The sequence below is a fragment of the Peromyscus leucopus genome, chromosome 7 (genome assembly GCF_004664715.2).
Source record: "Peromyscus leucopus breed LL Stock chromosome 7, UCI_PerLeu_2.1, whole genome shotgun sequence".
NCBI lineage: Eukaryota > Metazoa > Chordata > Mammalia > Rodentia > Cricetidae > Peromyscus > Peromyscus leucopus.
The window spans coordinates 88,922,434-88,983,381 of NC_051069.1; the positions used below are offsets into that span (position 1 = coordinate 88,922,434).

The 60,948-nt window shown below is 46.2% G+C and overlaps 1 protein-coding gene across 1 annotated transcript; it reads right to left on the reverse strand.

Annotated features, from left to right (window-relative positions):
* Positions 1 to 32,800: 32,800 nt before the first annotated feature.
* On the reverse strand, positions 32,801 to 59,542 carry Il20rb (interleukin 20 receptor subunit beta). Its single transcript, XM_028869962.2, has 7 exons — positions 59,091 to 59,542; positions 48,208 to 48,334; positions 46,484 to 46,674; positions 41,690 to 41,814; positions 39,557 to 39,707; positions 35,684 to 35,826; positions 32,801 to 34,227 (listed from the first exon to the last, which is right to left on the reverse strand). The coding sequence occupies exons 1-7, from the start codon at positions 59,128 to 59,130 to the stop codon at positions 34,111 to 34,113; spliced, it is 894 nt and encodes a 297-aa protein (XP_028725795.1). The 5' UTR covers positions 59,131 to 59,542; the 3' UTR covers positions 32,801 to 34,110.
* Between the last annotated feature and the right edge of the window lie 1,406 nt (positions 59,543 to 60,948).

Consider the following 60,948-nt stretch of genomic DNA (forward strand, 5'->3'; position numbering starts at 1 on the left):
AGGGGGACGTTGGGGCAGGAACCAAAGCAGAGACTGTGGTAGGATGATGCTTACTGACTTGTTCCCATGGCTTGCTCAGTTTGCTTTTGTACACAACCTAAGACCACCAGTCCAGGGGTAGCCCCACCCACAGTGATCTGGGCCTCCCACATCAATCATTAACCAAGAAGATGTACCACACACATGTCTGAAGTTCAGTCTGATGGAGGCAATTCCTCGTTTGAGGCTCCCTCTTCCCAAGTGATTCTAACTTGCATCAAGTTAACAAAAACCAACCAGCACACCAACCATTAAGGGCACAAGTATGAGCCAGAACCCCTCTGCCATCGCTGCCCCCATGAAACTGAGTGGCTTGCTGTGCCTCGCTTGTCTCAGTTTCCTCATCAACAAAATGGGAGAAATAATGCCTGCTAGAGGACTGTTAAGAAAATATCTAGTTTCTTCCTGTATCCTCACCCTGGGTCGGAGAACTTTGCCATCTTGCATATACCAATTGTCTCCCAGTCTGCTAGAGGCTGATGAGAAGCAGAGACAACCCTGTCCAGTGCCTCTGTGCTTCCTCGACACACCCTCTTCCTAGGCACGGATACACCACCAACACAGCCAGTCTCTGTAGCAGCCAGCTAGAAGCTGACAAGTTTGCTGATGGCTACGACTCCAGTCTGGGTATAAGGATAAAGGACAAGGTTGGGGGGTGGCTAGATGACAGGAACCCCAACTTGTCTACCTGTTCCAGCATATAGGCAATACTTCTAGTGGGTTGCCCCTCAATGGAGAGAGAGAGAGAGAGAGAGAGAGAGAGAGAGAGAGAGAGAGAGAGAGAGAGAGAGAGAGAGATGTAACTGCCGCTGATGTTATATCCTGGCCATAGAATCCTAAAGACCCCCTGAAGGGCAATAGCCTCTGTCTTTTTAGCTACCATCACTGAGCTACCTGTCCACACCCTGCTCAATTAGCCTTGGGGGCCAGGAAGAACATCCATGCACTCTGTTCCTCCCCCACATCCATGCACCATCCCTCTGCTCCTTATTCTGAGCACATGCACACATACATACTGTGCCTCACCTGATCTGTTTCTGACGGTCCAGGCGCCAGCCTTCAGTTCCTCTCATGTGTAGCTTTGTTTCTGAAGGTTTTTCCCTTGCAGTATTCCAAGAATGACTGGCGGCAGAATCATTTAGCCAGCTACAGTGATGCGCAGAGCATCTAGGAGTTTGTGTCCCCAGGCTGTCCAAAACCCATGTACAGCTGGCACAAGGATCTGGAGAGAGAGATGGGTGAGGTAATCTGACCCCAAGCATATCAAAGGTCAGGCAAGGCTGTGACTTCATCTACACCATACTTTTTCTCCTCCTACCTATTGCTGTCTTTCTCGGCCACTGGTGTGCCCTAGGAATGCCTTTCCAGTGGATCATGTCCATACCTCATCTTATATCAGGATCTGCTTCTGGGCAGCCTGACCTAAGACAACACTAACTTGTCACTCTGATGAGACAGAGAGCTGTTCAACCATGTGTGGCTTCTCACTGTGTGTATGTACATACATGTGCATGTGGAAAGGGGTGTGAGAATAGGCATGCTCATGTGTTAGTAAATGAGTGGATAGGTGTGTGGCTTGAGAGTGAGTTTAAGCATATTCTGGGGGAAAGCATACTTTGCCTATATATGCATATGTGTCCAGATATGTCTATGTTTCTGTTTATAAATATGAGTGTGAGTGAAAGGGGTGTGCTAATGTGTGTCTGAGGAGTGGTTGGTGTGTGCGCACACACACACAGGTGCCTTTGTCTTGCTACCCTACTGGAGGTTAAAGGCAGAAGCAAAGTGAAGCATGTGAGCATGTCAACCACAGCCTTTCTGACAGTCTGAGGTGCTGGGCCACAGGAGAATGACATCTCACTGTTAACCTGCCTCTCATTCTCAATTAAGCAAATACCAGATCCACTTCCATAAAAGGTCCACTGACAGTGAATAAAAGACTTGAGGGAGACAGTGTGCCTAGATAAAGGAAATGCACCTGAGCTCAGAGTTTCCTTTCCCTTAGAAGGATGGCCGCCAGCACAGGAGACATGCATGCTCTGTTTGACTTTTCCAAATGCTTTGGGTGTCAGGAAACAAGAACCACCACCACTCCCCACAGAGAGCTGGGAAAACAGCCTTCTACTTTGTTTTGTAAACTTCAGCAAGTCACTTCTCCTCTCTATGCCTCAACACCCTCATCTGAAAATGAGAATGATAACAGCATCGTTTAGTCACAATAGTATGCCTACTATATCAATTTTCTGTGGCTGCTGTTGAGGAGTATTAGTTTAAAATGTGTTACATTCATTTATGCTGTGGAATATTTGCTTAACAATGCAAAGATGTGTTGCATTCTTTTATGTTGCATTTGTTTAACTCTGTAAAGCTGTATTACTTTGCCTGTCTAAAACACCTAATTGGTCTAATAAAGAGCTGAATGACCAAAAGCTAGGCAGGAGAGGGATAGGCAGGGTTGCAGGCAGAGAGAATAGAAGAAGGAGAAGCGAGAGAGTGAGGAGTGAGAAAAGGAGAAGGAGAGGAAGTTGCTAGGGGCCAGCCACCCAGCAACACAGCCAGCCACAGAGTAAGAAGGAGAGAAAATTTTACAGAATAGAGAAAGATAAAAAGCCTAGAGGCAAAAGGTATATGGGATAATTTAAGTTAAGTTAGAAAAGCTGGCTAGAAACAAGCCAAGCTAAGACCAGGCATTTATAAGTAGGAATAAACCTCCATGTATTTATTTGGGAGCTGAGTGGTGGGCCTCCAAAAGAGTAAAGAGTAAAAACAGAAGGAAAAAAAAAAAAACCTACATGCTGCCACAACAAATACCATAAACTGAGTGGCTTAAACAACCAAAACTTATTGTCTCATACTGGAAGGGGCTAGAAGTCCAAGGTCAAGGTGTTGGTGAGGCTGGATCCCTTTGAGAGCTGTGAGGAGAGGATCTGCTCCAGGTCCTCCTTGGTGTGTGGTGGCTCCCTTCTCCTGTGTCACGCCTTCTCCCTGCATGCCTACCTGCGTGTTCACATTTTCCCTTTCATAAGCACATCATTCACATTGAAGCAACAACCACATCCTAACGACCTTACTGGAACTTGATTGGCTTTCTAAAGACCCTCCTTCCCAATGAGACCACATTCTGAGCTACCAAGGGCTTGGAGTACAAGTCAGCTCCCAGCAGCATTATCTGTGGATTCAAATGAGTTGGTTTTAGTTCTTAGTTCAGTACCTGGCATGTAGTGCACACTTTTCCATGATGATAATGATGACAATTAATTACACAGACTTCGTAACTTTTGTGCCCTGTACTAATGAAATGTAATGTAGAAAGTGGTTATGAAGCAAACTGTAAGAAGCTTTATTGGGCACAAAAGGTGCAAGAAAAGATAAAATTCAGCCAAAAGTGTTTACTCGATGTTTGTTGGGAAGCCAGTCCCCACCAGTTTATGGAGTATTTAAGCCTACTTTGTACAAAGCAAAAACTGATTGTAACACAAAATGACCCGACTTTTTAACAGTTTTGTAATAAATGTTGGTCCTATCATATCTGAAAGAGACACTTCCCATGGTCTCCTCCCTGGAGCCCATAACAAACAAACAGAACCAACCCAATAACAAAAAAATTCACCAGGAAGAAGATGGGTCTTGCCTCAAGGAGTCTCCTTTTTCTTTACCTCCCTGGCCTTAGACCACAGGACCCATGAGAAAGAAGAGCTCTTTGACTGCCCTGGAAGTCAAGGCTCAGGGGAGTTCCCAGGACTAATACTGCAATTGCATGTTTATATCTGTCTTAGGGTTTCTATTGCTGTGGAGAGACACCATGGCCATGGCAGCTCTTATAAAGGAAACATCTAATTGTGGTGGCTTACAGTTTCAGAGGTTCAGTTCATTATCATCATGATCGGAGCATGGCAGTGTGCAGGCGGGCATGCTACTGTAGTAGCTGAGAGTCCTACATCTTACAGGCAACAGGAAGTCAAATGAGACACTGGGCAGTATCCTGAGCATAGGAAACCTCAAAGCCCGCCCCCACACTGACACACTTCCTCCAACAGGGCCATACCCACCCCAGGTTTCTTTGGTCATGGTGTTTTGTCTCAGTCATAGCAACCCTCATGCTTATGACATCATATCTGTAAGACAGCTGTCCCTGCAACACCAGGTGCTCCTTTTGCTTCTCCAGTTTTGAGGTGCCCAGGTTTCCTAGGGATGACGTTTCTAGACTGCCTTATCTAAAGTCTATCTTCTCAGTTCTCCCTCATCTCATACCTTTCTAAATTAAACTCCTGTTGCTGTAACTAAAGTGGTTCCCCACTCCCCTCAGGCAAAACTCAAACAACCAAATGGCTAACACAATAACAAACTTACATCTTAGGATGCTATGTCTTAAAAATATCTACCTCAGAAGGACACAAAGGTAATTTTGTATAAGTTTTTAATGCCAAGAAGGTTTTAAAAATAATGATGAAAATGAAGCATGGCAGTCATTGGCAACAGCAGCCTCCCTGATGGGTGAGAGGGTGAAAGACAGCGCTTGTTCATCTCTCATTGCTCTGGGCACCTGCATAGGTTGTGCCCCAAGACAGGGGCATCCTGTAGTTTTACGTAGACAAAGGTCATCCAAAGTTGCCTCTAATACTTGTAAACTAGCCTGCCTCTGTCTAGGGTTGCCAAAAGTTGCCAGAGGAATGTGAAGAAATAACAACAGCCTAAAAGTAAGGCCAGCCTGAACCCTGAAGAGCTATGTCCACTGCCTTTACTGTCCCAAGAACACTGGGGAAAGGACTTTTAAGGAGGCTTCCTGTCCACAGGCAAGTCTGGACATCAAAGCTGGGGTGTGGAAAGCCCGTCCTCTCCAGAAGCAGGGCAGCCCTGCTGGAATATGCTTCAGAAGGGAGCCACGCCTTTTGGTAAGTGGCCTGTTTCTCATATACTCCAATCTGGGTGCTAATGTCCCCCCAAAATTCAGAGGTTGAAATCTTAACTCCCAAGGGGATGGCATGAGGAGTTGGAACTTTTGGGGAAGTGACCAGGTCATGAGAAAGAGACCCCATGAACAGGATTTGTGCCCTTATAGTGGAGGCCCAAGGGTGCTCCTTCACCTCTTCTACTATAAGGGGATGCAGTGAGAAAACACCCTCTCTAGCCAAGAACTTGCCCTCACTATATACCAAAAATGCCTGTGCTCTGAGTTTGGGTCTCCCACCTTCAAGGACTGTGAGAAATACATTGTTGATGTATATAAGCCACCCAAGCTTTGGGGGTTTTGCTATATCTACCCAAATGAATTAAGATGCATAGCAATATCTTCTCTTTTTTCTCTGAAATTTGAGAAGGTAGCTGTCTTAGGGTTTTTATTGCTGTGAAGAGACACCATGACCATGGCAACTCTTTGGAAAACATTTAATTGAGGTGGCGGCTTATAGTTTCAGAAGTTCGGTCCATTATCATCATTATGGGATATGGCAGCATACAGGCAGACTTGATGTTGGAGAAGTAGCTGAGAGTCCTACATCTTGCAGGGAACAGGAAGCTGACTAACACTGAGGAGGATCTGAGCATAGGAAATCTCAAAGTCTGCAACCACAGTGACAACTTCCTCCAACAAGGCCATACCCACTCCAACAAAGCCATACCTCCTAATAGTGACACTCCCTATGGGATTGTGGGGGCCATTTATATTCAAACTACCACTTTCCACTCCCTGGCCCCATAAGCTTGTAACAATATCAATGCAAAATTCATTCAGTTCAACTTCAAAAGTCCTCATAGTCTATTGCAATCTCAACAATGTTTTAAAGTCCAAAGTTCAAAGTCTCTTCTGAGATTCACGCAGTCTCTTAACTATAATCACCTATAAAATCAAAATCAAAAAACAGATTACATATTTCCAACATATAATGGCTCAGGATATACATTACCATCCTAAAACACAGGGAAGGGAGCATAGTGAGGAAATACTAAACCAAAGCAAGACTAAAAACCAGCAGGGCAAACTGCAAACTCTGTATCACCATGTCTGATGTCAAAACACTCTTCAGATCTCCAACTGCTTTCAGCTTTGTTGACTGCAACACATTTCTTTCTCTTGGGCTGGTTCCACTCCCTGTTAGCAGCTCTCCTCAGCAGGTAGCCCGTGTCTCTAACATCTTGGGTTCTCCAAGGCAATTCAGGCTTCAACTTCACAGCTTCACACAATGACCTCTTTACTAAGGTTCCATTCAAGGACACCCCTGACACATGCCTGGCCTCAGTGGCTTTTTTTTTTTTTCACAGAAGCAAATTCCATAACCCATTTCTTCTATCATTAACTCGAAAGCCAGAACTACATGGCCAAAGCTGACAAGTTCTGCTGCTTACTGGAGCTGGAACGTGGCCCCTCACTCAATTACATCTTCACCAGCTTTCTGTCCTTCACTGCCTAAGCTTGGCTGTCCTGAAACTTGCTCTGTAGCCCTGGCTGGCCTTAAACTCAGAAATCCGCAGGCCTCTGCCTTCCCAGTGCTGGGATTAAAGGTGTGCCCTCTACACCCGGCTCTAAGCTTTTCTTTAGTTCCTTTTCACAAGTTGGAAACTTAGCTGGGTGTTTATCATCAAGCATGATGACCTGAGTTCTGCCACTAGGAGCCACAATGTGGAAAGAGAGAGACAACTCTCACAAATTGTCCCCTTGAATACATACATACATGGTACATGTGTGCCCATATAGTTACACACATACATGTTTACATATATATGTATTAAAAATATTAAAATAAATAAAAAGTTAATTTTGACCTCTAATGGTCTCAAATGATGTCCTCTTACACAGAAAGGGACTCCAGACCCTTTAGACATAAAGTGAACTGTGGTGATGTTTTATTTGTATGTTAATAAATAAAGTTTGCCTGGAGATCGGAGGACATAGCCAGCCATAAACAAAAGTCATGCAGTGGTAGCACACGCCCTTAATCCAATCACATGGCAGGCAAAGTCTCTGTGTGTTCAAGGACACACTAGGGAAGAACCAAATGTGGTGACACAAGCCTTTAATCCCAATACCAGCCATAGAGACCTGGAGGTCTGTACAGACAGGCAGTGACAAGGAAGTGAGGTGGCTGGGCTAAGAGCCAATGAGAGGGCAGAACAACAGCAAAGCAATAAAGGCGTGGGTAGACAGGAAATAACTCTCTCTTGGGAAGCTACAGCGATGTGGTGAGTTAAGGTTAGCTGGTGGCTCTAACTATTTCTCTGATCTCTATGGCTTTCACCCCTATATTTGTCACTGTTTCTTATTTAATAAGACTGTTTAGAAATTTGTCTACAGTGAACCCACTTCTATCAAAAAGTCCTCAAAAGAGAGCCCTGCTGTATAGGAATAAAGTGCATTATGCAGTTGCCACCCAAGTCCAGCCCTCACTTCCACTTTACCTCACCTCTCATTTGTCCATACCTGCTATCCACAAAGCCACTTGTAGGTGCCTCACTTCTACCAGCCCATCAGAAGAATGCTTCTATACATGCCGCATGCTCTCTGATGACGCTCCCAGAGCAAGCATCCTCAGATGCCTCCGGAGTCCTGGGCCCAATACAAAAAGGAAGAAGCTCCTCTGGCTCTGTGCCTCATTTCATCATCCAGCTACTGGGGCTGCCCTGGCTCTGCCTAGAGTCTCACCAAGAGTCCCACTGACTCCTGGCCTACTCCGCCCTCACCTCTGAGCCTAGACAACATGACAAGACCTTGGCACCAGCAGGGACCTCTGACCTCTGTCCACAAGGTCTCATGCCCAGCTCACTGAGTTTCCTGTATGATGGCCCAGGTCACTGAGCTGACTATATGGTGGCCCACTTCCCTGAGCTTCCTGTATGGTGACCCAGTTCACTGAGCTTCCTGTATGATGGCCCAGTTCATGGAGCTTCCTGTGTGGTGGCTCAGGTCACTTAGCTTCCTGTATGGTGGCCTAATTCACTGGGCTTTCTGTATGGTGGCCCAGGTCACTGAGCTGACTGTATGGTAAGCCCACTGAGCTGACTGCATGATGGTTTAAGCAGATGTTACTCCACACACCATGCTCATCCTCTTCTCGTCCTCCCCAATATCTCTTTTCACCTCAAACTCCATGGTGTTCTTTCAATGGCAAAACGAACGCTCTCACACTCTGGTGCATCTGAGAAAGCGAAGCAGGGCTGTTTACGTCAGCAACCAACCACAGACCCTGAAGGATACCTGACAAAAAGGACAGATAGTCTCTTCTCAACAGAAGACAATAAATGGGAGACTGAGCACTTAAGTGAAATAAATGGCAACTGTTAGATTCCCCAGGCACTGGAAGATTCTGGAATCCTTAGAACTCCCTGGCAGGTGTGGAGGAAGGAGGTATGGAAGTGGCCACACACCCCATCCTCAGCCCTTTTCCTTCTTTTCCAGTGCTCTCGCTCTCCATCTCTACATCTTCACCTCTACCTTCTCCTTCCTACTCTACAGCCTCTAATTAATCACTGGTTCTTCCTCCATCTCCATCTCCATCCTTCCTTCTCTCCGGTACCACATAGCACTCTTTGGTGGCAGAGAAAAGAGAATGGAAGACACAAACCCTTCGAGAGTTAGCAAGGTAAGAAACAACAGCTGATCCCAGCAAACAGCCAGAGTAGCTCCAAGTCAAAGATGACATTTACCTTCAAATGCTTCTTCTGATATAGTTTTTTGAGGCAGAGTCTTGCTATGTAGTCATGGCTGGCTTAAAACTTGTAACAATCCCCCTGCCTCTGCCTTCCAAGTGCTGAGATTACAGGTAAACCCAATACACCCAGCTTGTATTCACCTGTTATGGCATCCTTAGGGAAGACAAATTAAAATTTGATCTCATGGAACCTTTTTAGGTCAGTTCAGAAGGTGAAGGGAGCATTTGGGGTTCTCAGTGACAAAACTGAATTTATCTTCAGAGAAAATAAGGCAAAAACCTTTCTATGAGGGGCTTTTTAAAGTATTTAACCTGAGCTAAACTTTATGATAGAAAGAAATAGTGTAACAATGTCCCAGTATATCTAATTAATATGTGTAATTTTAAGTTTTTATGGATCAATTAAAATAAATTTCAAAAGCATTATGATGTTCTAAGAAGTCTTTCTAAGAGTCACACAACTTGTAAAAATTTCTATCCTATCATACAAGACCAGAAAAGTATAAAGAAGCCACAAACACCATCTCAATAAATGAACTCAGGTTCCATACTTAGAGAGAACTGAGCTAGACAGGAGGTGGTTTTTCTAGTGTGGGAAGGTCTGTCCTGGAGATTTCAATGATCAGACATGCAGGAATGCTTCTCTTTTGTGTCCAAAAAGACACAACTAGTTCTGTTGATTATAAACTCTCCCTTGCACAAAGAGGCAGGGGAGCTTGGACTCTGCAGGAAAGCTTTGTATGCAAAGACAACCCAAAGCTTCCCAAGTCATCCAAATGAATAGAGACCAATGTTACGGCAGATCCCCAAGCCAAGAACGAGTTAATTTTGTCTGCTGCGACATGGGCAAAGGTACCGTGGGTGAGCGAGCAGAAGCTTCCTGGTTCTGCCTGTTTTTAAAATAATTCTTGGAATTTTCACCCAGACACGGTAGTCTATCCAAAACACAGATAGTGTATCAACAGGAGTTGGCCTTGTCATGGTTTTGATTTTCAGAGCTGTGGAAAAGCAAGCTAACTTCTCTTTCAGCTTCCTACACCCAAGGAAGTCTAGCTGATAGCGCCTGTGACCCGTGGCAGGTACCCAAACTGGGAGCATCCTCCTTAAGGAGGCCTAACACTGGTTAGTTTACCTAAGTAATGGCCAACAGCACATGCTTACATAGTGAATGTGTGGCATGGAGATGGAGGAAACACCCAAGTGGTCAGAGCGCTGACGTAGACAAAGCGGAGAGAACATGGGCATCAGCACACGGTTCCCCGTTGACAGCCCACCGCTACCGGATTAAGAATGATGGACAGGAGAACTACCTTTTACCAATTAATTCCAGGGTATAATTTGTAGCCTGGGCCCATCCTTGACGATCCTGAGCTTTTAACGAACCATGACACTGCTTTAATTTCTCCTTTGCCCCCACACTTTATTAAAACCTAGAGTAGGTTCCATCAAATATCCCTTCGAGGAAAAACAGAGAGAGGGGAAGAAATGGAGTGACATTTGTCTCAATGCAATATGAAAGATTAGAGTTTGCTGGATAAAGAGGGGGAGGAGGGGCATGAATTCTCGTGAAACACGTGCACACACAGACACACAGGGACACACACACACACACACACACACATACACGCACACACAATTTCTCTTTTGCAATGACCTCCTTATGCCCCATCCATCAGCCTGGGGTTGGCTTATTCTAACTAGCAGATTCCTTTATTCTGTATAACAGGCCCATCAGACACAATCTGCATGCCAATTACTGGCACAGACCCCTTGATACCAAAAAATGGAAATTAGCTGTCAAGAAAAGCCTTCAGCCGACCAGTCTCTTCTTGCTCTCTATTTCCAGCTCACACAGGCCCTCATTCTGCCCAGCGCTCGGCTCTCACCAGGGAGTCCCCAGTGGAAAAAGTCATCTAAAAATACAAACATATTTTATTGTTATTAGTATTAGTTGCTGACTTTCTCAGTACAATGTGAAATTCACCAGTGGGCAAAAGCTGCTTAGGGCAGAACTGGGTGAGAGAGGTTGATTTCTGATAATTGCATTTCTGTGGGAGCAGATCAAGGCGTCCCATGAAAGGACATTCAAAGAAAATGTGAGGATGAGGGCAAAAGAAAACAGACAAGGAATGGGATTCTGTAACTGAGATAACAATCAGAACTTTCACACTCAAGAATGGGCTGAGGCAGAGTTGAAGGGACAGAGGTGAGACATGCTCCGTGAGCAAGCCTGCATCCTAATTGCCTCTCGAAAAGCCAGGCTGTGGCCAGCTGGAGGGCTGCAGCACACAGGAACGCAGCAAGTTCCTGTCTGCAAGGCTCCCCTGCAGCTCTGGAAGTGCTCCTCTGGAAGTGCTCCTCTGGAAGTGCTCCTCTGGAAGTGCTCCTCTGGAAGTACTCCTCTTCTCTTTTTGCCTAAATGAGCCACAGATGGGTGAGTTTATTTTCCACCATCAAAGAGGAAAGTCCCTGTTGAACCTCTTTGTAGGACAAAGGAATCCGAATTGATCACCTGGAAGATTCCAGCAAGGCCTCCAGGGTCATATCACCCCTGCCAGAGTATTCTCTTACCTTAATTTTTTTTTTCTAGTAAGGAGGGTTGATGATGTAACTTAGGTAGAGCACTCACCCAGCATGTGTGAGGCCCTAAATTCAATCCCCAGTAGTGAAAAAAAGAAAGAAAGAAAGAAAGAAAGAAAGAAAGAAAGAAAGAAAGAAAGAAAGAAAGAAAGAAAGAGGGAGGGAGGGAGGGAGGAGGGAAGAAGGAAGGAAGGAAGGAGGAGGGAGGAAGGAGGAAGGAAGGAAGGAAGGAAGGAAGGAAGGAAGGAAGGAAGGAAAAATAAATAAGGAACAACTTTCTAATTGCTTGCTATTATGTATTTTCATAATGACATAATTCAAGACTTGCTCAAAATCTGTCTTCCTTCATTAGTAAGTAGAACGCAGTTTTCCAAAAAAGAAAAAAAAAATCTCTTCTTCCCCTGCATCCTGAAAGTCAAATTGTCAGACAAGCAAACCTTATTAGAGGTCCAGTGCTCAGAACATGTTGTCTGAACAGCTCTGTTCATCCAGCATCTACAGTGAGTGCTGCTATAAGTTGGCACAGCAAAGCTAGACACAAATAATGACTGAAATGAATGGACACCACAACTGTGAGAGGGTTTGTGAACAGATTCGTGTCTCTGCCTTGAGGAACACCTGGGGACCAAACCTAGCTGGCAGGACCCATTATCATTCCTTTCCTTTCTTTTTTCCAGACTAGGTCTAACTATGTACCCTGGATGGCCTCAGACTCACTCTACAGGACAGGCTGGCTTTGGACTCAAAGAGCTCTGTCAGCCTCTGCCTCCTGCATGCTGAGATTAGAGTCCTGCACTACCACACCCAGCTTTATCATTATTTCTTGTCATTCTTATTTTGAAGTGTTATTACAGGTCTCCTCACCTTCCATGGGTTTTGTTGATTGGGGTGTTGGTTTGGTTTGGTTTTGATTTTGGTTTTTGTCAGGGTCAGTGAGATGGCTTTACCAGGTAAAGGTACCTGCCACCAAAACTAATGATCTGAGTTTCATCCCTGGGACCCACAAGATAGCAACAAAAAAACCAATTCCTGTAAATTGTCCTCTGAATTCCACACATGTTGCACATACACACAGAGAGAGATATGCACTCAAATAAATAAATAATGTAATGTTTTAATTTAAAGACAGAAACGCTGTCCATTTTTTGGATAGGTCAGCTATGGAAGATGAGGAAAGTTCTATAAACTGGGGGGTCATCAGGCCAGACGAAGAGAAAGAATGTCAGTCTATGAAGTATGAAATTAGAAGTAAAAAGCCCCCTGGACCTACAGTCATACCACATGATCACCAATCTTGAAGCTAAGCAGGATGAAGCCTGGTTAATATTTCGATGGGAGAACCACCTTGGCCATGAGGGGGCAAAGGTATCTCAGATTCTAAGGTATCTGGCTGAGGTTAGCTGTTGACTCAAATGCATGACTCCCCTGAACAGGCCAGAGGCTTGAGATAAGAAGCAGAGAAGAGAAACCGTAGAGACACCTGGACAGGATGCTTGAGCAGGATGCTTACTAGACTGAGAATAATAGGCTACTAAGAGAGTGTGGTAGAAAGGCCGAGCTGACAAGGATGCCAGGGAAGTCTGGAGATGAGAATCAAATGGGGGAGACAGACAGTAGCCCCGAGCTGGAGCTAGAGAAGAGGTTCCATCAACATCACTGCACAATTGCATACGTGGGAGAGAGAACACCCAGGCCACAGCCATGAGGACGTTACGGTCAGGTGGAGAAGCCAGACATGTTCAATGTCACATCATCATCACATCACTTACTGGCACATCACTGCACAATGACACTTCCAGGCTGTCCTGAATGTGCTGTTGGCTTATGTAGCCTAGTAAGCCTCTGGACACCAGAAAGGAACAGACTAGATGGCATCCCATCAGCCTCACCCTGATTTCCCATCACTATTTAGCCCTATAAGAGAGAAAAGGGTGGTCTTATAAAAGATATTTTGGCCGGGCAGCGGTGTCTCAGCACTTGGGAGGCAGGGGCAGGCAGATCTCTATGAGTTCGAGGCCAGCCTGGTCTATAGAGCAAGTTCCAGGACAGGCTCCAAAGCTACACAGAGAAACTCTGTCTCAAAAAAAAAAAAAAAAAAAAAAAAAAAAAAAAAAAAAAAAAAAAAAAAAGCTATTTTGACTGGCTAAACCTAAGCGTGTATCTCCTTTTGCAATGCATGTATCTATCCAGGCTTGTCAATGGACACTAGCACAAAGCATGCTTCTCCCCTAAAGGAAACAAAGACATCACTGAAATTATCTTGGGTCTCATAGGTGAAATCTGTACAGCCAGACTGCTAAGTATCAGGTTCCAATTTGCAGTTAGGTTCTGTTGTGCTAAGTAGAAAGCATCCCCTTGTCATATCAATTAGGTAGGTGAGAGGTTCCCTGCCACAGGGCTGGCGCTAGACCTCCTGTGGGCCCAGGGCCACTTGTTTACTTGTGTAGGCAAATTCTTTGCTTACTTGGCTCTAGAGGAAAATGCATCTTACATAAGGTGCGGCTCTGCAGATAAGTCTGTTGTTAATGTGCTTCTGACTGCCTTTGCCACGGCCCTTGTCATGGCTACATGCAACATACATCGTTTTTATCAGGGTGCGTTGTACTTGTGGCAAAAAAAAAAAAAAGTAGAAGTAAAAAAGGGACCAGTGGATGCCGGTTGCTATTTACAGGGGGACAAAAGAAAGCGAACTTGCTTCACTTTCAACCCATACCACGTATTTCTCCACTGTTTAAAACTAAAACATCAGAACTGCAGTGCTCTGATGTGGGGGTGGGGTGGTTAGGATAGAGTTTTTCCATAGCTGAGTGTGACTCAGTGGTACCTCTAGGGTGCTGTACCTGAGCTGACTGAACTAGCTAAGTGTGTGGGTTGTGGCTCTGTCTGTCATCACTGTTTTTTTTTTTTTTGTTTGGTTGGTTGGTTGGTTGGGTTTTTTTTTTTTTTTTTTTTTTTTTTTTTTTTTTTTGTTTTTCGAGACAGGGTTTCTCTGTGTAGCTTTGCGCCTCTCCTGGAACTCACTTGGTAGCCCAGGCTGGCCTCGAACTCACAGAGATCCGCCTGCTCTGCCTCCCGAGTGCTGGGATTAAAGGCGTGCGCCACCACCGCCCGGCCTATCATCACTGTTTAAAATGTATGAAGAAGGAGGGGAGCGGAGTGGGGAAAAGAGTTGGGGTAGGAGGGAATTGGTTGTGAGCTCTTTCAGCTGGGGTAACGGAAAAGTGAAGCTGATGTTCCTATCTCCTCTGGTCCATATTTTCTTTAATATCCAGGAACCAATGTTGAAACACTAAACAGACCAACCTAATATTTGCTCCAGTAGAAGTCTACCATACAGTAGGGGAAGCCCCAAACCACACTGTTAGGGGAACAATCCTGTCCCTCTTCTGAGCATTTCTACATCTCTGGGAAGCTCGGAGTCACAGGAAATAGTTTTGGTGGTGCTTACCCTCCTCCATTTTGATGGACCCGGGAGCACTGAGACTTTAACAAACAGCATTGAATGCACCCAGGACAAGCAGGTCAGGCCCAGACAGTCTAAGGTGCAGATGCTGGTATAAGTTCAGAGCCTCCTTCTGGAGGCCTCAGTATCCTTATCTGTAAGAGGTCTGATGTCGAACGACGGCCTCTCTCGTGCTCTGACCACCGTGTCCAGTCCCACAGAGGTTGTCATATCCTCTCTAATCTTTCCTTTTAACATACTTCAGAGCTTCCTCCTCATGGGGGCAGCCAAGGCACTGACTAGGGACCACACTCCTCTGGATGAACCCTGAGACACGACAAGGGGTCTGACTAGCCTCCATACTGAGCAGGAGAGGTGTGATACCTGAAAGGGGCCAACTCAGGATGCTGGACATGCTAGTCTGAGTCCCTGGGAGATGCTGGAGACTAGAGATGTGACGTGCACAGCAACCAACCCAAAGCCTCAATCAGGGAAGGCTTGTTTTAGCTCATTATCTGCCTCCTAGTTTCATTTCCAAACAATTGTAAAGGTGACAGTACACCGTGGGGACACTCTCTGGACTCAGCTTTGGCCCCGATGGCCAGCATGTGCTCCACTTCTACATGTTAAAGCTCTACAAGCAGAGGTCAGGTCACCAGTCTTGGACCGGACTGGACACTAAGAAACAGTCTTGCTCACATTCCCAGGCTCCATCCAGGCCACCAAAACCCCCTTATCGTGCATTCCCAGCGCTCCTAAACCCTTCACCTCTACTGCCCCATCACCTGCCATATTTATGGTGTCTTCTACTTGACAAAAAGCATACAGTGGTTTATCAGATGTGCCCACATCACACTCTGTCCCTGATCCAAAATGCTCTGCCCTGTCCTCAGCCAGAGCTTGGGGGCATATTAAATAATGCTGCATAGTGCCGTGGTGCCCGTGTTTACTACAGATCTAAGAGAAGGACTCTTCCACCTCGGGGTTTTTAATCCCTTCCTGTTGTAGATTGCAGCAGCAATGATCACTAAGCAAACACAGCAAGGAACCCAACATGGAGACCCCAGGGACAGACCGGGTGAGCATGTTTAAAAAGGAGGAGGGGGGCTGCAGAGGTGTCTCAGTGGGAGACCCCAAGGACAGACTGGGTGAGCATGTTTAAAAGAAGGAACCAAGAAAGAAGAAGAAAAAAGAGGAATGGGGAGGACGAGGAGGGAAAGAAGAAAGAAAAGAGAAAAAGCTGTCACTTTCTGTTTCTGGGTGTGAAGGTTTTAAGATCAAGAGACCAGGTATAGCTCAGCTGGTCCAGTGGTTTGCCTAGCATGCAAAAAAGCCATGGGTTCCATGCTCAGTACTACATAAAATATAGCATGGTGGTTCACATCTGCAATCCCAAAACTTGGGAGATGGATGCAAGAAGATCATACATTCATGGTCATTCTTTGATACACAGAAAATTGGAGGCCTGTCTGAGCTACCTGAGTCTCTCTCTCTCTCTCTCTCTCTCTCTCTCTCTCTCTCTCTCTCTCTCTCTCTCTCTCTCTCTGGCACACACACACACACACACACACACACACACACACCACGCACGCACGCACGCACACACTACTGTGTTGTGTAAGATTTTTCTTAGGAAAACATCACACAAATATCTATTCACTCCAGACAGGAAACAGATGGCAGACCAAAATAATGATTCTAGCAAAAGTCCAACTTGGCGGACCAGTGAGTTTATTGAGGTTCCTTATAGGAGTGTAGGTGAGGAGTTATAGAGGGCAGGGAGAGCTCCAAGGCAGCTGCACCGAGGAAAAGCCCGCTCCAGCGTGGGCGGCCCCTCACAAAGGCTGCACTCCTAGAGCAATCTGCACAGCCTGCCAGCACCCGCTTGCAAGCCGCCTTCTCCAGGCAACTGTTTACTGCGCTTACAACCTTGCGCTAGGGCTTTGTGGGTCTTATTTTCTGAGCTCCCTGACTCTTATAAATGTTGCCAGCTTTCTAAGTCTTTTGAGTCTCCTTCCTCTCTCCAGGAGGGAATGTTTTTATTAGGAGGAAATAGCTAGTGACAGACACAAGTTGATGGTGCCATTTTAGCGTAACAGGAATTTTTAAAAAGCATAGCATTGCAGCCCAAACAGAGTGGAGAGAGGAAGAATTTGGGCAAAACTCTCTTTTAAAGAGATGAAAGATGCCTGGAGTCTGTCTGTAAACTCGGGTGGCAACCCCTCTGCAGCCCCTGGAGGGCGCAGCCTTCTTCACGCAGTCTGGCTTTCGGGGAGGGGTGATGTTGAGCACACTATGAGGGTATCCCGCTCTCCCGTCCCACCCTGGTCCGGGCTGTACACTCGGCTCCCCCACTGGGTCCTCTCTCTGCAGCCCAAGCAGGACTCAGCCTGCTCAGAGAGCATCGCTTGGCCGTGTGCGTTACCTCTCCCTAATAATCTCATACATCAAAGCTGGAGAGCCTGGGCCTGCCTAGGAGCGACTGCGGTCAGCATTTGAATATCATTAGCAGGAGCCTCGCGCTCCTCGGTTTCATATGCAAACTCCTGGACTCCCTGGAGTACTTCCTGAAAAAAGTGCTCTGCATCGCAGACATTTGTTATTTTGCAGGAGAGGACGCAGAGGATCCGCAGAGACCCAACCAAATCAACATCAACTCTGAACCAACAACAACCAAGACCTCTATTGACACCTAGTGGCGGGATCTGGAATGACAGCTGGCTCTGGCTCACCCGCCAAAGCCACCTTGGAAACAGCCAAAAATAGCTAATCCAGGTGACTTGCTATTATCCAAAAAGAGGACAGGGAGAAAAAATTTTTTGTTCTTGCTATCTCTTTGAGGATCTATGAACCAGAGCGTCATGGTTAAATATTTTAATTTGGCAAAGGGAAGGAGACTTGAAGTCTCTATCTACCTCTGCACAAAGTTTGGTCATGAAGAAAAGGAAATAAACAGAATCCAGAAGCAAATGAGACCCAACTTTAAAATGCACATGCACCCATTCTATACATACATGTGTGGTCTTTGCAAGCCAAGCATAGTGACACATATCTGTAATCCCAGCACTTAGAAGACTGAGGCAGGAGGACTGCCTTGAGTACCAGTCAAGGCTACAGAGAAAGTATCAATCTGGACTACAGAGAAAGACCTTGTCTCAAAGCAAAAAAAAGTCAATAGAGGCCAGACACAGTGGTACATTCCTATGATCCCAGTACCTGGAGAAACTGAAGTGGCAGGGTGATCATTTCAAAGCCAGCCTGGGCTACAGAAGAGGAAAGAGAGAGAAAGGTACAGAGAGAGATGGGAAGGGAGAAGAGTGGAGAAGAAGGAGGAGAAGTTGAGAGAGAGAAGAGCAGAGGAAAGAGGAGAGAAAGACAGAGACAGAGAATGTCATTGCAGCAGTATTTGGGATAACAAAGCTTGGCATGCTGTATAAATCTAGATACACCTAAATAGAGACACACGTGTTTCAAGCAATAAGACTCGGGCATACATGTTATTTCATGACTCGTATCCTCACAGGTTTACTTGGTGGGTTTTGCTCTTCATTGTGTGTGTGTGTGTGTGTGTGTGTGTGTGTGTGTGTGTGTGTGCGCGCGCGCGCACATGTTTCTGTACATGCATATTCATGTCATTTCTCAGGAACTAGTCGTCTTTTTATTGAGAGAGGATCCCTTGCTGGCATGGAGTTCAGCAAGGAGACTAGGCTGGCTAGCCAGTGGGCTCCCCAGGACTCCACCTGACTCCACCACACCAGGCTTTTATTGTTGATGTTTAACACGGGTTCTGGAGATCAAACTCAGGTCCTTGTGCTTGCTGATGGAGCTGTCTCCTCGCTCTTTACTCATCATTCTTAGTACAAGGACTGTGAGTGTGTGTGAGGTGGACAGAGAGGAGAAAGGAAGGAGAGGGAGGACAGGAGACGAGACAAGACTATCATTCACCCGAGTTTGGAGGTTGTTGCAGAGAGGAATTAGTGTGTGCTCACATCTTGGCCTTAATCAGATGGCTGCGGTCGTTTCTCAGACACCACTGAGCTAGACAAGCAAGGCCTCTGGGCCAGACCCCAGCGATCACAGTCTTCCAACAGAGTAGACAAGCCCATTTTCAGAAGGCATGGTTTTCAGGGTGGTAGGAGGAATGTGTGCTTGTGTGGCTTTAGCAGAAATCCATTTCTTCCTGTCCAGGCTGGCCTCTTTCCATGACACGATGCAGGGCAAATTGGCTCAGTGGCCTGAAAAACCTCACTACAGTGGGCCTCTCCATTCCCTCTTATAGCAAAATACCTGAGAGTCTAGATGAAAGTTTCGGGTGCAAATAGTGAGGTCACACTGGCCAGTCTGTCCAAGGGGCTCAGAAAACCTTGCACCATGGGTGCGGCTCACCAACTCTTGTTCTCTGCTATAAGTGTCTTGCCAGCCCAGCCTGCTTAGCTGGCCAGTCTAAGCCTGAAGCCCCAATAGCCAAAGTGAAAGAAGTGAGGCTGTACAGATGGCTCAGTGGTTAAGACACTGGTTGCTCTTCCACAAGACCCAGGTTTAATTCTTGGTGAACCTGGGTCCTGTGACTCACAAGCATCTGTAACATCACATGGTGGCTCACAACCATCTCTAACTACAGTTTCAGGGAATCTGATGCTATCTGGCCTCCTCAGGCAGCATGCATACATGCAATACACAGACATATATGCAGCAAAGCACTCACATACATAAAATAAATGAAACGAATTCAAAATTAAAGGAGCAAGAAGGTGGCCTGGGCACTGCACCAGGAACTGTGCTGATTGGCAGAGGACCATGTCACCCTGACTGAAATCAGAACAGCTAGCCCATCTACAAAAGCTTCAGCCAGCTAGGATCATTGAGTAGTGGCCATGCTCCAGTCACCGCACACAATATCTCATTTACTTCTGCCATTCTGGTATGGGAGCTATGATCAGTTCCATTCTTCAGATAAACAATTAAAGATGGGGGAGTTAAGTGACTTTCCCAAGGCCACAAAACTTTCAAATAGCTCAACCAGAACTCAGACTCAGGGAGCCTAACTGAGCCCAGATGCAGCACTGGTGCCTCTGCTCCACAGCCTCCGGCACCACGGCTCTCCAGGGTGCTGGGCTGCTCCACCCTAAGGGTGAGGCACGTGTGGTTCTGGCCCACACAAAGGGCGATGGAGCAAGGTCTGCAGCATGGAAGGAAAAAGAGACCTCCATCCACCGAGTCAGAGCAGGAGGACCCTTCAAGGCAACTTATCCAATCTCCTTTGTCCCCGAGGGCAGGACCTGAGCACAAGAAAGGGGGAAGTGATGTGTCCACAGTCACAGAGCAAAGAACTAGCTATCTGGGACCTTGGCATTTGCCTCAAAACAGGAGCAGCCTCTTCTCTGCACAGCTCAGAGCTTGGTTCCCCCTAGTTCTTTTCCTTTGTCTTTTGCTTCTGCTTCTTTCTTTCTTTCTTTCTTTCTTTCTTTCTTCCTTTCTTTCTTTCTTTCTTTCTTGTTTTTTTTTGGGGGGGTTGTTTTGGTTTTTTGTTTTTGTTTTTGTTTTTTTTTTCTTTTTTGGTAGGTTACCAAATTCACCATCTTCAAGTGCTCTATGTGAGTCTGGAGACTGTCCATTTTAGCACTTTTCCAGGTGACTCTGGCTACTCTATCCTTGATTTTCTTGCTCTACTTCTTTGCTTCCTGTACCTATTTTGGGAAGAGCAAGCCACCACCCTCCACTCATCTCCACTCCAGCCTTTCCAAGCTCTGGGCAGTGAGACACTCTGCACCCACCACTGACATGACCCTAATAATCATCTCTGCCCCCCAGACACCTTACTCCTACTACCTGTGAGCCCAGCCCCTCAAAACCAATACATCCCCCACTCAGGCTCATCATCCCTGTCTCCAGGATGGCAGCCTCCATCTCCTTCACTGACTAGTACTTCAACCACAGACAGGACCAAACACACAACATGTAGAACCTCTTGAGCATAGAAGGGGGGGGCAGGAATGCCACTACAGGCACACAGACAAGCTCTTTCATTTCTCTCATGACCTCTCTCTGGGATTCTCACCTTTAAGTAAAGATGATCCAAATGAGGGGGCAGTGGCCACGGAAAATTATCAGTACAAATTTTACTATTTGTCATTATATTGTATAATATTAATTTTAAATGCAAGTGTTAAAACATTTAGATTGTATGCAAAATCACCAAAATTATACATTTCAGTGTGTGTGTGTGTGTGTGTGTGTGTGTGTGTGTGTGTGTGTGAGTGACAGCACACTTGTAGAGATCAGAAGACAACTTGTGGAAGGTGATTCTCTCCTGCCATTTAGCTTCCAGGGATTGAACTCAGGTCATAGGGCTTGGTGATGTGCAGATATACAGCTTGACCCTCTGAGCCATTCTGCTGGCCCTACATCATACACTACTGCTGTCATGGTTTATCACAAAGGGAACTGGCTAGAAGAGACAAATACAAGCCAGAGTTAATAAATATGGAAGAGGAAAAGAGAATTCTCCCAGGCACAGAGGGGCTGGTGAGAGAGCTCTCCCACAGGCACCTGAGGGCCTGCCTTGTGACGTAATGCATGTATGCCCTTCCTGGCTCCCAGCCACCTTACCTAACAAGGACAGTCTAAGAAAGTCAAGTCAGGCATTTTCCTGTCACATAGTCTACCACCTGCAACCCACAAAACATGGGTGATCCCCACAATCCCACACACCTGCCTGTAGAGTGTACTCAGTACCTAGATACAAGACACAGACACGTCATGGTAATACAAGCGTTGGCCCTGCGTTGGGGCCAATTACAGCCATGCTATGCTCTCACTGGGCCCCGTTGAGATGGTGAGCTGAGCTGCAAGGAGCCTGTGTGTCCCCACAGGGTGGGGAAGGGGACTCCATTTGGACGAGGGAGGTAGAGGACAGAGGAGTAGAGAGCTGAGAACTCAGCCAGGAAGCACACAGTGAGGCGAAGGTAAGCTGAGTCTCCAGGCTCTGGCATGGGCTCCATTGTGCCACCACACCTCACTTGGAACACACGGATTCAAAGGTGAAATTATTAGGGATTTTAGAACCGTAACCACAGAGCATCAAGCTCCAGCTAGAAGGAAGGCCCTCTGAATTCAATCACACTGGCCAGATGCTTTGGAAGCTGGTCCTGACCAGATCTACCCACACTTCCTGTGGCTTCCCCTCACTCCCTCAGGCTACATCTCTAGTCTATGGTTCTATTGCCAGCTGCGTCCTGAAAAAGCTCTTCTGCTGTGATCTGAGGCTTCATCTGACCTGGTCAGCCCAGTTCATCATCCCTAGGCTTCTGTCAGCCTCCTGTCTGGCTTGGGGGAGCCCCAAGAGAGAGCAACAGCACTACTCAAGATTTGGGGTGAAGCGATTGCAGAACATTCCTCTTAACACGGCCTTCACCTGAACCCAAAGGGTCTCAATGGACCCCGGATGAGGAACCTTGGCAATTCCACTCACCTGTGGACCCAGTCCCGTTGCCTGGGTTCCAGCACCGGGCTGTCTTCTGAGCCAAGTTACTTAACCTAGAACAGGCACCCAACTCAAGTGCTAGTTCAAGCAGATTCTCTTTTGACAGAATCTAAATCAGAGGACCCAGATGTTGGTTCCCGGCCCTAAGATGGTTACAAAGCTTGAGATCTAGGGTGAGCTAAGGTCAGTGAGGGCCTCACAAGCTGTGGAGAAAGAACAAAGAACCAATCCATTCAGGGAGAAAATGAGGTAGCCAAGGCAATCAAAGGCCGCACAGGCAGAGAGAGGAACAGTGCTGTGCTGGGTACTGAAGACAAAGGCGGCCCAGCAAGACCATCCAGGGCCTGTTCAGACCTGAGGCTTAAGCAAATGAGCACCAGCTTAGAAAAGAATCCAAACTCTGATTACAAAATTGGGACCAAAGTGAATATTTCGTTTGAAACCTGAAATTGAATCACAATGGTACACGCTACTTGATAAAGTGTGCATGTTGGTGATCTACAAGTCCTGTGTGCTTTTGGTTGCTTCGTGTGCTGACTCTGTAGTCATTATCTATGGTTTTTTGTTTGTTTGTTTTTTGTTTTTTTTGTTTTTGGTTTTTTTGAGACAGGGTTTCTCTGTGTAGCTTTGCGCCTTTCCTGGATCTTGCTCTGTAGACCAGGCTGGCCTCGAACTCACAAAGATCCACCTGGCTCTGCTTCCTGAGTGCTGGGATTAAAGGCGTGTGCCACCACCGCCCAGCGTCATTATCTATGTTAATATGTCACAAATGCCGGCCGGTGTCACTGCTTTATTTGTCTATTTAAGTTGTGTGTGCATGTGTGCAAGTGTGGATAGGGGGTGCACATGCCTGCAGAGGTACAAGGTTGATGTTTAGAGTCTTCCTTGATCACTCCCCACTTTATTTATTGAGGCAAATGTGGGGGGCCATCCCACTCCCACTTTTCCCTAGGAAAAGCAGGAGCAGGAGCAGCAGGAAATATTAGATAGAAAGACAGCTAGAGAGAGAGACAGACAGAAACACAGGATAGCCTCAGGAGGGCCTGGATCCTTATCCATCGGGCCTTGACTGTCTCTGCCAAAGGGCTTTTAAAGGAATGCCAAGGGGCAGAGCAAAAGACCTCCCCATCAGGCACTGCCAAGTGCAGCCCCTTCCAACCACCTGGCAACCTTGCCTGTGGTCAAATCAACCCCTTATGCAGCCCTGCTGTGTCAGGCAAACTCGGATCTCACAAGGAAACTTCTGTGAGCTCCCACAGGCAAAGTCTCTCAGTCTGATCCAAAGCTCATCTATGCAGCTAGTCCAGCTAGCCAGCTAGCTTGATCCTCTGTCCCCGCCTCCTGAGGGATGGAATTGCAGGCAGGTGGGCAGGCCACCACACCCACTCAGCCTTTACACAAACTCTGGAGATCCCAACTCCAGTTCACACAACTGTGTGGCAACTACTCTATCCACTGAGTCATCTCCCAGCCAGGTTTGGAAAAAATCCAAGTTTGCAAGTTTTCAGAGCACTTCACAGCGTGTATGTGTGTGTGTGTGTGTGTGTGTGTGTGTGTGTGTGTGTGTTCCATGACTAAAGCTGAACATTTAAGTATTCTTGAAACTGATGGCATTCACTAACCAGTTTGTCCCATTCAGGGTTTATTATGAGATATGCACTATTTCTTTGAGAGTAACTTCTTTTGAATCAATGTTGTGACAACGAGACAGAGATTCCAAACAATTTCATTTTCAACAGCACCTTTGCTGTGAACTTAAGAGCTGTATGCAGAGAGAAAGAAGCCTTGCCACAAGCCAGAAGCCAGAGCCATCAAATCTCAGCTCCCATGCATCAGTTGTATGGCCCTGATCAAAGATATCCCAATACACTGAGGATCAAACCAAGGGCCTCACATACACCCATACACGGCCACTGAACCCCAGCCACATATTTCTATCGCAAAGTCACAACTGACAAAGTTGGTCCACTTGTGCTCTCCTCGAGTGACAAAGTTTCCTCCAGCTGACGTTGCCTCCTCTTCTGATTTGTCTACAGTCGAAGGGTGATAGCAGCGTGACCCCAACATGATAAACAGCTCCTTTCCTCCTTCTCTTCAGCAGCTTGATACAGTCTCTATGCATGCACCATCTTAGACTCGTGACTTCCGTGTATATTGAACACTGATAGACACATCCCCTCAACACAGGCTGTCAGGACTCCCTTTACAGTGACTCCTGCTTCCTTTGGATTCCACTACTTTGTGTGAGCCTCCACGATTTCCCGGCCTTTTTGTTCAGTGTGCTTACATTTACTTTGAGCTTTTAGCTCAGGGTGGGTCTGCGGGGGTGTTTGTTTGTTTGTTTGTTTGTTTGTTTGTCTCACAAGTAGGAAAGAATACACTGACCAAAAAGCAGTAGTCACATTGTGTTAAGGAACAAACAGGGCTGCTGGCCATTTCAGTAGACACAGAGACAAAAGGTGTTTGGTGTTTGTTGTAAATAATATTTTAAGGTTTGTTACTTTTTAACAAGGTTGTTGCATTTGTTTAACTCTGTGAAGCTGTGTTACTGTGCCTGGGTAAAACACCTGATGGTCTAATAAAGAACTGAACGGCCAGTAGCAAGGCAGGAGAAAGGATAGGCAGGGCTGGCAGGCAGAGCAAATCTATAGAAGGAGAAATCTGGGAGAAAAAGAAGAAGTAGCCAGAGAAGGAGGAGGACTCAGCGGGCAGCCACCCAGCTACACAGCAAGCCACAGAATTAGAAGTAAATGCATGGGAAAATCCCAGAGGCAAAAGGTAGACAAACTAATCTAAAGTTAAGGAAATCTGGCAAGAAACAAGCCAAGCTAAGACTGGACATTCATAATTAATAATAAGCCTCCATGTGTGATTTATTTGGGAGCTGGGTGGTGGGGCCCCCCAAAAGAGACTGAAACAACAACAGATGTTTGGTTGTAGGATGGGAGTTGTTTGCTTGGTGGGTTCTGATTGGTTCATTTTTTTGGTTGGGGTTTTTAAGGCGGGGTCTCATTGTAGCTCAGGCTGGCCTCAAACTGGCTAGGTAACCAAGGATGGCTTTGATCTCCTGTTCCAACTACTTCTGTCTCCCAAGTTCTAGGGTTACACGTGTGAGCCACCACACCCACCAAAAATATGCAATTTTAATTTACTGTTTTGTTCTCTTAAAAGTATGAGTTTATATTGATGTTTCCTATCTGGTTCTAGGAATACATGGGCCTACTCAAATTCTTGATTTTCTAATTGGAGTTCTTCTTCTTAACAACAATAAAATTAGATTCCCTACAAGTAAACATAATTCACTATCTCCATCATCTAATTATCTATCTAATAAACTATCCAGTTATCGAATAAAGCTCAATTTTCCTAATACTTTTGTTGCTGTGGCTTTAAACCACATTCCACTAAGGATTTGGGAATGTCTCTGCTCTAGAGTCGCTCCTAGTCTCTCATTCTTTGGCTCCATGAATCTGCCTAGTATGGAAAGTTGGCTCACCTGAGTTACTTTATTTTCAGTTGGAGGGCCCTGACATCAGAACAGCGGGCCAACCAAAAGGCTTAGAAGGGGGAAGTTCTAACACAAGCGTACCTGCATGCAATCACAGAGAGAGAAAGAGAGACTGAAAGAGGGAGGAGGAAGAGGAGGAGGAGGAGGAGGAGGAGGAAGGCTGTCAGTCATCAAGAGAGAGAGCGGTTTTTCCTCTGTAAGAAAGTGAAGAAACCTCCATCAGCAAAGTGACCAACAAGTTACCCTACGATGGGAGGAGGACAATATCCCAACCACATTCTAACCAACAAAAACCTCAATACAGGAATGGGTTCTCGCTTTTTCGTCATTAATCAGTGCTATTACTAAACATTGCTATTACTATTGCCCTGAGTTACCTTCTACAACTTCATAGTAAGACCCTATTGCTGTAGACACCACACACTCACAGAACATGGAGAAATCAAGCTGGTACTGACCTGGAAACTTCATACCTACTGACTAGCTCTTATAGTGCTGGAAGATGCTATGCACGCTACTAGATGAGAAATCATCAGTCTCATCCAATTATGAATCCTGTAAGCTACAATAATGTCTGGTGTGGCAAGATATGCCCACTGGCGTGATAGTGTCACAAATGTTACAGAGTAACCAACCACTTTCTGATTGGCTCTAAGGCTTGCCCCATGAGATGGAACCCATATATGTTAACAGAGCCAAGAACCTATGGATTAGAGGTCATAGGCCCTAAGGGAGAACCTAATACTATCATTTCTGCTAAATGTATTTGAAGTGACTCCTGGTGACTTACTGCTACACTCACAGACTGTTTGGGGAGGACTGGGCTCATTTGGGGAGGAGACTCCAAAGTGGGTGGGTAAGGAAGTGAGGATGGAGAGGTGATGGTAGGAGTTAGAGGAGAGAGGGTAAATATGATCAAAGCACAGTCTCAAAGAAGTAATACAAATATTGCCTTTTTAAAAGTGGAAATTTCTTCACAGAATCCTACAGTTTCTGATCATGTGGCTCCTCATGAAAGATGACAGTATTTCTTCTAATCACAGTGGCATCAGATAGAGGCTCTAGCTGTGTGCTGTTCCTAGAGAACCCCAAATCCTCCCCCTGAAATCAATTATGAAGAGCCCCAAAGCGCTGAGTCAGCATTCTCTCAGGCTTCCTCTATGATTTCAGAGCAAACATAAAATGTTGAACTTCAGGCAAATGGATGCATCATCTGGTTTTAGTTATCAAACTGTAATGCTCTCTCAAACATTTTAAATGGCACTTAGTTCAACAATCCCAACTTGAGAATAAACATTTGAGGTGTAGAAATAAGGCGTTGGACAAAGGGTCCCACTTCCTGCAGCACTGGCCAAAGGAGCTTTTTCGGCAACATGCTTAGAGCCACGCCTCACACCCAAGCTCATGATTAACACTTCGGCTTGAGGCTTTCCTTGGCCTTCAGAGTTTAAAACTTTGATGAGTGGGAAAATGAAGGAGGGAATGAAAGAGGAAAGGGGAGAGGGAGGAAGGAAAGAAAGGGAGCCAGGAGGAGAAAGGAGTAACATGGAAGAAGAGGGAAGGGAAGGAGATGGTGGGGGGAGGGGAGAGAGAAAAAGCAGAAAGGTAGTTGGAAAGGATGCTACTGACAAACCATTCCACAGAGTCTGTGTGTGTAAAAGCCAACAGACATATTCAATAAAGACCAACAGAACAAATCCCGTGCATCTCTGACTCCTCACCCTTTACAGCCCCACTGTTTGTCCAGGGGCGCCCATCCAGCAGCTGACAGCCTGATGCCTCTGCATATTACTACTTGAAATTGGACAAATTTCAAACGTTTAGAAGCCTTCCAATTTTTTTGTAAGTGGGAAGATCCTTTTATCTGAAAAAGAATACCTTGTAAATTACTGACACTTCAGCGTCTTCTTGCTGTTGTCTACCAGAGGAAAACTCCTTAGTGAAGACACAGCAGTCTCCCATGATCTAGGCGTCGTCCAAGAGGGGAACTGTTGAACGTTGGTCTGGCTCCAAAGGCCGGACAGTTGAGACAGGGGAATCCAGTGAATGAAGCGGCTTCACCCAGCTAAGGGCCGCAGGAGGGTGTCAACAGGCCTGACCTCTGCCCCTTCCGCCAGCCTACCCCAAGCCTTGTGCGTGCTCTGCAGTCTCGACCTTATAACGAGCTGAATGTGCGGTGGTGTCTGGAGCCAGGAACACCATGGTGGTGGAGAAATAGGCCTTGTGACTTACTTTTGCTGGCATTTTTCCTTAATAAAATGAGTGAGCTGACTGGTGCACGCCTTGCCGGCCAGCCCTAGGCGATCTGGAAGCCTACAGCACGTGGTAGGTGAGCAGTTCAGGAGCAAGGTTGGAGCTACCTTGTGCTTTTTCAGGTCCCTGGAGGGCCCCTGCTTGGGTTCTCCTGGGTGTAGAAGGAGACTTCACAGCCTCTCCCAGAACTGGCCACTGCTCACTAAGGGATATAAGGAGCAGACGCTGGACGCTGGACGCTTTGTGAACCTCCAATTCTGGCAAGGGAACGTGAGGGTCCCAGGAGCCAGAAAAACAAAACCAGATCTACAGTTTTAGTCAACTCTGATGTTGTTCCCGACTTCACAGAGTGTACACGATGCTTTAGCATGATGGGACGGCAGTGGGATTCTCCATTACTGCTGACCCTTGACCTGAGGAGCACCTCTAGAAAGTCAGTCCGGTCCAGGGACAGGCTAAAAATAGAGTGTACAACAAAAAGAAGAGGGATAACTTGGTTTGGCTTAGGTTTTGTTCTTGCAGCCTCCTCCTTGAAGTCATCATCATCTCCATTGTCTTCCTCCTCCCTCCCTCCCTCCTCCCTCCCTCCCTCCACCCTTCCTCCCTCCCTCCCTCCTCCCTCCCTCCCTTCCTTCCTTCCTTCCTTCCTTCCTTCCTTCCTTCCTTCCTTCCTTCCTTCCTTCCTTTTTTCCTAAGGTTCTCTGTGCAGCACAGACTGACCTCGAACTCCAGTCCTCCTGGGGCTGAGATCCTTCAGAGTGCCTTCAGAGTGAGACAGAGGCAGAGAACCTAGAAAAGAGAGCCAGCCGCGGGGCACTCTCTCTGGTGCCAGAGATGGAGAGTGAGGACATGGTGGCCGCTAAACTCTGCAAGCGACAATGGAGCTGTGTTCGGGTCTAGGCCTGGAGACTTTCTCCAATTGACTCCTGGTTCCCGGAAAACCAGCCTGAGCTTTTCCCTTTCTCTGAGCGGGAAGCTCAGGGAACTTCATCTCCAGTGGGAACAGAAGAATATTGCAGAATTCACCACAAGGTGGCACCAGACACCCGTGCACGCAACCAAGTCGCTCCCTCCGGGTGGGCGGTGGAATTGGGCTACCGGACCAGGTCAGGCCAGATTCAAAGGAAACGGATCGGCTTCCGCAGAAAAGTCACACCCGCCAAAAAAGAAAACAGGCCCACGGAAAACAAGAAAGGCGCCTATTTTAAAGATATATGGAGGCGTAGCACAGGAGACCAGATATCATCTGCAATTCCTGTGTAAAAACGAAAAGTTTTTGACATTGATAGGAGATAGCTAAGTGTGGGAGACAGGTGGTGGTGAGCCCAGGGAGGCTGTTAGCGGCCTGCAGGTGGGCGCCCTTGGTGTCTGGAGCCAGGAACACCATGGTGGTGGAGAAATAGGCCTTGTGACTGACCTCCTTACCTTTGCTGGCATTTTTCCTTAATAAAATGAGTGAGCCGACGGGCGGTGGTGGCGCACACCTTTAATCCCAGCACTCAGGAGGCAGAGCCAGGCGAATCTCTCTGAGTTTGAGGCCAACCTGGTCTAGAGAGCGAGATCCAGGACAGGAACCAAAACTACACAGAGAAACCCTGTCTCGGAAAACCTTAAAGTAAAAATAAAATAAAATGAGTGAGCCAAGGAGCCCAACACAAATGAATACTGTGAGGACACAGTTAAGGAAGCCACCGAAATGGCCGCCCCATGATTAGGGGAAGTTTGTTGTTGTGGATAGGAGACAGAGTGGATAAGAGAGAGAGAGAGAGAGAGAGAGAGAGAGAGAGAGAGAGAAAAAAGAAAAGAGAGAGAGAGAGAGAGAGAGAGAGAGAGAGAACATCCAGGGGTACCTGGAAGAGTCCAGAGCGGAGGGAACAAGAAGCAGCAGACTGGGCAGATTGGACATGGCCAGGGCTATCTCTTGGGAGCAGAGAGGAGCAGGGAAATGGCATAGAGAAGGACAGAGAATGGCCAGAATAGCAAAAAAACGAGAATAGTAGAGAATAGCATGGGTGGGCTGGGGTGGGGCATTACGTAGAGAGCTAACCCGTGTCTGAAGGGAGAGCATGGGAACTGCACAGCGGAGCAGGAGCGGGAAGGGCCTGGGCTTTGAGATGTAGGTAGGGACTGAAGGAGCCTGGAGGCCAGCATGGGCTTTGCTATGTAACCATGGGTATGTATCAATGGAGAGCCACATGTCCCCTCTGCCCGAGGCAAGGGAAATTATTCCTTTTGGCAGAGGGGAACCCATAACCCATTTCACAAGTTCCTAAGGAATGCTGGCTTTTATCTAACCACCGGAAATCTTTCTATAGCCCAGCCTGAGCTGAGCCAAGACTGCCATTTCTGGACATAGGCCCTTCCTGAGACCTCATAAGTTCCCAGTAGAAATACACACTGTTGCCTCTTTTCCGTTTTGTGCTTATCGTGTATGGGTTGGAGTGTTTGTGTATGCCACTTTGTGCGTGTCAGGGGACAGCTGTGTGGTATCTGTTCTCTCCTCGTCCCTCTCTGTCCTCCCAGGGGTGGGTGGAACCCAGGTCTCCAGATCTGCTCTCCCAGTGCCTTTAGCCTTTATCTGATAAGCCATCTCACTGGACTCAATTCATCCTGAGAATTAGGATGTCAGAACTTCTTTTTGGGTATCATTATAGACTGATGATTTCTGATAGATTGTATCAATTGATACTGATCTTTTCTCCTTTAGGTGCTCAACACTGTCCCACCTTTGGTCAGTAGGGACTCTTTAAACTGGTTATGTCAAGTTTTGACTGATCAAAGCTTTGTTTATCAAAAAGATAAACAACATTGGAAACCAAGATGTGGTCATCGGTGGCAATTCTACCCTGCCATTTCAGCAGAAAAAAGCCAAGTACTTTTTTTTTTAAACACCAAATTATCTGCCTATGAGTTTCAAATAGTGTGACTTTCAATGTCGGGTGGCTCAAAATACTTAATGCATTTTATACATGCATGGCTTTATACTATTTTGTTTAATTTTGTCTTAGTTGAGATGTCTATTACTGTTATAAAACACCATGACCAAAAGTAACTTGGGAAAGGGATTATTTGACTTACACTTCCAGTCCGTCACAGAGGGAAGTCAGGGCAGGAACCTAGAGACAGTTACTGACACAGGGGCCATGGAGGCCAGGAGGCCTGCTCCTCGTGGCTTGCTCAGCTAGCTTTTTTTATAGAACCCATGATGACCATCTGGCCAGGGATGACGCTGGCCATAGTGAGCTGGGCCCTCCTACATCGATCACTAATTAGTGAAATGCTCTACAGGCTTGCCTACAGCCTGATCTTATGAAGGTGTTTTCTCAATTGAGACTTCCTCCACTCAGATGTCCCTAGCCATCAAAGATTTGTTTATAACGACCCACTGTTCTTATGCAAATGTTGAGGTCTGCAATTAGCCCTCTTTGAGTTCACTGATCCCAAAAGCCAGGTTCCTATCAGAATAAACACTATGTGTTTGCTTTATCTGACAGCTCGGGGAAATAAGTTTTTAAGGAACTATCAATAGAAACGGTACAAACACTGAATACATTTTGTTTTAGACAGCACAGCCCCGAGGATTTGTTGCCAAGTTACTGTGCTCTCGAGTCACACATAATCTCTCACACCATGTGGCTGCACAGGGCCACATCTAACAGAAGTGTTTGTGCTCATTTTCATCTTGAGATGGCTGCAACCTGCCCTGGGCCTGTTTTGTCCTCTCCACCTTTTCGTTTTTCCCTGAGGTCTATCAACTCTCAGTATGCCAACAATTCACTTAATAATAATACTTTATCATTGTTTAACCATTTGCCCATTGCCCACTGAAATCTAAGCTCCACAGAGAAGGATTTTGTTTTTGGAATGGTGATAAGTGTTCCCTGAAGGCAGGACTAGAAAACCTGGGTCTGTAGGAAGCTTCAAGGTGACCAAGGGTCACAAATATGACAGAAGCCACCGTGGGCTGCTCCCAGATGACTCACCCCAGTGACTCTGTGTCACTGTGTCCAGGGACTCTGACAGGCTCTGGAGAGGCGGCATTTATGCTGAGCTCGTCCCTAGGCTTGTAACTGAGTTTCCGGTCTGCCCATAAGAGTGCCAGCTACACTTACCGCCTTGTGATAATTGCTAAATACACTCCTGTCCCATGTGAGGAGCTCTAGCTTAAAGGACCAGGGACAGGTTGTCCTGGTTTCGTTTCTGTCGCAGTGATGAACTGCCCTGATGAAAAGCAACTCAGGGGATAAAGGGTTCATTTTAGCTCACAGTTCATAGTAGGGAAGTCAAGGAGTCAGAAAGAGCCAGTGCACAGTCAAGAGTAGATAAGAATTAATGCATGCATGTTTCTAGTGCTTTCTCCACTCGCACACAGGTCAGGAATGAAGCCCAGGAATGGCACCACCTACAAGTGGGCTGGGCCTTCTCACACCAATTAACATAATTAAGACACTCTCCGCCCCCAGACATGACCACAGGCCAACCTGATCCAGACAGTCCTTCACGGAGACTTTTCCTAGTCTAGAAAGTGTCAAGTTGACTATTAAAACTGTTCATAGATAGAGGGGAGAAGGGGGCTTCCAGGAGAGAGTGATAGGCTTGGAGGAGGCAACTCCTCCCCCATCAGGAGCAAGCTTGATTTCTGACGCTCAGACGGGTCCAATAAACACATGGTGGGGACATGGAAATAGAAAATAGAAATAGACAATAGAAAAATTGAGAGGGGTTTCTGTGTAGCTAAAGAGGCCAGCAAAGAGGGTCAAGGTTATTTCTTGATTCTAAGCCTAGACAGGAAACAGAGGGACAAGGCCCCTGGGGTGAAGGGGCAGGAAAAAGAGGGAGCAAAGACAAAGACCAATGTTGGGGTGCATTGTTTAATTTTGCACACAGCATATATGTTTCCAGATCACTTGAAACATAAAATTAACACACTTCCCAAAAGAGCCAAAGCAGAAGTATACAACACAGTTGAAAGGCAGAGAGCCTTAGCCCACATCCCTGCGGAGAGCTGCCTGCCCTTTCTCCTGGAGATAGGGCCGTTGACCTCTGCGTTGAAGACTGGAAACACCTGGTTGAAACGGTTAGCCTCTCTCCACCCCTGTCTGGCTGGAGAGGCCCAGGAAGTCGGGGCGGAGACAAGTCAGCTCCAGGTTCCAGAGCCGGGAGGGGGTGGTAAGCCTGACTCTGCAGGGCCTCTTCCCTCAAGAAGCTTCCTCTTTTCATCCATCTCCAATGCAGCTCTTTTCTTAGCCTATAGGTAGTAAGGAGTGGTACCACCTCAAGTCGGAGGCTCCTGATGAGCATCTGGGAGGGGCTGAGAACATAGTGAACTGTCCCTTAGGAAGAGGACTCATGGGATTTCCTGTGGACAAGGCCCTAGGATCTGACGGCATTTCATGAACCCACAGCAGCATCCACGCAAGTCCCATCGTGGATGGGGCTATGGCCTCTCTCCACATCACTCTCAGGGAGCCTGCTGACCTATCACTTCAGCCAGGATTTGGCTTGAAGTGAAATGGCCCTCCGAGTCTTCCTTCTCTCAAGGTTTCCTCTGGGGAAGTGGGAAGTCCAAACCAACAGTGGTTTGCATTTGGTTTTGATACAGTTTTATTACTCTTTGATGTTTGGTATTTATTTGGGACAGGGTTTCACTACGTAGTCCAGGCTGCCTCCAACTTGTGATTTTTCTCGTCCCCTCCTCCCAAGTACGGCGATTACAGGCATGCATCCAGATCCGTGTATTCTTTTGACATTCTTAGCACACATGTATATCGCACAGTTCACAAGATCTGAATTCCCCATAGTGCCCAGCACCAATGGCCTTCCTGCCACCCTGCAAGTGCTGGTGTGTTCACACACAGAGACAGGGAGAGGGGTGTTTACATCGTGCCATTAATCCCCACCACAGGTGACAGAGATGGGGTCCAGAGGGATGAAGCCATTTCCCCCAGTGTCACTCAGCCAGCTCGTGGTAACTGCAGGTCTGGGGTCACCTCTCCTCACCACTCGCTGGCCCCACCACTTTGCCTCTGCTGGCTGTCACTGGACATGCACACAGCAGCCTCTTTGTACTTCTCTTGTCTTTTGTCCACAGAGGAAACCAGAAACACACACACACACACACCCATCCTGGGTTCTGGGTCCTGCAGATCATATTGTGAATCCATCAAGTCTGTGAGATCCAGACCCCGAAAAGATGCTCCGAGGACAGCACAGCCACGGCACAGATGTCCACCTCTTCCTTTCTGCTGCTGATCAGCTTCTGGGATGAACTGGTTATTTTCTAAAAAATTCATTTTCACAAAAAATCATTCATTAGGAATGTAGCAACAAAGAAGATCACAGAAATCCCAACTATTTAACTGTCTTTTTCGTGTGTGTGTGTGTGTGTGTGTGTGTGTGTGTGTGTGTGTGTTCTCATATGTGTAGGTGGGTTTATGGGCTCATACGTGCAGGCCCTAGGTTGACACTGGGAGTGACCCTTGACCCCTCACTCGGCATTTATGCAGCCTCTGGGGATTTGAACTCTGATCCTCATATTGGCTGCTTGTGTGGCGAGCACTTTAACCACTGAGCCATCTCCCCAGCTCTAGCTAACTTTCAAGCAACAACCTCCCACGACAACCCAACCCCCTCGGTCAGTGGCTCCCGGCATCTGCAGAGATCCTCTCCTAACCCTTTGTCTAGCAATTCCCACACAACCCTGCTGTGAGAACCAGTCCCACAAAACCTCAGCTTTGTGTGGTTGAGATCCAGGGGTGCCTCTGAAGAGTCACAGGTGGAACATGGGTGAGCTGCCGAGGCCTGCCCTCGCTCTTCCCCATCAACAGCACAGGCACACTAGGCCTACACCCTCCCAGAGGCTCAGAGCCATGGTCCATTGTTTTCAAGACTAAGATAAGCATCCTGGGCCTGGGGGGCACTGGAAGAAGAGCTTCCTGAGCAGTCACTGTGAAGGTCCATACTATTGCCCTTGCCTACTCCACGCCTATCCAAGGCAAAGCATATTCCACACCACGTGATCTTAAACCTGAGAGGCATGAGACTCTTGGCACAGCCTGAGTATGTTGACTCAGAACCTGGTACTGTCTGTAGCTGCTGTTAGAACTGGGGGAGACGAGAGAACTCAGAAGGCACTTCGGAAGACAAAGCTGCATGACTTCCCACTAACCACCCTGAGCTGGGCAACACAGCCACCCTCTTGATAATGCCAGGTCCTGTGGGAAGGCAGAATGGCCCTGCCAGGGCCTCAGGGAGGTCACTCTACCCTGGAAAAGGGAGGACTCACCCAGACCTTTTGATCAGGGGTTACTGTGACCTGAGCATACCCCCCAAAACCACGTGTTAGAAACAAATCCCCAGTGTAAGGCCTCAGCTTTATGAATATGGGCTATAAGGCCTTAAGGTTGAGTGTTTGATAACTCCTTCATCACTTAGGTGACACCTTTAGCCATGTTGTAAGAGCAAGAAGACCTTTACCCATAAGGCCCTTCAACCTCCATTCCACCACAACCACCACCCCAGCCTGCAGAAGCCAATGATCTTCTATTCTCTATAAATTGCCTAGTCTGTGATATCCTATTATAGCAGCACAAACAGACTAAGACAAGGAAAGTCCCATTAGCACTTTCTCCTCTCTCTGCATATCTTCATAAACCATGAAAAATGTGTCCATGCCCAGCTAAGGCCCATGATGCGTCTGGTCAGTGTCACAGTGAAAGGTAAAAGAATGCCCTTACCAAGGTGTCTGGAAGGACTACCGTGGGGCAGCAAGAGTACCGGAGCAGTTGGCCCATCTTCCAGATGGAGAGGAGTACAACCATGAGAATCAGCATGAAGCCAACAAATGTGAACAGAGCCAGCGCCAGCGGGAGAGCCTCTCCTGTGAAGAGAGCAGAGCAGAAGGCTTGGGAACACCAGGGAAGGGGAACCGCACCTCTGGGGGCTTCTTAGAGCTGCACTCAGGCCAAGACAGCAGGTGCCAGCACCAAGAGATCTGGGGTGTCCTCCAAATGGCTGCAGAGATAACCACCATTCTCCTAGAATCTCATTAAAGTACAGTTTTTTCAGAAAGCCACAGAGAAGATTACCATCTCTACCTTGTGAAGGGGAGGAAGGAATGTAAGGCATTGCCCATGGTAGCATGTACCTGGCACTACTGCCAGAGGAAGGCAGGCTGCCAGGCCCCAGGCAGGATGAGGGGGAGGTGTTGGAGCAGAACAGTCCAGAACAGGGTTGGGCGGAAACCAAAAACAAAGTGTTTCACAATTTGCTCTTGGCATTGACTCCTAAGATGGAGGAAAATATTAAGTCCCAAAACATTCACATTAAACTGACAGAACAAGCCCCCGTTACATGTTAGGTCTACTTCCGTCTCCCAGCATTCTGCTAAGGTCTAGGCCTCTGCTCCTCACAGTGAGCATCCCTTTCATAGAAGAGGATTTTTATGCTCAAGATGGGTTAATGATATACCCCAGGACAAACAGCTAGAGCTGGTTCCAAAGCCCATGACGAGTTTGCTAGCAAACACAGCAAGAAGCACCCAGTCTGAGCATGTAGAGATGCAGAGGAGGGGACAAGCTAGTGTCCCAGCTCTCTGTTCTGTCAACCTCAAGCAACCATTTATCACCTCCTGCCTGAACTGTTCGCTCACAATGGTAGGAGTGACTCGGCCCATGTGGCTGTGGCATGTGGGGTGGGGCATGTGCATTGTCTTACTTTTGGAAAGTATTTTGGCAGTAGACATCGAGAGATGAACAATGTTAATACCCTTACAATCCCTCCTGTGATGTCCGTTCCAGAAAATCAGGCCAAGGAAGGAAGGAAGCGTGTGCATCAGTCAGTCACTTCACAGGAATGTCCAGACAAGAGCCACAGGCTGTCGCCAATCACCTGCCCAGTGGTCCCCTGCCACTTGTGCATCTCTGTATGCTGTGACTCTCCTCACAGCACACCCCCCACACACTGGAAAGCACCTCATGAGCTCACTAGCTTGCTGTTTATCTCCATAACTGGAAGTCAGGGACTCCCTTCTCTGCCCCAGTGGACAGGCCAGGACTTGGCATGTAGTCAGTGCTCTGCAAATACTTATTTTACTAGAAGAACAGCATCTTCGAGTGCCAACAGTCATGATTTAAATGCCAAGCAAAAGGCATTAATGTGAGACATTATGGAACATTGACATGGTAGGTTAGCAACTCATCTGTTAAAATGAGAAACAGAATAGACATATTACAGTTTGACCAATAATGGAGAAAGGACATAGTATTGCCATCAATAAGGATGTACTTACATACATTGGCTTACTGTGTGTCTTTAAAAAGTAAGACAAGCCAGGCATAGTGGCTCATGCCTTTAATCCCAGCACTTGGGAGGCCAAGGCAGGTGAGTCTCTGAGTTCAAGGCCAGCCTGCTCTATATAGTGAGTTTCAGGACAGCCAGGACTATATAGTAAGACCATGCCTCAAAGGAAAAAAAAAGTAAGGCAGACCCACACTGACACTAGGAGCTAGCTACAATGTTCTACAAAGCATAGCTGAGCCAGGTAGAGACAGGGAACACTTGGGTCCCTGTGTTGAGGAAGCATCGGAAGCTACAGACAATGGTGGAAGAATAAATGAAGGATTTGCCAGCAGAAACGCATATGTGACTTTCCTTGGTGTTGTGATCAAATACCTGATGAGAAGCAACCAGAGGACAAGTTTATTTTCACTCATGCTCCAAGGATTCATTCTGTCCTGGCAGGGAAGTTGTGGCTGCGGGGACAGTTCTCAGTTGTGGCCACAGGAACAGGAAGCTGCAGTTTACATTCCCCATGGCTCAGGAAACAGGACAGGAAGTGGGGTTGAGATTTAAACCTCAAGGTCCACCTCCCTGAGACCCACTTTCTCCAGCTAGATCAAAGGTTCAACAACCTTCCAAACAGTGCCACGAGCCAGGGACCAACATTGTTCAAACACATGAGCCCATGGGAGACATTCTACATCCAAACTGTAACAGCAACTCTCTTGAGCAGCATGGAGTAGGATAGAATATTTAACTCCTACTTTTTATAGTTCTGTATTATTTGGATTTTTCATAAGCTTGACATTTTTTACATACCAAGAAATGTTACTCAGAAAGTGTGCATGGAAAAATGTTATGAATGTATTTGTGAAGAAAAAAACAAATAAAACATGTATAACATGTATGTCATATAGGGCTACTACGTGTCTTCACATGAGTGACAGCTGAAGGGTCTTTGGAGGGCAACAATATCAAAGTTAAACGTGTGTCTTTTGACCAAGCTACTTTACTTCCAGGAATTTATCATTCAAACACACACACACACACACACACACACACACACACACACACACGCTGATAAATGTGATCTATGCACAAGGAAATGAATGCACTGATTACAATAGCAAAGCATTTTGGTAGGGGGGCAGGAATCTAACCCCACTAATCACAGATCAGTTAAATTAGCCAGCACACACTCACAAATGGAATAGTATTTGATAATAAAGAAGAAATGATGGAATTTCTTTGTCATTTGGAAACATCTACAAGATACATAAAAGCAAGATTCAGAACAGTGCATATGGTATCACTTTTACTTAAAAGATGATACATATGTACCTACTTCCATATACATGCCCTCATTTACATGTATATGAGTTTAAAAGTCTCCAGAAGAATGTATAAGAAACCCATACCAAAGGGAAAAGATGCAGGAACTATGTGGATGAAGAAGAGACATAGAGAAGATAATTTACATGTATATTATGTATTCTGGACCATATGAATAGACTATATGTTCAAAATAGTAATTTTTTTTAATCTAAGAAGTTATGATGAAAAGTGTTAACTAGTAGTGTTTGTATGGTGGGATCATGGAATGTAAGGTTTTGGTCCTTTTCAAAGAGTTTTTAATCACTGTAGGTTTCTTTAGACCATACAAAAATAAAGGGTCTAGGGAGATGTCCCTATCAGCAAAGTGCCTGGTATGGAAGCATGAGGACCTGATTGGGACCATGCACCCACATAAAAGCCAGGAGTGGTTGTGTACATCTCTAACCCTGGTGCTTGGGAGTCACGGAGGCTTGCTGGCCCGCCAGTCTGGCCAATCAGTAAGCTCTGGGTTCAGTGAGAGAGGCTATCTCATAAAATAACATGATAGAAATAGAGAAGATGCCTAATATCAGTCTCTGTCCTTAATACCCACATGTGCACATATACATACCTATACACATGTACACACACACACACACATTTTTAATTGTTTTAATTCAAATGAAGAGTTTTAGTGAAAAAAGGGATTCTATAGACTATAAGATCCCATCCAGACAAAGGAAGCCGTGATTTTGTTATACAGTGTGGTGCCTCCTTCCAAGGTAGGCCTGTAACATGTGCGCAGGAGGAGGAGGAGACTTTGGGGGAAAGTACTCCAGGCAACTGCTTAAGAAATCCAACCCAGCCCCCAGGGTGGGCTCCTTACCTGGGGAGAACTAGAGTTTACCTCAGAACCCACCAAACCCAGAAGCAAATATGTAAAGCCAGGGGAAGCCCTGGAACCATGGGTAGGGCTGCCAAGTGCGGGGACCCAGGGACAGGCCGGTTATCCTTACCTTGCATCTCCACACACTGAGTCTGGCTGAAGGCACTGTGTCTCCCAATGGCTTTCACCAGCGCCCGCGCCTTCACACAGTACACGGCCCCTGGTTCCATGGTCTCTAGGTGAACTGGACTGTCCCCACTCTTCACCACCTTAACATGTTCCTTTAAGAAATCAAACCACACTCAGTGCCTAAGGGCAATGGAGCTAAGTACAGCGGGGAGAGCTGGGCAGGAGAAAGTGTGGATAGTCCTTTTCCAGAGCACAGAGAGCATTCCCTCTCCTTTGTACATGGAGGCATCCATTTCCTCCTGCATCCACTCACTCATATTCATTAACGCTGTACTATGGACATAGGCACACAGCATGGGAGCTTGCATGTGGGAGAGAAATATTACTAAATACATTCCATGTAATGATGAGGAAAGATGTAATGAGGAGGAGGAGAAAGCAGGGCAAGGCAAAGAGAGTGGCGAGGAGGCACGAGGGTCAACAGGTGCTTAGAAACAGCCTCTCTAGCAGGATAACATTTGAGCAGAGCCCATCCACCTGTCCGTCCACCCTTCAACTCCCACTCTAAGCCCCAGGCCTGTGGAGGAGCCTGTAGAAGCTTGTGGGACCCAGCCCAGATGACTCAGGGTATACACACTCAGCAAAGAGCCTCCAGTCACAAGGGTGGGGAACAGGCCCCGCCCCCAGAGAATATGAAGTTGATGCACGCTCCCCCCTGCCACGCCTCAGCCTTTCTCCCACCCTGTTCCATCGGCCTGGCTGGCAATCCAGTGTCCTACGAGTGTGCTCCGACCCAGCAGGGTAAAATACTAGCCAACAGCCTGCCCCACCTGCCCACACCATGTTCCAAGGATCCCTATCCCACTCAACTGAGGGTGCCTGGGAGCGTGTGCACAGCCCCCAGACATTGCTATGTGACACTGAGCACTCCAGCCTGAGAAGGGTAGCCACAGAGCTCAACTGGCTGCCTGAAACCCACACAGCTCAGACTGATGAGCACAAGCAATGGGATTCATCCCTGAAGGATGTGGTCTTGGGAAACTGAATGCCTCGAACTGAAAAGGAGGACAAAGGGAGAAGACTGGGCGGGAGGGTCAGTCTGAGATGCCTTGAGGGGTCACGGAGGCACAGTCATAGGCATGTATAGGACTGGGAAGTGAAGGGGAGAAGCCACAAGAAGACCTTCCGTGAGAGAACAGCAAGGCTTCCACAGGCCAGGGTCCCTGAGTAGTTAAGACTGTACATCTGCCTGGTTCTGTGCTGGTTTTGCTCACAGATTTGGTGAGAGTCTCTGCTGCCCATACTGATCCTTCTGAGAAAGCTAGCTTTCTTTATGTCCACTGGAGTGGGTCACCAGACCTTGTCATTATAGCAGCTTAAACAGGGCTCCCCAGGGAGTGGTGTCCCCTTGTGTCTCTTAGTTTCACCTTGCTGCTGCTGCTGCTGCTGCTGCTGCTGCTGCTGCTGCTGCTGTTGCTGCTGCTCTGACCATCCTTCCATGAGTGCTGGCCTCCCACTCACCCCAGACTACAGCAACCTTCCCACGGAGAAGGGCAGCTCCCTTCCAGGCTTTCTGCACGACCCACCCGATCATAATTAGATAGGCTTATTCATAAGCCCGCTCCTGGCTCGCTGCCCCACTTCTGCGCTCTGCCAAGACACACACCCTCGAGAGGTTTGTGCCCACCTTCTGTGCTTTTGAAATCATCCGGAACACCCTGAGCTGGAACATCCTGGCCTGCTGCCCCTAAGTGTATGAGACTAGCTGATGAAGAAGAAGAAGAAAGAGGAGGAGGAGGAGAGGAGGAGGAGGAGGAGGAGGAGGAGGAGGAAGCATTCAAAAGGCATTAGGGGGTCCAGTGAGGTGGGGCACCAGAGAAAGGGAAGTAGTTCCCCAGACTTCAGTAGACCTGGCCTGAAAAGAGCCCAGGTGTCCTGGCCAAGGCCTAGGTTGAACAAAGGAAGGAGTTGAGGGATAGTTAGTTCTCTCATCTCTCCCTTCTCACACTTCACCCAAATCAGGCCACTTACACCATGAGCACTAGCTACAAAGCTGGACTTAACTCCTTCACCCCCAGAAAGCTGTGCTCCTCTGAGGCCTGACTCAAAGGCCAAGGTCAGTGGGAAGCCTCACCGTGGCGCCAGGCTCCTGACTCCAGTAGACCACAGGGAACTCAAACTGGGGCCCCAGGTCTTCCAGCTTAATAACCAGATGTAACCCATGTTCAGTGACCTCCATCCGGGGCGGAATGAGGACAGCTGTTGACAAGAAAAAGAAAAGAATCAAAGCCAGCTCCAGACAGAACGGATTTTTCTTGGGATAAAATGACCAGGTCATCAGTAGAAACATAGCAGTCCTATGGGCAAGGGAGGGGGTCTGTTGAGGGGTTCTAGTGTGTGGAATCACGTATACAAGCACTCTCCTGCACTCCATGGATGCTCATAAAATTCTTTTTAAATTCTATTTTTATTAAAATATGTTTTCAAAAATAGTGTGTGTGTGTGTGTGTGTGTGTGTGTGTGTGTGTGTGTGTGTGTGTGCATGCTTCCACTTGCATGTAAAACGTAGAGGCCATTTCTGTCCTCCCACCAGGTAGGTCCTGGGAATCAAACTCAGGTTATCATGTTTGGCAGCAAGTGCCTTTGCTTGCCGGGCCATCTTGGTGGCCCTCATAAAATGCCTTTTGAAGGATGACTACTGAGTGGAACCAAACGGCAAAGACTTACTACAATTCATTTTTTACTCCAAAGTCGTCTGTCCCTTCTCCAGGAGCCCCCGGAGAAGGGATGAAGGCCTCAAGTAAACATCACTTCCCCTTTTAAAGTGCATGCTCTGCCTCCTCTCTCCACCGCCTTATCTCATCCCTCTTCACCTTGTCTCCACTAGTGACCAGATGCTGTTCTTTAACGCTTGCTGAACACCTGCCTGGCTCTGAACTCCACTGCGCACAGCTGGCCTGGTCTTTGCCTTGGGAATGAATACACCCGACAGGGTCGCCCCCATCGCTCACACAGAGCACTGGCACATACTGGTGTCTGGTGCCTTGAAGACATCCGAAAATCAGCAGCCTGGGTGGCTTGGCCCTTCTGTTCGTGGCCCTAGGACTCTCATCTCACACAAAAACTGTCAGCAAGTCAGAAGCTTCTCACAGATTCAGACAATCGGTTCTGGAAATACAGCCCAAGCACAAACACCATCTTTCCTTGTCCCCAAGGGCCCACACAGGCTGCATGCCCTCCCTCGACACCAGTCTAGAAACTGCAGGACCAGAAGGACCAGAGTGATGGTTGGTATTGGCTTGGGAAGTAGGATAGGATGTGTCCTGGGCTAAATCCCTCTGCACTGGGGCCAAGGGACGTGGAGAAGAAAGACAGTTTCTAGATGGGATAGTCAGAGGGCAAAGTATTTTTCCCTTGCCGTCCTCGCTGGAGAAAATATCCCAGGGTTTGGTGAGCTGTCCCTCAAAGGGGCAAGAGAACTTGGGAAGTCAGGCCACCTGTGCAAAAGGAGCCAGTCCAGACACAGCACCACTGCCTCTCTAATATCTACAGACAGAAAAGGTCCACCTCCTGCATTTATAAGTCACCTATTATTGGAATCTGGGCCTCTGGTTGCCATCATTCTGACAGACAAAATGACCTGAAATTTTAGTTTCAAGAATTTTTTTCTTTCTTTCTTTCTTTCTTTCTTTCTTTCTTTCTTTCTTTCTTTCTTTCTTTCTTTCTTTCTTTTTTTTTCCAGTACTGGGGCAGAAACCTCTGCCCTACATACTTTATACTTCTCTCATTTGATCCACCCAGAAACTTCAGAAGGCAAATCTTATTCCCCTGGAACAGAGAAGTTAAGGGAGCTGCCCAGAGTCACACAGCTAACAGCCAGAATTAAAGCAATGTCAGTCTATATTTCTAGCCTCCCCTGTGTGAGGTGTTCATCCTCTGCAGTAGAGAATCACAATTCTGTCTGCATATGACAACAACCTGGGTAGAATTTTAAGTTCCAAGTAAATGGACGCTCACACCTCATTTAAATCGGACACCCCTGGAATGGCCCCAGACTGGTGGCCTTGAAGCTCCATATGACTGTAACATGAAATTGAGGTTAAGAACATCTGCCTTCAGTAAGGTTAAGAATAGAAGAACTCCGTGAGAAAACATTAAGATACAATTTTTCAAGTGGCAGAATGTCAGAATGGCCCTCTCAAATGGAAAGCAGGTGGAGTGCTTGTAAGAGATCAGGCGGTGGTGATGCATAACTTTAACTCAGCACCCAGGAGACAGAGGCAGGCGGATCTCTGTGAGTTCAAGGCCAGGCTGGTCTGTCTACAGATTGAGTTCCAGAAAAGCCAGGGCTACACAGAGAAACCCTGTCTGAAAAACCACCCCAGCTAAGTCACTGACTCTACTGCACATGAAGCCCATAGGATTCTTGAGAAAGATTCTGCTCTCTTCAGCACCTGCAAACTCCTATCCCTCGGGTTCCCCTGCATCGAGACCTTTTCCTGTTTATGCACAAGTTTCACTGTTCAGCCCCTCCCAAATAACTGTTGGCACTCCCTGATCTCCATCTGACCCGGCCTTCCTTCCAGCAAGAGCTGCCAGACCCCGGTGGAGTTCTTGGCTGGAGCTCCAGGCTCCCAGGTGCCAGAGGAAGTAGTGCTGGGTGCTGCCTGAACTCTGGCCAGAGGGAGAGCTGCAGTGTCATCCAGTGCCCATAAGCTTCCAGGTGCCTGCACTGGGGTCCTACCAATTCAGTGCCTGGGAAAGATGCCCAGCAGAGAAATCCACATTTTGCAGCAAAATCCTCCCTGGCATCCCATTCCAACAGTCCTGTGCTCCTCCTCTGCTCACTGGCACTCAGCACCAGCATCCCCAAGGCAACAATACTAATATTAACAAAAGCTGAGTGCTGTGATAAGACTGGACTATGTTGAACATCGACACATTTCGTTCCATGTAGTCCCCTCAACTATCCCATGAGGCAAAATATTGCATGCACACAGCTCTCAAGTTCCAAGTTGGATTTGAACCAGTCCTCATAATTCCTCAGGGCCAATTTGGGATCCCTCACCATCTAAACCCTCCTGACTTCTACTCAACATCCTTGGTCCTCAGTGACTTTACTTGTCTAATTACTAGATACTGGGACCTAATTTTCCTGAGCCCCCACTTCAAGCAGATCTTCTGTCACATGAAGAAAATGGGCCATTGAGGGCCCTGCCCTTCCCCAGCACCAAACTCCTAGCATCCCCCCACTTCCACCTTAGACAGGGGCCGCCCCTTTCTACCTCCACTCTGTCCTCTATGTGAGCCAGCTGCAACCATGGTCACTTCCTCAAGCACCACCCCGGGACCTCCTTAAGTCTCTCAGGAGCTTTCTGTTCCTTCTACCTACCCAGCCACCTCCTTGTATCCTTCCATCTACATTTTAAACGTTGAGGTTTCTGGGAGCTGTCCTGGATTCTCTTTATCCTCCCTACCTTGTCCCTGGACATTCACATCTATTTCCAGGCCTAGAGCTAGTAACTTGGTGTTGTATGTCTGGCTTTCACCTCTAAGGGTCCCAAGGCCTGATCTCCAGCTGCCAAGCAAGTGTCCACAGCATGCCATGCTGCAGAAACCTGAGCTCCAAAAACACATAGACAGAGTGTCTCCTACTCCTCAAGATCTGTTTCTCCTGTTGGGTTCTCTGCCTTGGACAGTGTTCTCACCAACCCAGGTAAGAAGTTAGATTCTGTCTTCCCACTCCATCCCCAATAACTGGTCCCAAGCTCTGTTCATTTTAAATGCAGCCATGTCTCCTGAATTCATCCACTCCCCTGTCTTAGTTAGGGTTTCTATTGCTGCAACGAAACACCATGACCAAAAAGCAAGTTGGGGAGGAAAGGGTTTATTCAGCTTAGACTTCCACATCGCTGTTCATCACCAAAGGAAGTCAGGACAGGATCTCAAGCAGGACTGGAACCTGGAGGCAGGAGCTGATGCAGAGGCCATGGAAGGTGATGCTTCCTGGTTTGCTCCCCCTGGTTTGCTCAGCCTGCTTTCTTATAGAACCCAGGACCACCAGCCCAGGGACGGCACCACCCACAAGGGGCTGGGGCCTTTCCACATAAAGCACCAATTAAGAAAATGCCTTACAGCTGAATCTTATGGAGGCATTTTCTCAATTGAGGTTCCCTCCTTTCAGATAACTCTAGCTTGTGTCAAGTTGACATAAGACTAGCCAGCACACACACACACACCATCTCCTCTGCTACTCTACAGGCCAGAACCCATCTTGGCTTAGCTGGAAGGTAGCAATTCCCCTCTCATTCTCCCTCTGCCCTGCAGGCTTACCCTACTCCAGGTCCCTTTCCTCCTGGTGGCCATAGTGTTTGCTGTGTAAGACATGGTCCAGATCCTCTCTTCTCCCATTGCTCCCATTGACTTGATCAAGCTCTATATAGGGCCAGCTGTTTCTCTACCCCACTGCCCGTTAGCTCTCACCTCATCCCAAACACACACATCCTTTCAGTCTAGCCACGGCTTGCACTTACCTGGATTCTTCTCTTCCCTTTCAATCATTTTCCAATTATAATTGCAATGGAAAAGTTATTTGCCAGCAACCACAGAGAGGAAACGTTTCTAGTATGTTAAATGTACAGATGTTTTTAAAACAACCAAGCTGCTCTCAGCAGTATGGGGTTAACGAGGCTCCAGATGGGAGAGATTTATGGAGCCATGATCCGAGTAAGAATCCTAGCGCCATGCTAGAACTTCAGTACCTGTAGACCCTAACAAGGACCGTCAGGACTGACTTCCAGAGTGGGGAAGGAGAAAGACAGCACATGAAACAGTCAGCAGTTTTATAAACATGTTTGGACATGTTAATTTGATGCTGAACATCTAAGCAAAGGTAGTTTCTGCAAGGGTGGGAAGGGGTGTGCCTTACTTGAGTTTCGATTAAAGGGGTGCTCCAGAGTGCTCCAGGCTGAAGTCTGTGAGCCCAGCATGGCCCTGACCCTGAAGTTATATGGTACTGTGGCAGTGATGTCATCAGTGATATCACACTCCAGACCTTTAGTGGGTGAGCACTGGCTGCTGGGGATCCAGATGTGGCTCATGTACAGGCTCTCGTACTCCCTGGCCAAGGAGAAGAAGGCATAGAGTCATACCGCACCCTTTGAGGTAGACTCCAAGAAGGTTGTAACTGCCTTTGTTCTACTTTGTGGGTCAGAACAGGCATCCTCTCCCCAACTCCAGATCCTCTACTTGCTTCCCACCCCAACCATCACTCGTGTTTATTCCTTGGGAATCTTAGCATAAGCCTCAGTCTGTCACTTCTTTCAGTGTCCACAGTCACCTCCCTCATCTCAGGCACCATCATGCCTTGCTGGCTGTGCTTTCCCATTCTCCAGACTCTGCTGTGGAGATGCCACCTTTCAAACACTCCACACAGCGGACCACGATGTTTCTGTACCTAACGGCTCTGTGTGAGACTCCAGCCTTCTCTCATCCTGCCCCCTAAGGATGCTGCTTCTACCCTACTGACCTGTGGCTCTCTCCTTCAAAATGCTGATCTTTTTTGACTTGGGCCTCTGACTAGCCAGTCACTGTCTCAAATGTTCTGACCCTGCTATCTAGACAGGTAGGGTATAAATATCACCTCCTCCAGAGGCCACCACCTAAGACAAAGGAGCTGCAAACTCAACTCTTTTGCATCAGCCTTCACAGCTTCCTATTAGAACTCAGAACTCTGCATGTGGCTCAGAGCCCTGCTGCCCATCACTCTTTCTGATGATGGAAAGGTTTTGCATCCTGTTGCTCCATGGGGGCAGTCACTGGCCATTTGTGGCTATAGACCATGTGAAAAAGGAAGAATGGGACTCAGTTTAATTTAAACTTAAATAGCTACTAATAGCTGCTAGTGGCTGCAAAACTGAAGAGAGCACACACACTTTAGTATCTCTTCCTCTAGAGCAGTGATTCTCAACCTTCCTAGTGCTGCGACCCTTTAATACCTTGTGTTGTGGTGACCCCCCACCATAAAATTATTTTGTTGCTAATTCATAACTGTAAATTTGCTACTGTTATCAACTGTAATGTAAATATCTGATATGCGAGCCCAGGGGTTGAGACCCACAGACTGAGAAACGATGTTCTAGAAGCTAGCTCTGTATCGAGAAATGGGAACCTCTGTATCCTTGAGCCTAGAAGCATGTCTACACGTGTAGGACTCTGCTTGTGCTTATTGCTGATGAAATACATTGAGCAGCAACTCTGCCAGTCACTTCTCAGCAACTGCTAGTACCTGGACAGCTGAAGAAAACTAGAACAGGTTCACCCCTGGGCCAGCTGAACTTTAGAGTCAAGACTTGTTTGGGCTTCTGGATATATACTCAGAGTCAAGAAAACTGTGGCCTCCTATACCCCAAAGGGAGTGGCTCTCCAGATTTGTCCATTCCAAGTCAGGCCCAGACTCACCAGACAGTTGGCTTACTGTTGAAAACAGGCACAACTTAAAGTATTTGGTCCCCACATGCATGTCCATTCACCAAGGGCTGGGCTGGGAAGAGCATCTACTCTTGGGCCTCAGAGTCTCCTGGAGCAGAGAAGGGCTATCCCTCTCGGATACGCTGTCTGAGAAGAAAAATGATTTACACAAGGCAGACTCACCCCTGGTACTCCACAAAATAGAGCACTGTCTCTCTGAGCTGGGCCACCGTGTTCCACATCAAGAGATGCTTCATGTTGATTGACAGAACAGTTAAGTTCTGTGGGGCAGGCAGAACAGCCACTCCACCTGGGATGAAATTCAGAGAGAAGCTGACCTCTAAGTGACAATTAGAGCTGGCATAGCTTCCGAGTCATCACACTTGTGCAAGTGCTAACTTTTACTCTTCTTGGTTTAGCTCTCCTTTTGTGACAGAAGAGCATATTTGTAGTAATAATGGCTAAGCTTTAGTGAATGTTGCTCATATTCTATATAGGTCATTGCTAGATTGTTACAGAATTATCCCATTTAATTTTCTTTTCTTCTCTTTCTCTTTTCCCCTTTCTTTCTTTCTTTCTTTCTTTCTTTCTTTCTTTCTTTCTTTCTTTCTTTTTTTTTTTGGTTTTGTTGTTGTTGTTGTTGCTAGTTAGTTAGTTTGTTTGTTTTTCAGTCAGGGTTTCTCTGTGTAGTCCTGGCTGTCCTGGAATTCCCTCTGTAAATCAGGCTGGCCTTGAACTCAGAGATCCACCTGTTTCTGCCTCCCAAATGCTGGGATTAAAGGCATTCATCACTATCCTGGCTTTTTGTGACCCTACTGATTATAAGGACCATTTTTTCCCATTATATAAACAAACAAAGCAGAGGCATGTTATTATTTGTTCATGGATATGTTTTTATTTTGTAGTTTTATTTTAGTGTGCATGTATGTGTATGGATGTGAATTTATATATGTCGTGGTGTATCTATGGATGTCAGAGGACAACTCCAGGATCCTCTTCTTCCTCCAATGGGAATCATGTTCAAACTTGGGTCATCAGGTTTCCATGAAAGCATTTTTATTTGGTGAGCCATCTCACTGGCCCTATTTACGTTAATGAACATATTAAAAAATGTACCCATTGGCCGGACGATGGTGGTGCACACCTTAAATCTCAGGACTCGGAGGCAGAGGCAATTGGATCTTAGTGAGTTTGAGGCCAGTCTAGTCTACAGATCGAGTTCTAAGACAGCCAGGACTGTTACACAGAAAAACCCTGTCTTGAAAAACACACCCACCAAAAAGGTACTCACTAGTGTATTAACACATGTATGCAATGTGTTACTTGAAATAAAAGCAAATTTATCTATCTCAAATATTTATTGTTTCGTTTTAGTTCAAAGTCTTCAAACATCCTATGTTCTGGGCCTTGGAAATACAATTTTTTTCCTCTATAATTAGTCTTCTGTGCAACAGGACAGCAGAATAAGCTCTGCTATCTTACTGTAACTTAGTAGCTGTTAACCAATCTTTGCCTGTCCTCTCTCTGTACCCACTTCTCTCTCCATTCTCTGGTTACCACTGTCATTCCATGCTAAACTTCTAAACATACACGAGGTCAACTCTTTGATAGTCCACCTAAGAGTGAGATTGTGTGATATTTGTCTTCCTGTGCCTTGTTCATTTTATTTAGCATAGTATCTTCCACATCACCCGTGTCTGCCTTTTATGGCTGAACAATATCCGACTGTGTATAGGTACTTTTATCTATTTGTCTGTTGATGGACATTTAGGTTATTTCCACATCTTGGCTTCTATAAACAGTGCAGCAGATGTCTTCACATAGTTATTTAATTTTCCTTTGGATGTATTATATAACCAGTAGTGGGATAGCCAAGTCATATGATGCTTGCACTTTGGACTTTTTGAGGAAGCTCCACTCTGCTTTCCATAAGGATTATAATAGCTTACATTCTCAGTAATAGTTTGTACCAGCATTTGGCTTGTTATTTTTAACTTTTTAATGAAAACCACTTTTACTGTGGTCCTGGGTATGAAACCCCAGGGGTTTACACATCTGAGGTAAGTAGTCTCCTACTGAGCTACATCCCCAGCCTGGGGTGAGGTGATAATCTTATTTTGGTTTTATTTTGTTGGGATGATTAATGGTGTTACACATTGCTTCACATACTTGCTGGTCATTGGTATCATGTACTTTTGAGAAATGTCTAGTTAATTTTAATTTCCATTTCAATCAGTTTGTTTATTGACTTACTGTTGAGTTCCTTCTGGAGTCTAGATGACAGCCTTGCTGCCAGACTGACCTGGATTCAGGCCTGGACTCAGGCCTGGACTATGTCATCTCATGCAACCCGAATAACCTGAGCCTCCCACTTCTTCATGGCAAATCCACTCAGGCTCTTGCCAGTTTCTCATCATGTCTCTCTCCAGCTTCTGCCATCCTTGGGCACCAGAGCACATTAATTTGTGACCAACAAGGCCAAATGGGGCATCAGAGGCCAGGTGGGAAGCTCTGACTCAGGTCTACTGTAGAGATAACCCAGCAAAGAAGGGGTACCAAAACAACTCAGAGACTCCACCCCGGGAAGACTGCAGGCCCAAAGACCCATGTGAGGCACAGAAAACAACTCATATGGGTAACGGCAATGTGTCCAGAGTATCCACACAGTGGCACTACAGTCTGCATAGAACAAAGCTGCACCTGCACTGATAAGGACTTCCGGCAGCCCAAAGCTCAGCCTTCATGTAGCCCTTGGGTGCAGTCTGGACCCTCTGCAACCATTCTTCTCCCTTCCACGTGCTCTTCTTTCAGTGCCCAGCACCTGCTCCTTTGCTGTTACTGGCACAGTGATGGTATCAATGTCATGACAGAGTGACAGCTGGGACCTTTACCTAGGACCCTTCTGTTTCTGCCTCTAGATTGGCATCAAGCCTTGTGAACACGAGGGAGAAGGATTGCTCCTGAAACCCCTGTCGGGCTGGTCCCTGCCTCTTTTCTAACATAGGACCCTGGTGATGAGCCTTCACGTCATCCTTAATGAGCTCACTCTGCCTGGGAAGGAAGACCTGGGACACCCACAGGGGGGCTTCTTGCCTTTCCAGCCTCAACATCTTTATTTCTGTGTTCTTTTTCCAGTTCATTATTTTTTTAATAGGTTATGTCCACAAAAGAACAGGCTTCACAAAACTCTCAAATGTCTGCTAGGTGGTGGTAGCACAAGCCTTTAATCCCAGATAAGAGGATCTCTGAGTTGGAGGCCAGCCTGGTCTACAAAACAAGTTCCAGGACAGTCAGGACTGTTACACAGAGAAACCCTGTCTTGAAAAACAAAACAACAACAACAAAATCCTCTCAAATGTGCACTGCACATTCTTGATCACACCTGCACCACCCTATTCTGTTTCCCTCCTTGTTTCCAGTGGTTCACTTTTTCTTCACAAAAAGCCACCCTCTACCTTCATGATTTATTACTTAAACAAACTTAGATTCTGCATATGAGGGAAAATAGTATGTGTCTGAGTCTCCATTATCTTGCTCAACATAATGATTTCAGGTTTCATCCATTTTTCTTCAAATGACATGATTTTATTCTTTTGAGACAGGATCTCACTATGAAGCCACAGCTGGCCTGGAACTCATTACGTAGCTTGGCCTGGTCTCAAACTCCCAGCAACACTCTCCCCTACCCCCAGGCTATGGAATAGTCAGGCATGGTCACTCATAACCATAAACTCAGCAGTTGGGCAGCTGAGTAGAAGATTAAGTTAGAAATAAGCATAATGAGTTCCAGGCTGCTACAGAGTTAGACCCTATCTCATTGTTTAAAAGAAAAAAAAAAAAAGATTATGAACTAGAATAACTAAAACTCTGTCTGTCTGTGTATGTGTGTGTGTCTGTGTGGTGTGTTGTCTATGTATGTGTGTGTATTTGTGTGTCCGTCTATCTGTCTGTGTGGTACATGTATTTGTATATGTCTGTATTTGTCTATATTTGTCTATGTGGTATGTGTATTTGTGTGTGTGTGTGTGTGTGTCTATGAGTGTGTTTGTCTCTATGTGTGTCTATGTGATCTGTGTATTTGTGTATGTGTGTACATCTCTCTTTGTGTGTGTATACATATGGTGGTGCTGGGATTTGAACCCAGGACCTTGTGAATGTCATAAACATGTATTGTATCACTGAGCAAAACCCACGACCCCAACTAAAACAAGTTTGAAAGAAAGCAGGTCATGAGATGACTCAGGCAGTAAAATGCTTGCTGCTCAAACTGATGAGAGCCCCAGAACCCATGTAGAGGAGAGGAGAAAACCAACTCTACAACGCTGTCCTCAGACCCCCACATGGGTGCCATGGCATTTGTTGCCCCCAATAATAAATAGTAAGTTTTGTTTTGTTTTGGTTTTTTTTTTTGTTTTTTTTTTTTTGTTTTTTGAGACAGGGTTTCTCTGTGTAACTTTGTGCCTTTCCTGGAACTTACTTGGTAGTCCAGGCTGGCCTCGAACTCACAGAGATCTGCCTGGCTCTGCCTCCCAAGTACTGGAATTAAAGGCGTGAGCCGCCGCCGCCGCCGCCGCCGCCGCCGCCGCCGCCGCCACCACCACCACCCAATAGTAAGTATTTTTTAAAGAGTAAGAGCAGAGGAACCAATCCACACATTCCAAGACTTATAGTAATTAAGACTGCAATGTGTGGTATCAGCAAAGATAAAGATACACATATCAAAAGGCAAAAATAAAGACCTCAGGGACAGATCCACTCAAACATGCTCAAGTTTGATTTGATAAAGATACAAAGCAATTCAGTAGAGAAAAGGGTATCCTTTAAAATAAATAATAGTGGAACAGTTCGGTATGTGCAGGGGAAATAAATCTCAACCTAAACCTCACATATTATATAACAATGAACTTAAACTGGATCTTAACCATTACCTCACCAGGGATGACTGTCTAGGATACATAAAGAACACCCAAAACTTAATATCAGGAAATCTACATAAAGATAAAACGAAAAGGCATGAAGAGAGATTTCACCAACAGAAATTCAGAGAGTGCAATAAGCACATGAAAAGATGTTTAAATTGGAGTTGGTGTCATGGCTCAGTGGTTAAGAGCATGGGGTGCTCTTCCAGAGGACCCAGGTTCAATTCCCAGCTCCCACATGGCAGCTCACAACCACTGCAACTCAGTTCCAGGTGATCCAGTATGTTCTTCTAGCCTCCAAGGGCGCTAGGAACACATGCCGCCCAAACACCCAGACACGTAAGTACATTTTGTTTATAAAGACGTTTAAATCATTTGCTAAGGAGGAAATGCAAATTAGCACCACCATGAGACAGCACTACTGTGGAGTTAACGTTACAAAACTAAATCCTGGCAACAGGACAGAGACGATAGATCCCTCAGACACGGCCGGTAGACTTGTAAATCAGCACATTGATTCTGGAAAATCATTTAGCAGGTTTTTTTTTTTTAACTAAATATGCAATTACCATCTGATTTAGCAGTTGTGATCTTGGGCATTTATCCTAGAGAAATGGAAACTTCTGCCACGTAAGATCCAAATATGAATGTTTAAAATTGAACTTGAATTGGCCCAAGTGTCTTTCAATAGGTGAATGCTCAAACAAGCAGGTAATGAAAGGGGGCACGAGCAAGGAACCCAGGTGGCCTCTACGACCCTGATGGCCTCCAAAGGGACACGGTGCTGCTAACATGATCCGAGCCTTTCACTCAGCAGACACGTTAGTTCCACTGGAAATTATCTCAGACTTTCAGAGATGCACAACAGCGGAGGGAGCTTCTGGATTCCCTCGCCGGTCCGTCCTTGCATCCACAGACACGGGGTGACTAAAATAAGACAGCTCGTCGCTGCCACGTCACTCAGCTCCGGGCTTTCTCACTTTCACCAGTTTCCCCCTCTCATGCTTTATTTTCTGTCTTCCAGGAACCAGTCCAGGACTCCCGTGCAGCTGTCACACCTAGTTAGTCTCTTCCAGTCTGTTCTCAATCTGTCTTGGTCTTTTATGACCTTGACATTTCTGAAGAGCACTGGTGGGCTGTTTTATAGCTTTGTTCTCAGTTTGGGTCTGTCTGTTTTCACATGATTGAAGTTCCACATGTTTTAAGGGTAGCTTGCTTTATTGGATGTCTTTGTCATTACAGCACCATCTTTTTTTTTTTTTTTTTTTTTTTTCCGAGACAGGGTTTCTCTGTGTAGCTTTGCACCTTTTCCTGGGACTCACTTGGTAGCCCAAGCTGGCCTCGAACTCACAGAGATCCGCCTGCCTCTGCCTCCCGAGTGCTGGGATTAAAGGCGTGCGCCACCACTGCCCAGCCATACAGCACCATCTTACACTTGGGAAACTTCCCTCAGACACATGCCTGAGAGTTCCTTTAGCATCCTTCATGAATCTCTCAAAGGCTGATGAAGCGCACCCCCCCCCCAACACTTGCATCCTAGTTTCCAAGGGGAGATTAGTCTTAGGTTGTCCCTTTCTTCATGTTAGCTGGAGAAAGGTCTCAGCTATGTGATAGAATCCTGAGAGAGGTGCTCAGGACAGTAATTGGTCAGCAGTTGGTTCCAGACAGGCTGTAACATCTTTGGCCTTGGTCCCGATAGTAAGACTCATGGCTCCCCACACTCCAAGTCATATCCTTCAACTACTGCTTTGCCCTATGAAGTCCAACCACAGTGACTGGAGTCTGGTCTGAGGCTGTGAATACTCCATCTGAGTGAGGTTGTTGCTGTGTGCCTCAATGTAGTAAAGCCATGTGTCCCCAAAGCCAAATATGCTCCTCTTGGCCCTCTTCCATGAGGTACAGCAGTGGGGCATCAGCATTCTCCAGCAAGGTCTACCATGCATTTTTTGCTGAGGACATTCATTTCCATCTGTGTACTCCTTCTACGTGCATTGGAAGAGGTAAGCCCAAGCAACTGGTTACAAAATACACGTTTTGCCTTGGACTCTCTGTAATTACCAGTGACGTTAATCGTGATCTGCAAAGCTACAATTTACTTGTTAGAGTTAATAAACATACTGGGAGAGATATGTGAGTATGTAAATCCTTCTCACCCTTTCACACATTCGTTGACAGGTGTTGGTAGGTGGTTCTCTCAGCGACCACTGCAGTTAGACTCTGAGTCTCTTCATTGAATTGGGATTCTCCTGGAAGGAAGGGCCATTCCTCCTCCACTGTTTGTTATGTTTTCAGTGAGTTACTTATTGGGATAGACGCATAGGTACTGGTTTCATTTTATGGTTAAAATCCAATGCTACTATTATTTGTTATTCAGTTGTTCCTGCTTCGGCCTATTAAAACTCTTTCAGGTTGATTCTTGTATCCATTTGACTGCTTGTCTCCCATCTCCCACTCTTTTTCCATTCTATTTTGTCAATCGACTTGGTTCTGTATTGTTTTTTGTTGTTGTTTTGCTTGTTTTTCTTTTGTTTTGTTTTTTGTGTCTTTGATTCTGTTTGTTTTTGTTGTTTTTTGAGACAGGGTTTCTCTGTGTAGCCCTGGCTATCCTGAAACTCACTCTGTAGATCAGGCTGGCTACTCAGAGACCTGCCTGCCTCTGCCTCCCAAGTGCTGAAATTAAAGCATGCGCCACCACTGCCCAGCTTGTATTGCCTTTTATGTTTGTTTGTTTGTTTGTTTGTTTTTGAGACAGGGTCTATGTAGCCTTGGCTGGTCTCAAAATCAAAGTGATTCACCTGTCTCTGCTTCTGAGTGCTGAGATTAAATGCATGGATCACCACACTCAGCCTTGTCAATAGGCTTTAAAATAATAACTTTAGATCCACAAATTTCAAAGATAATATAAGCTCCAACCAATGCTAACATTTTATGTAACCACAATACAGTTATCAAAACTGTGGGACCAATGTGGGTCAATTACCCTAACAAAATTGCAGACTTGATTTGGATTCTGCCAGTTCTTCCACTAACAACTTTTTCCATTCCAAGATCCAACCCAAGATCCTATGCTACATTTAGGCCCTCATCCTATTTTAAGCACTTCATTGCTTACCACATGATGCTCCTGTCTCATCTTGCACTTCCCTGCCCAGTCCTGTAAGCATCCACTTCTCTAAAGAGCCCCACCCAGGGAGTTTCAAAAATCCCAGTGCCTCCGCAGCACCCCAGATGAATTTAGAATCTCTGGCCTTGGTAGTTACATATATAAAAGCTCCCCCAGTGACTCCAATGTTCATTTGAGACTGGGACACTGACCTAGAATTTACTTCTGGTGGATACAGAATAGTTTGAAATGTGTTAAATCCCCAAATATTGGTGGTTTCAGTGTATTTTCTGGCAGACTTTACGTTTACTGTAAACAGGGGCCAGTTCTGTTCATCTTGAATTAGCACCCAGCCCAGCAGACACAAAAGAAACTTAGAAACACTGAGTGAAACTGAGCAAGTGAGCCACATACAGCTTGACTCCTGTAAGATTAGCCTAGACCTGGTGGTTTTCCTAATCTCTCAGCCATTTTAGTCCTTTTAGCTGCTCTAAGATTCATGTCTCCTAAACACTCATCTCCTAAGATCTTAGTTGGAGGGAGGCAGCAGGAAGACTGCCCTCCATAAAGCCACTGGGCAGACTTCCTGGCAGAAACTGCTGCAGCTCTTCCTGCCCCAACCCTCCTGGTCCCCCTCTGCTTGTTTGGCTCTTCTTCACATCTTTCCCCAACAGTCTTTAAAGTAAATGTACTGGAAAAGGCATCCCCTAAGTCCTTCACCTTATCACTCCTCCCTTTTACCAGCCTGCATCCACATCTCCCCTTCTGTGTAGAAACACAGAAGGACGAAACACACTCGGGAGCTGGCTAAATCAGAGTCAAACCCCAACTCCCCTATTTATTAACTATCTGGACAAAGAACTGAACCTTTCTGAGTCTTGATTCCTAGTGTAAAACGGGGAGCATCAGACCTGCCTTGCAGATGAATGTGAATTGTCTGAAGAACATTTGTTGCTAATCCAGAGCATACCACATACTCAGAAATGTGAGCTATGTCTAATGGCACAGGCTTTCAATCCCAGCTACCTGGGAGGGTGAAGCAAGAGAACTGTAAGTTCAAGGCCTGCCTGAGTTACAGAGCAAGCTCAAGGCAGCTAAGAAAATTAGGGAGACCCCATCTGAAACATGAACAGTTAAAAAAGAAAAAAAAAAAGAAGAAAAAAAAAAAAGGCAGGGAACAATGGCTCTGAGAATACACCCAGCAGTTGAGCAACTACTCCAGCATGCTAAGGTCCTAGGTTCAATCTCAGGAAAGAAAGGAAAAAAGGGGGTGGGGGGCAGTTGTGGCTCTCAGTCATTGTTTTTAATTAGTAAGAATCAATTTCCTGAATCACTCACTAGGATTTGGAAGGGACAAAGCAAGACACCTTTACTCATCTGCCCAGTGACTGAGTAAGCAATAGAAGCCCATTCTGCACTTGCAAAGTTCACCTCCACAGTCCTGAGCAAATGCTCAACATTGCATGAATCAACCTTAGCTAAAGCAATTGTTTTCTGACACCACCATTTGCATTACCAACAGATCAGAATAATCAACACTTGAGGCAGGGATGTTGAAGTCTTTAAAAGTTTGTTATTTGTATTGTCTTGTTTTAACCCCTCAAGACTTCAAGGTGGCTGTTACAAACATTTCACAGATGAAGAAAATGAAGTTATATGACCAGCCACTAAACTAGTTAATCACACACACACACACACACACACACACACACACACACACACACACACACACACGAGAGACAGATACTCGGTGTGGGAGCAGGGGTGGGCACAATACACTTGCCACGGGAAGTTTGCAGAGGTCAGAGGACAACTTGAGGAAGTTGGTTCTCTCCTTCTATCATAAGGGTTCTGAGGATTGAACTCAATTCATCAGACTTGGCAACAAGTACCTTTACTACCGAACCTTCTCACCAGCCCTACTGGAGAACTATAAGAATAAAGGCTAAGGCAAGAAAGTAAGGATAGAATTCACAAACTGTGAAGACAGCAAATGACTTGTGATCTATACTTATTTTCTAAAAGTAATAAGAAATGGGCTCAAATAAATATAGGGTGAGACCTGAATATACAGATGAGACATGAGCAAAATTTGGACATCATTTGCTGAACCTTTGGAACTATGAAGGTTTGGGGGTCAGGAATACCATCCATTTCCATGTAGGCTGAACATTTCCAAGTTGCCTTAGTACTGATTTGTTGCTTAAGTATTTAAAGCTCCCACTGACACCACAAAGTAACCAATACCTTGGAATATTAAAACTAGAAATTTCTCTTGAATGCTGTTTGACTTGAAGAAGCATTAGCAGGCAAGGAACAGCAGCTTGGGAACAAAGAGGTAATTACAAGGAGCCACGAGTGGACCAGAAAATTATGTCATCTTACTGGCAGAGAAAATGCCCCAAACCAAATCTTTTTTAAATGGCATGAAGTAACTTTTTCCTGTGATGATCAAGAGAAATCTAATTTTTATAACTTTTATGCCCAAAATGAAGTTTATAAATTATGTTTTTTGTGTTTGTCAGAATTTATCATTTAAGTGCCACACAGAAAATGACTACAATAACTATATTTTAACCCTTCAAATACCAAATGAAATAAATAGCAAAGTGCACAGAGCTCTGTAAACTATACTGATGACATCTTTTTAGATTGGTCTGTGGATATTGGGGGGAAATTTTTCCAAATAGAATGCAGGCATTTGAAATGTGGAAGATGGAGATAAAAAGGTTTAGAAAAAAAAAAAGTTTTTACACTGGGCGGTAGTGGTATACTCCTTTAGTCCCAGCACTGCAGAGGCAGATGGATCTCTGTGGGTTCAAAGCCACCCTGGTCTACAAAGAAGAGTTCCAGGACAGCCAGGATTGTTATACAGAGAAATCTTGCCTCAAACAAACAAAACACCAAAAACCAAACCAAAACAAACAAATTTAAAAAAAAAAACAAAAACATTTTATAGCTCAACTCCAAACCCAAGAAAGTACTGTCACCTTCTTAACCTATATTCAAGGCTCAAACTCAGATGTGTGTAAGTTCTTTCTTACCTGTGAGAAAACATGAGATCAAGCCACAGAAAAGCCACATGATAAGACTTGTCCAGACTCCTTGTGGAACCACTGTGCCGGCTTGAGTTTGGTTGTGAGGGTCTCTGGCATACTTAGTTTGCCCTGAAACACTGTTTCCTTCCAGAATGAAGTTTTCTGTCCATCCTAGCCATCTTGCTTCAGGAAGCAGATGTTGGTGCTGAGGTCAGAGTTGCAATGAAGCTTGAATTGTTCTGCAAAGTGGAGCTGGCCCAAATGCTCAGAATGGGCGTACTCTGCAGCACCTTCCTTTCTGTCCAAACCCAGATATTGCATCAAGGGGAGCGGCCTGTCACAGAGAGAGAGTTCCAGAGAAATGATAACCAGGGAACTTGAGACATGTGCCTGAGGGAGACATCTGAGTGTATACAAGATCAGTTGTGGACAGCCTGGGCTCTTCCCAGAAGTCATTGAACATCCAGGATTATTTTCCCTACTCATCAAGTAGCATCTTCTGCCAAGTACCTCTCTGCCCATTCATTCTAACTGGGTGCTAAGTAGCTCTGTTTGCTAATACATGCTTCTGGAAAAGTGGAGAAATTAAATGATTATTATCACTACTGTATTCTCCAGTACTAGGGATTGAACCCAGGGCTTTGGGCAAGCTACACAAGCACTCTGTCACTTAAGCTACATCCCAGGCCTGTTGCCCCATTTTTTTTTTTCAAGGCAAGTTGAAAAAAATGCCTGGTTCTGTTGCCTCAATTTTAAATACCATTTTAAAAGTCAAGGGTTGGGGATTTAACTCAGAGGTAGAGGGCTTGCCTAGCAAGTGCAAGGCCCTGGGTTCAATCCTCAGAGCTGGGGGGGGGCAGGGGAGGGAATTAAAAAAAAAGCACTTGGGAGGCAGAGGCAGTGGATCACTGTGAGTTCGAGGCCAGCCTGGTCTACAGAGCAAGATTCAGGACAGGCACCAAAGCTACACAGAGAAACCCTGTCTCGAAAAAACCAAAAAAAAAAAAAAAAAAGTCAAAAGGTAAAGAATAATAGTTTTATATTTGCAAGTCTGCAAAAAAGAAAATCTAGGATATAATATGCTAACGAGATCGGCACCTTGAGGTAGAAGGAATAGAAAATAGAGATTAAACAAGAGTTTTTTAAATTGATTATTGAAATAAAATCCTGTAATAGAAATTGGCCTTTTAAACTTCAACTCCTTGAGGACTTTAGAAACCCCAATGCACAAAATATAATGGTAAATAAAATGAAACTGGTTTGAGAATGAACATTGATTTTTGAATTGAATATTTTTTGGTTCCAGTTTCTTATTTTGGTGATAATTTGGGGTCATTCACTGATTCATTCAACAAACATTCCCTAGGAGTTTACTATGAGTGAAATCTGGGAATTCAACAAGTTCTTATCCTTTCCCAACTAATGAAGATGCATACAGAAATAACCATGGGGCAATATTGAATACAGTGAACGAACCATTGGGATGGCTCCCACCCTATGGGACCCTAGAAGGCTTTCTGAGGAGGAGACTGACACAGAGTATTAGACCCAGGACAAAAACTTAGCCACACATTGTGTTTAGAAAAATCCTAAGTTGGAATAAGATGTGGTGAGACAGACAGAAACAAGGATCTGGAGAGCTTTTAGTGTTTTCTAAGCGCCTTCCAGTTTAGCCTGAGAGCATAAATACCAAGGGCAGGGTTTCAAGCTCCAATCTAATGGTGGCATTCTCTGCATTTGAGCCTTAAAAGGTTTCTGAGAAAGCAAAGGGACAGACTGGGGGGCTCTAGCAGGCATAACTGTGAGAGATAATGTCAGCCTATGCTAGGTTTCCCATGTCTGTGGAAGAAACAAAACCTCAAGA

Coding starts and splice junctions, on each gene's coding strand:
- Il20rb (XM_028869962.2), bottom strand. CDS start 59,130: ATGTGGCTTTTCTGTGGCTTGATCTCATGTTTTCTCACAG. Junction 48,335..59,090: donor GATCTCATGTTTTCTCACAG/GTAAGAAAGAAC, acceptor ATTTCATCCCAG/GTGGAGTGGCTGTTCTGCCT. Junction 41,815..46,483: donor CCCCTTTAATCGAAACTCAA/GTAAGGCACACC, acceptor TCTTGTCAACAG/CTGTCCTCATTCCGCCCCGG.